At 33.0% G+C, this 72,089-nt stretch overlaps 1 protein-coding gene across 1 annotated transcript; it reads right to left on the reverse strand.

Moving 5' to 3' along the window:
- Positions 1-6,022: 6,022 nt before the first annotated feature.
- Positions 6,023-32,827, reverse strand: LOC126879608 (uncharacterized). Its single transcript, XM_050642775.1, has 5 exons — positions 32,683-32,827; positions 28,408-28,564; positions 17,140-17,222; positions 11,161-11,302; positions 6,023-6,704 (listed from the first exon to the last, which is right to left on the reverse strand). The coding sequence occupies exons 1-5, from the start codon at positions 32,782-32,784 to the stop codon at positions 6,469-6,471; spliced, it is 720 nt and encodes a 239-aa protein (XP_050498732.1). The 5' UTR covers positions 32,785-32,827; the 3' UTR covers positions 6,023-6,468.
- Between the last annotated feature and the right edge of the window lie 39,262 nt (positions 32,828-72,089).

Genomic DNA, 72,089 nt, shown 5'->3' on the forward strand with positions numbered 1-72,089 from the left:
ATTACCCTGCTTGAGCTTATGAAACAATGAAACAGTTGTCATTACTGTCATGGAATGGCGGTGGCTTTTAAAAATAAGACATATTTTAAAGCAATTACATGAATGAAAACGTGTGATCTCAATAAAAATCTATTGTACAATCAACAGTAAGTAAAACATAATTTATTGATATAAATTTCATATACGTAAGCCCTTTTAAGGAACTAATACCGATTTTTTATGTTTGTTTACCTTTTAATAACGTCAATCTTAAAATGTCAAATGTTGAAATTTAAACGTAAAAAATATACTAACCCATTGTAACAGTTAAAAATCCTTTAAACATTTTTCGAAGTTAATTGTTGATATAAATTACAATGATTATTTTATTAAATAAACAAGTTTAAGTAATTTTATTTGCTAATAATAAGTATATTAAAAGTGCCATGCACCACTTGAATCTAACTTCAACCCGTGAGTAATGACCCGTGAGTAACTTCAGCCCGTGAGTAATGAACCATTACTCAAGGATCAAGTAATGGGTGTTATTACCTATTTAAAAATAGCGAATAATGAGCACATTATTAAACAGTCGTAGAAAAATAAAAATAATTGTCAAAATTAATTTGATCACATATGCTTTTTCTCATGGTCATCTTTCAGTGCGTCACAGTTTTTCGATTTCTTTTTAACGCATTAAGTTGTAAGTGACAGAAAAAATGTCCGTCCGTGATTACAGACATTTATAACATTTATTCTAGTTGTCGATAGATGGCGCTATAATCAAAAAAACTATTTAAGAATTATATAATATATCTACGAATATAATCTGTAAAATTTATAAGACTATATAAATCAAAGAAAATACCATTTTATAAATGCAATAAACACAATTGATTTGTTTTTATGCCAAATTGCAAAAATCTGACAACTGTCAGATTTAACTAAAATGTCATGTTAGAATAAATGTTATAAATGTGTATTATCACGGATTTACCTTTTTTTCTATCATTTGTGACGCACTGAAAAATGCCTATGAGAAGGACAATACCATATGTCTCGCTTTAACGGTATATACTATAGTAAAAATAAATATATATTTTTAATTACAGTAGACTTCCGTAAGTTCGGCCTCGGTTAGTTCTGTCTCCGCTTAGTCCGGCCGGCTCTATGAGCATTAATCACACACTTTGCACATCAAAAATCATTAGAAAAGAAAATTCAGAAAAAATTACTGACTTTTTTTAAGTGTTTAAGAAGCCAAACCACCAATGTGCAATAAAATTTTCAAATTTTATTAGGCCTAGAGTTCTGTAAGTATTGTTTTATAGTATTTTTGTAACGGTCTATCTTTTCATATATTATGTTAAATATATGTCAGAGTATTCCTCTGTGTTGTCTTCTACTTAATGTACAAGTGTTTTGTTTTTGCTAGATCCATACAAACAATAAATGGGCATTTTTTAGATAAGCATCGGTTAGTTCGGCCACTTTTAAGTTCGGCCTAGGGTCCGGTCCCGAGGTGGCCGAACTTACGGGAGTCTACTGTACATACTTATTTAATTACCAGAACAACGAGCAGCCGCACTTTATCTTAAAACCTGCGTTCTGCTATATTTCTTATACTAGGGCAAGAATGTATGATAAATTTGCAGTTACTCGACCTATTCGGTTGGGATTATTAGGTCCTAAAACCAAAAAAAATAGGCAAAGTTTTCCATGTTAGTGGGGATTTCCATGTTTTAATTTAATTTTCCATTTCCAACAATCGTTTTTTCTGATTATAGCGCCATCTATCCATAATTAGAAAAAGTGTCTCGAATAAAAGTTGATTATTTTTACGTAAAGAATCCAAATGTGCAATAAAAATTTGGGGCTCTTATTTAAGATTTTAAAGTAACCCCCACCCCACCTCCGTGGTGGGTGGGGGGGGGGGCGTATTTGGTACCATTCGATAGATTTTTCAAAAATATTGAACAAGTGTATTTTGCAGTTGGCACCACGCTCCGTGGGGGCTCGTGTTAAGTTTTTAGATCTGACGTTCATTTCGCGAAATATTCGCTTTTTTTGTGAAACTTTTGACTCGCCCATTTCCTTACCCGCTCAAATCGTCAGATTTTTGAAATACTTAACTTGTACTTGACGTGTACTTGAAATGTATTGAACATACCTTATCTTAATCTGACAATTTCGAGTTTTTCTAAGGATAGATTTTTTTCGGACCCCCCTTTACGAACTCCCCTGTGTTAAGAGTCAATATACAGAGTGAGTTTCATGTATGGAAACCCTCAATTAACTCGGAAACGGCTTGCACGCTTTTTATAGATTTTGGTGGATAGGGGTTTTCTAATGCGGTCGATATTATAGTGATAATTACATTGTTGTCATATCTCCCGTTTTTTCTGAAAATTTAATTAACTTTCTTATTTCAAATGGAACACCCTATATATTTTTTGCGTTTTAGAGTCTCTAATGAATATTGATTATTTTTCATGTTATATTCACTATACTTAAAGGCCATAATTTAAAAGATATTGCTAGATTTATTAAAAAAAAATTTTTTGTAAACAAATTATAAAAACCAATTTTTTAGGCCCGTTTAGACTTTATTTTACGTTCTTTGGACCATTGGGAACAAAAAAGATCTTTTTTAATTTTTTAAGATTGTAATTTTAAGTTAATCTTTTTCGAGTTACAGGCAATTTAAAACTGAAAAAATCGAATGATGACGATTTCAAGGTTCAAAAACACAAATCAAAAATATAATTTTTGAAACTACGAAAGTACACATATTCAAAGTCGAGCCTTATTTTATCAGCTACCAATAAGTAATTTGAGCTTTTTCATTGAGCTTGTTTCATTGTTTTTTAGTTTTTAATACAGCCCGATCGCTCTCATATGCGCTTCATTAACATTTATTAAAGAACAATATTTTACAATAAAACGTGCCAAAAAATTTTATAGCGAGGTCCTAGAAGAAGGGTTCAGCTTGAATTTGGATACTCCGGAGTTTCAAAAATAATATTTTTGAAGTTATACTTCTTTACCGGCGATATGAGGGTGAATTTTTATATGTTAAAACTTATGATCCCGGCGCATGCGCATTATAACTTTGTTCTGATTGGATGTTCAAATGACATGTCAAAAATTATTCAATATGGCGGCTGTGGCACAGCTGCAGTTAGATTATTTATGGTTGTTGCGTTTTAAAATTTGTGTGAAAAGAAACAACAAACAAAAGTTAGTTAACTGCCTTTTCAAATAGTTTTCATATAGGTACCTATATTTTTGGTCTTTTGGACTATTTTGGACAAGGAAAACTCATTCTAATTTGGTAAGTAGTTTTTATTATAATCATATTGTAATTATACATTTGGATTAGGTTGAAATACAGTAGAGCGTCGATTATCCGAACTAATTGGGGGACATAGGTGTTCGGCAAACCGATTTGGTCGGATAATCGAACTACAATATATTGATACATATTTATAGTCATACATATTTATCCACAAGTGAATAAAAGCCATATTTATATACCTACATATTTATTTATAGGTATCTTGATAATGACAACTAGCAACTAAACAAAAAAATGCAGTCTTTGCAAGAACATAATTATTTTTGGATACAATATTGAAGAAAATTGAAGATATTTTAAGCGTCAATTAATATCGCTTGCTCGGTATTCGAGTGCGGGACGCGGGAGTCGATAGTTCGAATAAGCGGTCGTTCGGTTGATCGACGTTCGGATAATCGACGCTCTACTGTACATTTATTTTCTCAAGAATGGGGATTTTAGAGAGAAATCCCAAATTAGGTCCGATTTTTATTTTTAAATTATGATTTTTTGGCGTAGATTTATTTATCTAGTAGGTATGTAATGCTTTGATTTACATACTTAATTTGATTACCAACAAAAGTTCTACCAATCTTCATCTAATATATTGTTTTCTTACTGTTTTGTTATATTTTAATATTTTCTTCCACAAAATTTAAACTACATAATTTAATTATATTCAAAACAACTGTCAAACAGTAAAACGTTCAGTTACCCTATTTTTCCACATGACAAATAATGTGGAATTGGACGAGTGAGTCTAGGCTTCGATTACGAATCAAAGCGACCCGAAATTCACGGGTTCGATTCCCGATGCAAGTTTTTATTTTTTTTATTTTTTTATGCATTTTATGATTGTAAGTATATTTGTTATATAATTTTTTTTTTCAGAAAATGCGTATTTAAAATTTTTGCCAACAATTATTATCGTTCAGAAATCATTTTTTCTTTGTGGCATTTTTCAATGTGTTTGTGTGCGTTTTATTCTATTTTTTTAATTTTTGGTAAGTATTGTCTTAAAAATCACATAATATGTAGTAGAAGTATAACTTCTTACGTGCGTACAAAGTACACACACATTATTTTTTTATTTGTGTTTTTGAACTTTAAAAATCGTCATTATTCAATTTTTTTCAGTTTTAAATTGTTTATAACTCGAAAACGATTAACTTTAGAGAAAAATTACAAAACACCTTTTTTGTTCCCAATGATCAAAAGAATGTAAAATAATGCCTACACGGACCTAAGAAATTGATTTTAAAATTTGTTTAATTTTTTTTTAATAAATGTAGCAATAGCTCCGAAACTATGGCATTTAGGTATAAAGAATATAACATGAAAAATAATGAGTATTTTTTAAGGACTTCAAAACTTCAAAAATTCATTAGATTCACAGAAAAACGGAAGATCTGATAACAATGTAATTATCACTATAATATCGGCTGAATTAGAAAACCCCCACCCACCAAAATCTATAAAAATTGTGCAAGCCGTTTTCGAGACAATTAAGGGTTTCTATACATAATACTTGGGTCATATAACACGTGGTGACAGATATGAACTCCTAAAATTAATTATGCAGGGAAAGATTCAAGGAGGGCATAGCATAGGTAGGAGAAAAATGTCCTGGCTGAGAAATCTCAGAGAATGGTTTGGATGCAGCTCAACTGAACTCTTTCGGGCTGTAGCGCCAAAAGTGAGGATAGCAATGATGAGATGGCACGTAAAGAAGAAGAATACATAAAACACTCTATATGGTAGAGGTACATCTGCAGGGTACAAGATTTCTCCCCATATGATAACTGCCGCGCTCGAGTAACTGCAAAGATCCCGCTTGGGCTACCCTACCATTACTTATACAATACTAATGCTGTCATAATTGAATCGTGTTTATTTCAGAAAGGGGTCAAGTCACAAAAACCTGCTTTTGAGAAAAACAAAAAAACGTGTTTACATTCAACAAAAATTTTATTTATATAAAATAAAAATTCTCACTAATAACCTGTAGTGTTTGTCAAAAAGTATTGTATTTTTCAAAAATTTATCTTGTTAATTTGTTTAAGAAAAAAGTAAATAATTTTTTGCACTTGGCCCCTTTCTGAAATAAAGTTGGTGTTTACATTCAACAAAAATTTTATTTATATAAAATAAAAATTCTCACTAATAACCTGTAGTGTTTGTCAAAAAGTATTGTATTTTTCAAAAATTTATCTTGTTAATTTGTTTAAGAAAAAAATAAATAATTTTTTGCATTTGGCCCCTTTCTGAAATAAAGTTGGTGGTTACACAATTTTTAAGCAACGAGTCATGCGTTGTTTGGCCCCTTTCTGCACTAAACGCTAATTTCTCTGCGCTGCCAAGGCAACACTATGGCAGCAACTGATTCCTTTCTGCAACAAAAGCTGTATTTTTTACGTTTAAATTAAAAAATTCCACCAAAAACTCATTTTGTCAAAATTAGTCACTTGACCCCTTTCTGAAATAAACGATTCAATTGTACTTGTTCCATTCATGTTCACGAACGGAGTGAACACGTAAGACCATCTGCGGTGACATCAAATCTGCAGGCAGATGCACTAGAACTAGATTGTAAGCCAACCAAGAAGAATTAGAAAAATTCTTATATTTTATTTTAATTAATCTTATGTACACACTTTAGATGGATTAATTAATATTACCTACAACAATAATAGTCTAGTTACAATATATTAAAAACTATCTTAAACATTACAATGTAAGAACAAAAATATAAACTTTAAAAATATTTTTGTTATAATAATAAAATGAATATAATCACAGAATAATACTTTTAAAACATTATGGAACGACAAGTACAACTTTTTAAAACAAAAAGTACCTACCTATAGAAAATGTTATATTTGAACGAAAAATAAAATGAATAGCTTTAAGAATAATTTTTTAAAGTTAAAAAATATACCATATCAATTTAATTATAAATATATAAAATTAGTCAAAATAACAATTTTAAAAGCCTTAATAATTTTTATCTGTATCCACACCCAATTCTTAGTGACTTCCTGAAAAATTTAATTTTTTTAATCCGGAAAAAAATTTAAAAAATTTTGTAGCGGGGAAAAATGTAAAATACAGTTGCAAATTATTAAGTAATGATTTTTAAATCTTGACATTTCTCAAGAATTATTCTTTTTGGAGTCCTTAACTGGTGAAATTGTGGTATTACGAGTGGAGGTCTCTCCATAAATATGTATTCTTTCTGATGTAGAGAAATCTGCTGTAGTCTCAGTTGTATTACTTCTGACATTCGAAGAGTATAAAGAAAACATCTCAGTTTCTAAGTCAAAGTTTTGTTGATTTTTCCATGAAATTACTGCAAACAATACGACTATCCACCACCACACGGACAAAACTAGAGCAAAAATATATATTAGAAGTATATCCTTGGTCGATAGAAGAATTCATATCATGGGATATTTTTAAAAAGCATTTTATATAATTTTAATGAAAAAAAAAACAACAAATATGCCATTAGTTATAAAGCGCATGCTGTATATAAATGCCGCCAGGGAGGGGGGGGAGGTACAACGGCCTCCTTTATTCAGATGGACTTACTCAAGTTTTTTTATGTATTTTGACCCGTAGAACACGAATTTTTTGGTAACAGTTGATCCGGATGTCGATAAGATGTTTATAAACAAAGAACTTGAGGAATTACATAACAGCGATTTTTTGCCAAACAAAACCATTTTTTTTGTATTTCTAAGTCATTCTAAGCAAAAAAGGTTCTTACAAGTTTTTTCGTAGAATGCATAGTTTTCGAGATAAACGCGGTTGGACTTTCAAAAAATCCAAAAATTGCCATTTTTGAACCCGAATAACTTTTGATTAAAAAATAAAAAATAGCAATTCTGCTTACCGCATTTGAAAGCTCGTTATACCGGTTTTGATTATTTGCATTACTAAAAATTATATTTTTTATTGTCAAACAAAGCTATAAAAAAATAGTGTTTTTCGTGCCCAATGCATGCGTTTTAATGCATGCTACGTAGATATTGCCTGATTGTAGGCGCGCCTACTCGTTCGATTTTAATTGAAAATTGGCTTTGAAAATTGGCATTCCATGTCAAATCACTCAGGCAAAAAATTTTGGATCTCCGATTTGTCTGAAAATTGGTATATAGCTTCTGCGGGACGTAAAAATAAGATATTTAAGGTCAAAAAATCTTCTTCTTCTTTTTTTTCTCAAAATGTTATTTTATGCGATTTTACAGTGATTTGGTGTTTATTTAAACAAATTTGCATTTTCTGTCGTAAAGTATCAATGAAAAACATAATATTCTAATAGAAAGGACTCAAAAATGTCATTATATGGCATTATAACAAGTTATTTTGAATCAAAACAAGTTTTTGATCAAATTTTATAGTGTAAAAAACGATAAAATACCGTTTTTTACATTTTCCTCCATTCCCAAAATACATCATCATCGATTTGGCTGAAAATTTGCCCACAGATAGCCAAAAGATAGGACTTTAAGTGGTTAGAAGGATTTGAATTATACATATTACAATACCAAAAAAGTTACATGCAGTAATATCAGACTCAAAAGTATATATTAGTCCAGTCGGGATAGCATTTGACTTTGAATGCCGAGCTGCCCAAAATTTTATTTTTTTGATCTTTAGGGGAGTCAATAGTAGCCTAAATTTAAAATCACGAATGAATTCCTCCGTTACGTTAGCCGCCATCTTGATTTTAAAGGAGAACCTGTTTTGCTCAATATCTCCGCCATTTTTAACTTTTCGACAAAAATGGTAGGAACTGAAATTGTTCCAAATAAATCGTATTTACAATTATTACAATTTCTTTTTAACAATTTTTGTCGTGAGATCGATATTTTCGAGTTAATTGTACTTACAGTAGACGCCTATATTTTTGACTATAATATTGCATGTAACTTTTTTGGTATTGTCATATAATTCAAATCCTTCTCACCACTTAAAGTACTATGTATTGTCTATCTGTGGGCAAATTTTCAGCCAAATCGATTATGATGTATTTTGGGAATGGAGAAAAATATAAAAAACGGTATTTTAACGTTTTCTACACTATAAAATTTGATCAAAAGCTTGTTTTGAATCAAAGTAACTTGTTGTAATGCCATATAATGACATTTTTGAGTCCCTTCTATTAAAATATTATGTTTTCCGTTGATACTTTACGATAGAAAATGCAAATTTGTATAAACACCAAATCACTGTAAAATCGAAAAAAATAACATTTTGAGAAAAAAAGAAGAAGAAGATTTTTTGACCTTAAATATCTTATTTTTACGTCCCGCAGAAGCTATATACCAATTTTCAGACAAATCGGAGGTCCAAAATTTTTTTTGCTCCAAAATTGAGTGATTTGAAATGGAATGACCCGCACACATTCGCATTGAAAATAGCACTCAAGCACTATGTGTTTATAGCTTTGTTTAACAATAAACAAATTATTTTTAGCAATGCAAATAATCAAAACCGGTATAATTTGCCTTGAGCTTTCAAATGCGGTAAGCAGAATTGCTATTTTATTTTTTAATCAAAAGTTATTCGTGTTCAAAAATTGCAATTTTTCGATTTTTTGAAAGTTCAACCGCGTTTATCTCGAAAACTATATAATATGCATCCTACGAAAATACTTGTAAGAACATTTGTTGCTTAGAATGACCCAAAAAATACAAAAAAAGTTTTGTTTTGCGAATAATTGCTGATATGTAATTCCTCAAGTTCTTTGTTTATAACAATCTTATCCACATCCGGATCAACTGTTACCCAAAACATTCGTGTTCTACGGGTCAAAATACATAAAAAAAAACTTGTGTAAGTCCATCTAAATAAAGGAGACCGTTGTACCCCCCTGGCGACAGGACTAAAGTTGGTGATACTTAGAATGGTTGAGTCTAGCGAATACATTGTAATAATTTAATGTAGGTGACTGGTAATGAACATTTTTTTGTTTGTTTTAAATTTGACTTCGAAAAAATAAATTATAACATCACACCTGCATTGGATGCCAAACATGACATGGCGATCCTGCGTTTCTGATCTGAAGATAAAAAATAAGTGGAACATGGAAATGGAAAATGGGGTAAAGAATACTGGGTGCCTTCCCTACTGTCATTGTTAAATGGGCACTGCCTCTACGGTGGAAGGATCTTGGACTTCATATCAGCCAAGGAATCTAAAAAATCATGTGAACTACGTCCAACTTCAAGACGCACCATATGCTGGACCCAACGGATGGAATGTGCGCATTAAATGAACAAAGGCATAGGTGAAAATATAAATGTGTTTATTTTTTTTCTCTTTTAAATACATGTCTTATTTAACAGTAAAAAATTAAATAATTGAATTCGAAGTTTTATTTCCGAAAAAATAAAACCTCTAATGGGACCAAGTTTCCGGTTACGCATATTCGTGGTTTCTATTACTTGCAAACCAAATGAATGATGAATGAAAGAAGACACGCGGAAGTTTAAAAGTTGCACCTCACTACCTGTCTACTCATCATGGCTAGAGCTCGGGAAATATGCAAAATGCATATTAAGTACATATTTCGGAAAAATTTTATAAGTGCATATTATGCATTTATTAAAATTGCATATTTTCAGAATTTTTTTTATCTCAAACAACAGAAAAAATTTTAAAGAGAAATGGGTAGCCTCAGATCTAAACAATAAATCTGAAAATTCCCGTGGAGCCACTTTCTGGTAACATCCTTAATCTTTGCCTTTTACAATTTATAAGGAGACGACGAATAGAGAGACGAAGGGGACTCTATATTATGCAGTCACATTTTGTTAGTGAAAACATTTTGTTATTAAGTCATTCTGCGCCATATGACCAAAGGTGGACAACATTTAAAAATATTTTTTTTTCAAATTTATTACTTGTTTAGCACACGCTTTAAATATGTACCAATATTATGTGCTTTAAACAAGCATATATTTTGGAAATGTACCGATCGAATGGGTTGATATATATAAACATCTGGAACCCGGACTTCAGAAAATAATGATCAAACAACAGAAATAAGGGCCAGGATAGAAATAGCAAGAAATGAGTTCGTAAAAAAGAAACCAATTCTCTGCAACAAATACTTAAGATTAGAATTGAGAGTAAGAGCTTTGAGATGATACGTGTATTAACATTGGAAATTGAAACAATAACACATAAATAAATTACATTCATTTGAAAAGTGGTGTTACAGAAGGATGCTTAGGATAGCATTTGTATGGACACAGAAGAAAACAAACACGGAAGTATTGCAGGAAATGGAGAAAGAATACGAGGGGATAGAGAGAAATGCCAAGATTGATAACACAGGGAAAGATAAGAGGAGTAAGGAGCAAAGGAGGAAGGAGAGTGTCGTGGTTGAAAAATTTAAGGGACTGCTTTAAATGCAGTTTCATAGAACTCTTTATAGCAGCGATAGATAGAGTAAATATACTAATGATGATGATGATGATAATGATGATATCGAACCTCCGATTGGGAGAAGGCACTTAAAGAAGAAGGAGAAGAAGAATAGCATTGTAGGCCTAGCTTAACCCATTCCCGTACACAACTGCATATGCAGACAGTAATTTCCCTTTGTAAGTGTCTGCATATGCAGTCGTGACCGTGAATGGGTTAAGCTATTTTGTGACAAAATAAGGTAGCTAAACTCAGCCTTTCAACGTATCTTATGTACATTATGCGACGTTTTCGTGAAACTGGAAATTTTGCCAAGCAACATCCTGAACGTGTATGCTAACATAAATTTACCTAATTAATGAAAATGTATTATCAACAAAAAAAAAATGTAGTTTTTCTGTATTTACCTAAGTTTAATATAAATCCAATAAAATATGCAGATTCCACAACAATTAGATCTTCATTTAGGTGAAACACTAAACATCCAAATTTTGAAAAACAACAGACAGCGTCAAACACGAGCCATGGAAGTGCAAAGCACCAATCATACTGAAAATAAATAAAATTAGCTTTAGTAAACATTTTATAATCAAACTTACAAAGAAGTAGAAAACTTTGAATGTATGATGGTATAATTTATTTTAAAAAATTTACAATTTATCGAAGTGGATTACAATCGCTACCCCGCTACCATATGTGCAAAGTGTGCAATGCACACGGCCGCCATATTTTAGGGCGCCAAAACTTGGGGCCAAAATTGCAAAATAATTTGAAAAAAAAAACAAAAGTTAAGTAATTTTAAAATAAAAGTTGAGAAATTAATTAGGATTAGGTATAAATAGGAGAAAAAGAGGTGAAAAACAGAATACTTCGGCCACATAATTAGAGAACCTAAATATCATCTACTTCGCCTTTAATACAAGGAAAAGCGGAGGGAAAGAGATGGATTGGTCGAAAGAAATTTTCATGGTGGCTTAATATTAGACAATGGTGTGGAACCACAGTAGAAAAATTTCGCGCAGCAGACGATAGAGAGAGGTTTCGGGAACTTGTAAACATGATGACGGCCAACGTCTGAATACGGACACGGCATCTAAAGAAGAAGAAGAAGTTATAAATACACACGAAATTTTAGTAGTATATCATCCAGTTACTGCTGATTCCTATGTCAGAGAACATGTCAGAAATCAGGCATTTTAATTTATTTTGTTATGATTTTATTCTGTTTGTCTTATTTTGATAGTTTAGTATACAAAATAATAGTCCATTCACTCACAGTTGTTTTTGTTGTGAATTTTAAAGAAACGGTTGTATTGACGTGAAATTTGGCATACACACATAGCTAATATTCCAAAGAAAAAAAGTGATATTGAGCCCAGAGCTTTTGCCCTGGGGGTGAGTTTTACCCCTTCTCGGGAGTGAATAAACATACGTTCAAAATACCCGTTTTTTGCAAATAACTCAAGAAGTATGTATGTTATCGATACAAATGATCTCAGCAAAAATATAGCTTACAAAAAAGTGAAAAAAAAAGGTGTACTTATATTTATGAAGTCTGTAAACCTAGTAGAAGCAGATCTGCAGCTAACGAAAAGTAGGTTCTTATTCGTCAAATTCCCAATCGAATATTTATTCGTGAAATAACCAAAAAAATGACGCACTTTTCGGGTAAAACTCATTACAACTTTTTTAACGTGTTTAAAAAAGCTTTATTTTTGTTTTTTTAAGTTTCTGGCATAAAAACGTAAGTAAGTTGCGGTCAAAATAAAGGTGGTCGTCAAAAAATCGTAAAAATCACCCCCTTATTAGCGTCCCAAATGAAATTAATCGTTACTGCTTTTCATTTATTTTATATATTTATTGTTTATATAATCTCTAACTTTCATCGTTTCAAAGTGCTTATTTTTGAAAAGATTTGTTTTTAAAGTAAACATTTTTTAATCTTGAAAAAATTTTCTTGTTTACAAAATAACATCAAAATTATTATCTAGTAACACCCAAAACCTCAAGTAAAAAATGTAGGTTTTGCTTTTCTGAATAATTTGAATTTTTTGTTTTCCTCTAGTTATTTGAAAGTCAAAAAATTGTTAAGATATGACTTCATAATCAGTTAATTGGCATATGCACGCTCGTGATTCGTGACTCGTTTAAGCCCTTTTAGCTACAACTTTTTCAAAAATAAACACTTTGAACCGATGAAATTTCAGATCAATATAAACAATGCGTATATTGTAAAGTAACTTGTGGTGAAGAGTTAACGATTAATTTCATTTGAGATGCTAATTAGGGGCTAATTTTCATGATTTTTTTTTACCAAAAAAAGCGTTAACATTATTTTGAGCGTAACTTACTTAGGTACTTTCGATGTTAGAAACTTAGAAAATAAAACAAAAATAAAGGTCCTTTTAAACCCTTTAAAAGCGTTATAATGAGTTTTTCCCGATAAGTACTTGATTTTTTGGTTATTTCACGTTGAAATATTCGATTTCGAATTTGACGATAAGAACCTACTTTTCATTAGCTACAACTCTGCTTCTACTGGGTGTACAGATTTCAAATATACACCATTTTTTTCACTTTTTTATACGCTATATTTTTGCTAAGAATATTTTATTCGATAAAATACCTACTTACTTTTTGAGTTATTTGTGAAAAACCGTCTAAAAACCTGTTTTTTGTTTTAATTGAAAAATGAACATATTTACTCGCAAATAACTCGAAAAGTCTTGAACTGTATACAACGAAAGTTACTTAAAATTAGATATTTTATCCAATTCCGGATTTTTTTAAACGTATCTTTTTTCATTCTTGAGAAAGAGTGAAACTTTCAGGGTAAATCACATATATCAGCACAATACCATTCTTTTCTTTGACATGTTAGTTATGGTAAAACAAATTTTATGACAATCCAAGCGGTTCTTTAAAATTCGGAGGTTTTACAATATTTGACCGTGGGTGAATGGACTATGAATATGACTTCTAAAGTTCACTTTTTTGCTTTATTTCAAGCACCTACCTACCTACCTACCTACCTACCTACCGTCCAAAAAATACATAAAAAACTTGATCCAAAATGCCTTTAAGAGGCGCTAAAATATTTTTGGCACAAAGGCGCCAGTAACCCTTACGGTGGCCCTGATTACAATTCTTCATTCAGAAGAAAACCAATAATATTTAAGTTTAGATAAAGTGGATAATAGTTATTTATGTAACAGTTCGTGAAGCATGCTTTTTGCGAACGCACGCGATTTTTAGAGCACGAGTTCTATAGAGTGATATAAATCGCGTAAGTCGCAAAAAGTACTTCACGCACAGTTTCATACAATATTTTATCTACGATAAGCAACTAAAAAAGCTGTAACTCTTCGTCACTGGAATTTATTTCTATTCTACAATTTTTAGAACTTTGACATTTAAAAATTCTAACTACTTTCAAACCACAAAACTGTCAAAACTTTTTTTGTAATTCATTGCTCATATTGTCATCACCATTACAACGCGAAAGTTAAGGATTGTCACCATGACAACGCGAAAGTTAAAACAGTGCAAAAAAGTAAATCCCATTTAAAATACATTGTTACTTCACGCACACTTTTAATCCTTCACGCACTGCTATCTATAATGACAGTTTTCACAAACTAAAAACGTATGCATAATATGACATAGAGTAGATAAAACTATTTCTAGTTAATAGACCTGGAGCCCGCGTACCAAAAAAGTTGAATAATAGCAAGCTGAAAATTTGTTAATAGTTTATCGGTGTCTAGTCGGACAAAATTTGATGTATGGGAACACTGGAACAGGGGAAGTTTTAATTGTGGAACAGTTTAAAAATTTGGATCGTCAGATTACGAAAACGTTCCATGTATTTTGTGGCAGTGGCGCACCTAAAATTTTGCTCTGGGGGGGGGGTTTGCTTGGGCACAGAAATTTTTTTGTATTGTTTGTGAAAAACAAGTTACATTTTCTTACTATTCTTTATATATTTTATATGCTCTGGGAGGGGTTCTAACCCCCAAAACGCCCCTAGGTGCGCCACTGTTTTGTGGGACAGAACATCCAATTGATTTGTTACCCTTTCATTACACTCTCATGCAAAAATCAGACTGCTATTACTAACCAACATGATTCTTGTCATTTGATATGTTCTTCGTGTTCCACTCATTAAAATGCTCAGATGGTAATAAACACCAGTCTGGTTTTTGCACGAAAGTTTAATAAAATGGTAACAAATCAATTGGAAGTTCTGTCCGACAAAATACGTGGAACGTTTTCGTAGTCTGACGTTCCAATTTTTTAAACTGTTCCACAATTAAAAATTCCCCTGTTCCAGTGTTCCCGTACATTAAAGTTTGTCCGACTAGACACCGGTAAGCTATTAACAAATTTTCAGCTTGCTATTAATTAACTTTTTTTGGTACGCGGGATCCAGGTCTATATGAAATTATATTGATAAATAGCAAAGTTAATTTTATTAATGTCCGACTGGTATATTATTTGATAAATAATGACATGATTTCGAAGTCAGTTAAATATAATATAATGCCCTAGGGCGTTATTTTGAAAAATAACTCCCATGGGCGTTAAATTTAAATAACTAGTTAAATACTGTCAAGTTGACAAGTAAAAACCTAAGTAAAACTATGGTTACCACAATTACGTTACGACTATTGCTGCTAAATGTACTTATTTGAAAACTAATTAATTCAAAATTCATTCAAATTTTTGCATATAAAGAAGAATTTAGTCGGACATTAAACGTTGAAGGCACCACGGGTATTATAGATAATAACACTTTCGGTCAACGTATACGTACACCATTGACTTCAAGCGTTATTATCCTTATAATACCCTTGGTACCATAATAACTATAATTAAAAAATTTATTATTAAAGTTTTATTCATATTATGAAGTAAAAACTTAGTTTAACAGTCAAAATTTTACCCGTTTTTAGTAATTTTAATGTGAAAATACTTGCTACTAGGTTTCACTGATGAAGGTCTGACTGGGGTAAAAACGTTCTGAATGAAGAATTGCAATCCATTTGGAATAATTTATAAATTTTTTAAATAAATTATACCATCTACATTCGAAGTTATTTATTGAAGTTATACTTCTTTACGATCGAGGGTGAAATTTTATACTTGCCTGGCGCATGCGCAGATAGACAGTATGTAGTTCGTTGCTAATCTTTCAAGTTATATATGTATCAGCGCAAATAAGTCATTAAAAGAATATATTAGTATTTTTAGTAAATGTATTATTTATTATAATTTTTGTGTCTTTGGATTGTCTTCCTCGGGAATAAAATATTTTATAATAATATTAAGTATAATATTTACTTTCAATTTTAAAGTATTTTTATATTATCTCATTTTGTCAATTGAATTTGTCAGTATGTATGAGAAATCTTGTAAGCTGTCAAAGCAAAGGGGTTTAGCTCGGTGGTAGCGCGTTCGACCGGAGATCGAGAGGTCCCTGGTTAAATTTCGTGTGTTATCTAACTTTTTTTTTATTTTTAGTATTGTTTTAGTAAAAATTTTTGGAAAGTAGTAAGTAAAAATTAGTTTAATCTTTAACCCGGCATTGGTCGCTAGGTAGGTTGTTACGCGAGTGGTCGCGCGTGAGATTTTCTCTCACATATCCAACTTTTGCCTTTCTTTACAAAATTTTACAAAAAAAAATGATGTTTCATCAGCAATAAAGCCATTTGCTTTAAAAAGACACGACGTTTTTCTCTTTTATTATTATTATCTTTATATAAAATGTGACTATTGATGCCCCCAATATTTAACATTGAAAAATATATGGTAAGTGACCATCTACAACTAACCCGTGAAACAGAATATAGGATTTTCATATCATCGAGCACATTCACGACGCCTTTTATTACATCATAAAAGGATATTATTTTAGGTTTTAAGGGGAAAAATAAAATTAATTTTTATAACAGTTGGTGGCGCCGGTGGTCGCTTGATGAGAGAATCTCTCACATGAAGCGCACTGACTCAACAATATGGTGATACTAAGTAAACTGAGTCACTATCTGAGCGGACGAGTCTATTAGATTATCGAGGGAGGATAGTTAGGAGACTAGAAGGAACTACAGCGCGTATAATTTCCCAGAAAAAAAAGTTGTGCGCAATTTTCTGAAACCGTGAGAGAAAATCTCATATAGCGACCACTGGCGGGTTAAATAAAAGTAACCTGTTGAAAGTATATTTATTTCGTTGAAATCATATAATAGAAGTATAACTTCTTACGTGCGTACAAAGTACACACACATTCTTTTTTTACTTCTTGTAAGTTTGATGGTAGCTATAAAACCAACTATGTACTGAGATTTCCCTTTTAATTTTTTATTTTATAATGTAAATACACTTACCCGAAGACTTGCTATGAAAAGTAGCAAATTTACTCCAAGAAAAGAAAAAGAGTAGAATATCACCGTAATTGATATCATTTTTCCTAAAATAAAAAATTTTCCACTAGTTTTATACATAAATATAGACTGTCAAATAAATTTTGGAAAACTCTTTAAACAGCAAATAACCGACCGTTAAGAATATCGTTATCATTAAAAAAATGTATATAAAAATCTTTTGGTTATTTTCAAATCAAATAAAAGTAAAAAATTAAAGTAATTCGAGTTAGAACTGTATTGTCAAGAAAGTTCTATAGTTCATTCAGGAAAAAAACTATGCTGTTGGTGACACAACCCCCTCCAGGCTGAAACCAAATTTTTTGAGTAGTAGGGACATCTATATTAATAACCTATATGTTTCCTGCAACCGATTTTGATGATATACATAGTTATAAACAATTGAAGATCAAAAAACGGTAAATTTTCGCTTTTTTCTTCTATAACCAAAAAGTTAAGTAGTTTGAACAAATTTGAGAGTGAGAAACTTATAAATCGTATAAAAAACTTCAATATAGCGTTCGCTGAATATGTCTATCCCTATTGGTTGCTTAGAAAATTGCAAAATAATTCATAAATTTTGAGTTTTTATAAATATTCCTAACTTATGTAAAAATTAACTTATACTCTGGGCTAATTAGCAAAATTCATGGAAAAGTTATTTACCAGCAATTTTATTGCTGGAATCGAATTATAAGATCCTATATATTAATAATATAGGTATGCAAAGTCAGCAGATAGTGTGCTACTTTTTTTATAAACAAAATGGCGCCGACAAATCGTATTTTTTTCAATTATTGCTCTATAACTCCGAAGATTTTAACTTTTCAACAAAAACATCCAAATAAAAATTCACCGCAATTAAATTCTGCGTAGAGATATGTTTTTCACGATTTGCTCCGACGAAAATTTTCCTCGGAAAATGAGGGTTTTCCTAACAAAAACTATAATTTTCAAATAAAGTTTTAGGTAAGTAATTATTAATCAATAATTAAATATCTTGGTGACATCAAAGATTTTTTGGTATAGATTGTAATTCCAGAAGCCGGTGAAAATTAAACGAATATTTTAGCAACAATTCAATTGTTAATTAACAATTTACGATCGCAATAATAACCAAAATAATCATGATACATTGATCAAACTTATAAAGATTATAAAGATGAGATGCTTGTTTAATATTTTATCGACAAAATATAAATTTTTCTTTTTTTTGCATAATCTTTAAATTTTGAAAAAAAAAATAGTTATAATACGTTGGTCTAATTAGTAAAGTACAAAGAAAGGTTATTTACCAGCAATTTTATTGCTTTAATCGAATTACAAGATCCTATATATTATTAATATAGGTATGCAAAGTCCACAGATAGTGTGCTACTTTTTTTATAAACAAAATGGCGCCGACAAATCGTATTTTTTTCAATTATTCCTCTATAACTCCGAAGATTTTAACTTTATACCAAAAATACTCAAATAAAAATTCACCCCAATTTAATTCTACATAGAGGCATGTTTTTCCTGATTTGCTCAGACGAAAATTTTACTCGGAAAATGTGGGTTTTCCCAACCAAATCTCGAATTTTGAAATAAATTTTTTGGGCCAGTAATTATTCATCAATAATTATATAGCTTGGTGAAATAAAAGCTTTCTTGGTATATATTATAAATTCAGAAGCCGGTTAAAATGAAACGAATATTTTAGCAACAATTTAATTGTTAATTAACAATTTACAGTCGCAATAACAACCAAAATAATCATGAGACATTTATCAAATTTAGAAAGATTATAAAGGTGTGATGCCTATTTAATATTTTGTCGACAAAATATAAAGTTTTCATTTTTTTGCATAATCTTTAAATGTTTAAAAAAATTGTTATAAACAAATTAACATTTCTTAGAAATTGTTTATTATATTCTAATTTTAAAAAATACTTAAAATGCGTATTTTATAGGTCTTGAAAATGAATGCTTTAAAAAAATTTTCCAACCATTTGCAAAAAAGTTAGGAAACAGCAAAATAAATATACGATATCTCCATTGTTTATAATTTGTTTTAATTGTTTCAAAGCTTAAAAGTGAGTCTATGGTACAATCTAATTACTCACAAAGAATGTCAAAAATTAGTGCAATGGTTATATTTTAATCAAAGAATAAAAATACTTTTTTTTGTAATTTTTAGCGCAAAAGTAGGCTTGATACAGAGCCGGAGATAAAATGTTCACTCGAAGCGACTGACACGCTTAAACTCGCGCGAGTTGTGTATGTGGGCGGGTAGCTACGGTACTGTATTATTCTACTTTCGCGCGTGTAAATTACAAAAAAATATTTTTATAATCTTTCATTAAAATATAACCATTAAGCTGATAATCGATATTGTTTTATAAATAATTAGCTTGTACTTTAAACTCACTTCTACGTTTTGAAAGAATTAAAAAAAATTATTAACACCGTAGTAATCGTATGTTTACTTTGCTGTTTCATAACTTTTTTGCAAATGGTTGCAGAAAAGTTTTAAAGCATTTATTTTCAAGATATTTGAAATGCGCATGTTAGCTATTTTTTAAAATTATAATATAATAAAAACTTTCTGAGAAACGTTAATTTGTTTATAACTATTTTTTTAAACATTTAAAGATTATGCAAAAAAATAAAAAATTTATATTTTGTCAACAAAATGTTAAATAGGCATCTCATCTTTATAAGATTTCAAAGTTTAATTAGTGTATAATAATTATTTTGGTTATTATTGCGACCGTAAATTATTAATTAACAATTGAATTGTTGCTAAAATATTCGTTTAATTTTCACCAGCTTCTGGAACTATAATCTAAACCAAGAAGGCTTTTAAGTCACCAAATTATTAGATTATTGGTAGATAATTACTTATCTAAAACTTTATTTCAAAATTAAAGATTTTGTTGGGAAAACCCGCATTTTCCGAGGAAAATTTTCGTCGGAGCAGATCGGAAAAAACACTTCTCTATGCAGAATTTAATCACGGTGAATTTTTATTTGAGTGTTTTTGTTGTAAAGTTAAAATCTTCGGAGTTCTAGAGCAATAATTGAAAAAAAACACGATTGTCGAGCGCCATTTTGTTTATAAAAAAAGTAGCACACTATCTGAGGACTTTGCATACCTATATTATTAATATATAGGATTTTATAATTCGATTCCAGCAATAAAATTGCTGGTAAATAACTTTTCCCAAAAATGGCCTATTCTCCAATAATCAGCCCAGACTACTTAGAACGTTCTTATTACACGGAATGCTGAGACTTCTGGTGCTTCAATCATACCCTAAGTTTCAAAGCAATTGGACAAATAGTTTAAAAGTTATTTAATTTGTTTTTCATAAATTAAGTTTTTTTGCAACGCTATAAGTCAGAAAATGATAAAGTTACACTAATACTTTGGATAGTTTATGAAATAAGAATATTTATACTATTAATTTAATTAAAAAAAAATGACTAAAAAATAATTCTAAATACTGCAAAATTATTTTGCAAAAACATGTGAATTAAAAAATGGGGGGCTAACTTCGTTCCTAATTGTCCTAGGACATTTGTTTTTCTTTCCAAATATGTATAAAAATTCAGTCTTTCCAAATATGAAAAAATAATTTTTTTACCGGTAACGGTTAAAAAGTTATTCTAATTGTTTATAAGTAAGCAGAAAATCGACGTGTTTTTGCAAAATAATTTTAAACTGTTTAAAAGTACTTTTTGTCATTTTTTTTTAATTAAGTCAATAGTATAAATGTTCTTCTTCCATAAACTGTCAGAAGTCTTACTGTAACCTCATAATTTTCTGACTTATAGTGTTGCAAAAGAATTTATTTGGGAAAACAAATTAAATAACTTTTAAACTATTTGACCAATTGCTTTGAAACTTGAAATATAATTTAAGCACCGGAAGTATCAGCAATTCATATAATAAGAAGGTTCTAAGTTAATTTTTACATAAGTTATGAATATTTATAAAAACTCAAAATTTATGATTTATTTTGCAATTTTCTAAGCAACCAATAGGGATAGACATATTCAGCGAACGCCATATTGAAATTTTTTAGACGATTTATGGTAGGGGAGCCCAAGCGGGGATTTTTGCAGTTACTCGAGCGCGTCAGATTATCATATGGGGAGAAACCTGGTACCCTGTAGATGTAGCTCTACCATATATTGGCTCTTAACACAGGGGAGTTCGTTAAGGGGGGCCCGAAAAAAAATCGATCCTTAAAAAAACTCGAAATTGTCAGATTAAGATAAGGCAAGTTAAGTACATGCAAAAGAGTGTATATTTCAAAAATCTGACGATTTGAGCCGGGCGTAAGGAAATGGGTGAGTCCCAAACTTTCACAAGAAAAAAGCAAATATTTCGCGAAATGAATGACAGATCGAAAAACTAAAAAATATATGCTCAATATTTTTTAAAAATCTATCGAATGATACCAAACACGACTTCCCACGGAGAGGGGTGGGGGTAAATTTAATATTTTGCGATATTACACGATATTTCGCGAAATGAACATCAGATCTAAAAACTGTAAAATACACTTATTCAATATTTTTTAAAATCAATCCAATGGTACCAAACACGACACCCCACGGAGGTGGGGTGGGGGGTTACTTTAAATGCTTACATAGGAGCCCTCATTTTTTATTGCAGATTTGGTTTCCTTACATAAAAATAAGTAAATTTTATTAGAAACATTTTTTCGAATTATGGATAGATGGCGTTATAATCGGAAAAAACCATTGTTAAAAATGGAAAATTAAATTAAAAAATGGCAAGCGCCCACTAAAATGGAAAACTTTCCTTAACTTTTTTTGGTTTTAGGACCTACTCGTCACAACCCAATAGGTCCCCAAAGCGCTCGAGTGACTGCACGTTTAGCATACTTTGCTCCCCTACCATTATAAGTTTCTTACTCTCAAATTTGCTTAAAATGCTTAACTTTTTGGTTATAGACGAAAAAAGCGAAAATTTACCGTTTTTTGATCTTTATTTGTTTATAACTATGTATATCATCAAAATCGGCTGCAGGAAACATAAAGGTTAATAATATACAGCGTGTCTACTTAAGTTGGAAACATATGGGAAACTTTTTTATTATTAATTTCACGAAAAAAAGTTATTCTTTATAAAAAGTTCTGCATGCCCCAAAACCTAAGATTCAATCATCAGATAATAAATTATCTCAATATTATACGAGTTATGTCAAAAAATATGAATTTCGGTCAAGGGTAAAGTACCTTTATTTCTCTCAATATCAAAAATTCTTATGATAAAAAGTTGTTTGGAATTAAAAACTAAGATCAAATATGCAATTACATGCTTCTAATTGAAAAAAAAAGTTTTCTCAAATTTATGGATACCCAACATCGTTTTTAATTATTACAAATATGATAACTCGTTTATTATTCATTTTACGAAAAAAAGTTATTCTTCATAAAAAGCTTTGCATGGTGTAAAATCTAAGACACAACCATGATATATCAACTTTTATTAATTTTATACGAGGTGTGTCAAAAAATATGAAATTCGCTCAAGATTATAGTACCTTTATATTTCACAATATTTCAATTAGAAGGATGTAATTTCATATTGAAACATAGTTTTTAATTCTAAACAACTTTTTTAATAACCGTTTTCAATATTGTGAAAAATAAAGATACTTCACTCTTGAGTGAAATTCATATTTTTTGACCTACCTCGTATAAAATTAATAAAATGTGATATCTGATGGTTGCATCTTCGGTCTTAGGACATACAGAGCTTTTTATACAGAATACCTTTTTTTCGCAAAAGTAATAATAAAAGAGTTATCGTATGTGTAATAAATAAAAACGAAGTTAGTATCAATAAATTTGAGAAAAATTTGGAAAATATTTTTTCCAATAAGAAGCAGGTAATTGAATATTTTATCTTAGTTTTTTTTTCTAAACAACTTTTCATAATAAGAATTTTCGATATTGAGAGAAATACAGGTACTTTACCCTTGACTGAAATTCATATTTTTTGACATACCTCGTATAATATTGAGAAAATTTATTATCTGATAATTTAATCTTAGGTTTTGGGGCATGCAGAACTTTTTATAAAGAATAACTTTTTTCGTAAAATGAATAACAAAAAAGTTTCCCATATGTTTCCAATGTAGATGTCCATACTACTCAAAAAATTTGGTTTCAGCCTGGAGGGGGATGTGTCACGAGAAAAATCTTATTTCTCTGGACTATGTCTCGAGCCCTGCGGGCTCTTGTGTCTATTGCCCAATGACAACAAATTTAAGTAAAAAAGTGGTTGCCATTAAACAGAAACAATCTACTTAAAAAAAATTCTATCAATAATTTTCTACAGTAGATAATTCTCAGTATAATTTTAATCTGATTGGACAGAAATAAACACGTGATCAAATATCTTACTATACGATTGGAAGTTAAAATTATCAAAAAATAATCAGTTTAATTTTTATTTCTGTAGCTTTCTATTGGTCAGAATCTGCTATGAATGAAATAATCGCGCTAATTTCATTAAAACATCAACACAATAAGATAAATTTGAAATAAATTAGTAAATGATATCTAAATATTAGTTTATTGCATGTATTATAATATTTATAATGCCATATTACAAGGTATTTTACTTTCCCGCAGCCGTGCGGCAAAATTTTCTTTCACGCACGCCGTGCGGGAAAGTGCAACTTTCGGAAATGAAATGCGTGCGTGAAAGTAGATCTTTTAGCACGGCCGTAGAAAAAATTAATTCCTAACCAACAACAAGCTGCGCCGACACGAAAAACCCACGAATTAGGCGTCTGAAACTTTCGTCTTAGTTCATCTTGAAAGCAAATCAAGTTCCTCAAGCCTTGCTCTTCCGATCTTTGCTATTCATAGCCTACTTAAGTTATAACCAACAGGACTTAAAAACAAAAAGCGCATGATTTGTAGATGATTGAAACGTTTACGAAAGCCTTTGCTACAATATGGTGGCATTCTAAATGACCTCAATAAATATTAACAGCAAAACAGAACTTTGGAATATACGATTCAATAGACCAGAATAGAAGATACAACTACTTTTTTCACAGGTTGAAGTATTTATGAAATCGAGACAAGAGAAATGACTAAAGAAGTCATAACTCACTAATACATTTCATAGATAAATCATTTGAACATATTTCTGATCAACCTAGCCTCATCTAAATATTTAAAAAGAGAATTAAATCGTACACAGGAATTCTTATACTTTTACAAGTGAATATCAGGCACAATCAACGCTACGCCAACGTAAACACTAAGCCATATAGCCCCCTCACACCCCCGCCAAAAAACATGCCCTTGCCAGGGAGTATAGAAAAATTTACGCCGATCCTGTACTCCGCTTCCATATTGGTATCACCAACAGGGACATAAGTAGGCTTCGTTCAAGAAAAAATCACCTAGATTCTGAAAAAATTCTAATTGAAAGGAGTTTCAAGATAATCAACCGTTGGGGAGAAGATTAGAAGAAGAATTTACCGCCTTACATCCGAAATATGGCATGTATTACAAGCAAGACAGAGAGTTTCAACCAACCAAGAAGAATCTGGGCCATACTGAACAGAATAAGAACAAACTATGGTATGGGCTCCGACTCACTTTTCAGATGGTTAAAAATATCTTCCCCAAATTGAGATTGCGATGCTACATGGCAAACGGTCAAACATCTGTGAATGAATGCCTAATCAGATCTTACAATAGCAATTTGTTAGATTTCTTAGTGGCGAATAAAGAGTAAATTGAATATAATTTGTCAACTAATTTTTGTTTGTGTAAAAATTGGTTATTGCTATGTTACTGTTTGTAATGTATTGTACTGTTTACTCTTTATACATAAAACACACTTCTCTGTTTGAACTTATAATACAATGGGGTAATAAAGTTCACCTACTTACTGTTTACAATGAGTACACCGAGAGAACAATTTCTTTTCTCCTAAAACACTGATTTCTTTGAGCCATCTTTCTTAAAAGTTAACATATCATATTAACTTAAACATACCGGCTCACATATATAAAGAAATGAGTTTTTTAAACACAACTCAATAATTTCTTACAGATAATTTCTTCAATACTAAGAAATGCATTATTGGTTACATTTAATTTTCTTATCCTAAAGTTTTTGTTTCTTAAATTGAAAACTACAAATATTTTGCAGTATAAGAAATATAATGTTAAGTTAATCCATATTTATATTTGTGAACAAGAAATTTTCTTGCAGTCAAATAAATATTTTAAACCACAAGAAATAATTCTTCAGAAATACCCTCTGTAGTAACTGGTTATAAAATAAAAACTTTATCATTAATGCCGAATTGATACTTGCAAAGAGATTTTCTTCCACAAAAGAATTGCGCAGATTAACTATTTATGATTTAATCGTCAGTATTTGTCAAGTTGGCGTGATATTAGTTAATGTTCATATAGATGGATTTTGGATTTGTTGGTGTTCTTTAAAAATTAACGGATATTTTAAAGGTACATACGTACATATATAGGTATTAAATAAAAGTAAATTGAGTAATTTAAGATGTAATAATATTATTGTTGTGTATCCGAATGGTTATAAAAGAAACATAATAGTATCTTTATATGCTTTTTAGGTATAATGATGGACAATTCTGAAAGAAAGGAGCTTATTATTCTAACTGGGAAATAAGCCACAATTTAAAGCTGCGGGACAGAATGATATAATAATATAGCTTCATAACAATATTAAGAAAGGAGCTGTTAACCAACTACGGGGCCTTCCAGAAATGGTAGAACTTTATACATGTAAGTACATTCTTAAAAATGTGTATACTTATGTATCAACTATAATAGGTTTCTTGAATGCATCGTCTTCTATAAAAATATACAATACAACGCTATATCAAACATGGCGGGTGCAACGCTGAGGATGTTTTCTGTTCCTTTATTTGTGATAAAAAAATCAGTTAGCCTAAAAGAAATATTTTAATGGTTAAGAAATTTTATTGCTGAAAACTGTGAATTAGTTAATATGTATTAAATGACTTAAGATTCAAACTAATAATACTTTGCCGTAATACAATTTCTTAAAAATTAGGTATGCTGTCTCTTTTAGATTAAAAAAATAAAGAAAATTACATTTTATGTCTGCTTCAATGTTTTACATTGGTTGTATTTTTCCTCTTGTTTTCTCTAAACATTGTTTATTGTGTGACGTAATATTATACAGATATATAATTAATATTTCATTAACAAAAAGAAAAAAATAAACAAAGATGTGTAGGTTAAATAATGCCATGTTTGAACTAAATATGATTGATTATTATTAGTATTAAAAGTCCTTATGTGGGGCCGTGTATTTGTTTTTTTTGTATTTCCTAAATTTGTCAAAATAAGTATCTATATCTTTATAAAAAAAAATTTAATAAAATAAGTTTACTACTTCTACATAACGATTTTGTTTTAGTGAATTGCTGATATACAAAGTGCTATTAACAAAAGAAGGAAAACTTGAGGAAGTTGGATTTGCCTCTCCATCCTTTTATTGTTGTGTAGAAGCCAGTGGTTTAAGAGTGGAGAAAATATTTGTATGTAATAATAACGTTTTATATCTTATTTTTATTAATAAATATAATGATTTTATCTTAACACAATGATTTATTTCGCCCTATGTTATATCACTTTAATTTCAAGAAATATTAACTTAATTCTAAATATACGATTATATCTGCGAAATATATTTCTTAACATTAAATACATTAATTATTAATAGTAAGATAATAATATTCCTTACTAAGAAATATTATTGCTCAGAAAGAATAGTTTTGTAATGTCAAGGAAATATATTCTTATGACTAATAAAATCAATTAACATCAAGTGTAATTTCTTTCTGATAAATGGGTTTGAAGTTTGCCAGAAAGTGATAGTTCAATCATGTTTAAGATATATTTCTTTGGCTATAGTAAAATTTATTTGAAATATTTTATAAAATTATATATTACATACAAAGATATAATTTCTTAGGCAATATGCCAAGTCGATCCTTCTTAAATATAAATAAAGTTTCTTTATGTCAAGAATTTTTTTCTCTCGGTGTAGGAACTAACAAATAAGTAGAAAATAGAAAATAGGAAGGTCTCAGATATAGAATACATTATTAAAAATAATCTACACTAATTAAAATCTAAAACCTTCCTTATCGGTTGCCTTCTACCATTGACAAGGCATAGAGACTACGAAAACTATAGAAAGCGAAAAGGATTCCACAATATGCAATCACATTACGTTTTCCTCCATCTAGGAAAAGGTACAAGAAATGGTTCCCAGTACTCACAATCTGAGTAAAGATAGAAGTGAATTACTAAAGGCAATTTATGTTTTATTTCGATTCAGATTCAAGGCATAATCTGCAGACAGCCGCTGTTTCTGGTATAACCTTCACCAGTACAGACGCTCCCCGCATACTCCTTTAAAAATAAGTGTGGCGACAGTGACGACTTAAAGTGAATCAGATTTGATTAAAAAATAAAGTCAAATACCTATAACGATAGAAGGTTTAATAGGTTTATTCAGAGTGGCAGTAGATGGAGCAATGTGATCCAAAGTGATAGCCATCATCCATAGAGGAAAGCCATTTTAAGAAGAACAGAATTTATAGAACGTATTAAAAGTTTAATTATATTATACATATTTCTCTCCAGTAATTAAAGTATTTCTTAAATAACATTAATGATGCAGTTTGTCCAGTCAGTAGCAGTGTCATTTTCAAAGGGTTTAATAAAAGCACGTGTACGTATTAATTTTAAATTTATTCATACAACTTTGTTTGTCAAAACTGACTTTATATAAATATAAAAATAATTAATAAACGGGAAAATACAACAAAGCTCAATATAAAAACAAAATTTCTGCTATTAGCTCAAATATCTAATAGATACCTACATTTTAAGCATATTTATCTTTAAAATTTTATAGTTTTGATATTTAATATAACATATTATTATAACAGTATACAATATTCTCTTTATTCTATTTAATGATATGTAATAAATTTTAAAACAAACTTTCTTTCATACCATCATGTGATGCTTATTATGAGTACCCACTGTTCGGAATATATTATACTATTAATAATTTCATAACGCGAATATAGATTAGTAAAAAATAAAAAAATGTATTAATTATAATTATATGTTTTCGATAATATTATTGCTTCCTACCTTCTGGATCGTGCTCATGTTTTATACTGGCGTCTTGATGAAAGTGCTGCCAATCCAAACCAAGGGCCGTAGCGGTTTTTCGACTCACATCATAATTAGACTCTGAATTTAGAAATCTGTCATTTGCAAAAGCTATGACCAGCCATAGCGACACCATCTATAAAAGAAAACATTATTTCAATTACTTTATCCCGGATTTTTAAGGTATTGTTCTTTTATCTATTGTTTGTATCACTGACAAGTATAGTTACTGATTGAAGGATTGATATTTGTAACTTTCAGTGTTTTAAATTTTAAAGTAAATTGATCTTTTAAAGGCGCCCAACAAAGTTATTACATGTAGATAATGCTGATGCTGAATGAGTACTGAATGCCTAATACGAATGTAAGATAGGTAAAATAGCAGAAGATAGAATTAGAAAAAATAGAAAAAGAAAGCAACGTAGAAACAAATAGGTCTGGATCCCGCATAAGAAAAAAAAGTTGATTAATAACAAGTTGAAAATTTGTTAATAGCTTAACGGTGTCTAGTCGGACAAACTTTGATATATAGGAACACTGGAACAGGCGAAGTTTTAATGGTGGAACAGGTTAAAAATTTGGAACGTTAGACTACGAAAACGTCAGATTTATTTTGTCGGACAGAACTTCCAATTGATTTGTTACCCCTTCATTAAACTCTCATGCAAAAATCAGACGGGTGTTTCTCACCAACTGGGCATTTTAATGAATGGAACACGAAGAACATGTTAAATGACAGGAATCATGTTGGTTAGTAATAGCAGTCTGATTTTTGCATGAGAGTTTAATGAAAGGGTAACAAATCAATTGGAAGTTCTGTCCGACAAAATAATCTGACGTTTTCGTAGTCTGACGTTTTAAATTTTTAACCTGTTCCATAATTAAGACTTCACCTGTTCCAGTGTTCCCATATATCAAAGTTTGTACGACTAGACACCGTTAAGCTTTTAACAAATTTTCAGCTTGCTATTTGCTTGCTTGCTTTCAACCAAAAATAACAAATGGTCAATAAAATCACCTCAAGAGCGTAGGCGCAAATTTTCGGACCAATGCTTTTTAAATAATGCATTCATTTTCAGAATCCTGAAAACACTCATAAATATTTTTGAAAAATTTAAACGCAAAATGAAAGATTACATTATTACGGAGGGCGTAAGTCCCTTAGAATAAACACAAAGTTTCTTTTGAATGAAATGTTTAAAATTAAAAATCACACTAAATTTTCTCATCTGTTTCACCCCTGTAACTTATTAAAATAATCAATATATAATTAAAATAAAATCAATGGAAAAATCCCAATAGTTGGCTGTATACCATAGTTTAAAAACCTATACAGAAGTAAAAACTTCAAATTGTATTTTGGTATAAAATAGTGTATTTAAAACTTCTAAAAGTCATCCACATGGATTGCAAAACGTTTTCGTTCTGAACAGAACATCTTCAGTGCATTCCGCAAAGTAGTTGTAACTAGCACACCAATGAAGGTGGTAACTTCAAAATATATGGCTTACATTATACCTTATGATAAAATATTATGACTACAAGTCGATGTTACTAGATTAAAATATGTATGTGCCTAAAGAGCAACATGCTTCCCTGCTCGAAAAAACTAGGTACTTGCCATTTGAATTAGCACAGACCAACTGAAAAAAAAAAGTTGGTCTGTGCTAATTCAAATGGCAAGTACCTAGTTTTTTCGAGCAGGGAAGCATGTTGCTCTTTAGGCACATACATATTTTAATCTAGTAACATCGACTTGTAGTCATAATATTTTATCATAAGGTATAATGTAAGCCATATATTTTGAAGTTACCACCTTCATTGGTGTGCTAGTTACAACTACTTTGCGAAATGCACTGAAGATGTTCTGTTCAGAACGAAAACGTTTTGCAATCCATGTGGATGACTTTTAGAAGTTTTAAATAAACTATTTTATACCAAAATACAATTTGAAGTTTTTACTTCTGTATAGGTTTTCAATATATAATTATTAAAATAAACTAGGATAAAAAAAGAAGAACTTATTAAAATACACATTATAGAAATTTTAAGGGACTTTCGACTCTCGGTCATAATGTAATATTTTAGCTTGCGTTTAAATTTTTCAAAAATACTTATTAGTTTTCTCAGGATTCGATAACAATTAATGCATTTAAAAAATATTACTCTTAATTACATTAGAGATTGAACAAAAACGTAACAAAAAAGGAAGTTTTCCTAAAATATAAATCAGAAAAACCAAATGAATCATACCGAGAATATAAGGGAATAAGAATTGAAACTCATTGATTTGCAACGAAAACAAAAAAAAAACAAAATAAAAATCTTGTTAGTTTTTTATCGGTAAGTTTTGTTCTTAGTATTGGTAATTTATAGTCTTATAAAATTTTTATATTTTTAATTACAGCAGCCTTACCAACCTAAATAAACGTCCTCTCGGCAGAAGAATTATTGTAGAAAGCCTTTTATGAGGGTGATTCTGGTGGTAAAGAAGAATGTTCTGAAGGTAAAAATGAAGGTGAAGGTAATGTACTACCGTACGACCATTTTTAGGTTATGTTTGATTTGGCATGGACCAAGATTTAGAAGGAGACAAGAGACAACTACCCCAAAGTACATATTAGGTAAAAATATGTTTATATCCAAGTAGGGAAACTACTTTTAAGTTCTATGCACACTAAGAAAATTTATTTAAATACTAATAAAATAAAAATATAATTCTAATTTCGAAATTCCTGAAGTCCTTTTCTGATGCCTTAATGCAAGATTATATGCAATAAAGAATGAACAATACGCCCTAAAAAATTAAGGGAATATATTTGGGATTATTTAGAATATCCAGTCGAAAAACCTACTTTATACCTACCCAGAGACGAATTCGTCAATGTTATTCCTGTTTAAGAAGTAACAATATAAAAGATTGTCGTATTCGTGTTTACTGTGTAAAAAATATGTGTGCAGAATATCAATTTAGTAGTTGTGAAGATTGTAAATAATATAAAAATAAACTATGCAACTCCTAACTTGGTTTTTAATTTACTTTTACATCCAAAAAAGTGTACGTGTGCTTTTATATTTATTTTGACTCACTCTGTATATTAGTTTTGCTTTTTTTCATGTAACAATACTTTTTATGATTAGAAATCGAATCATTTATTATAGGTCTGGATCCCGCGTATGAAAAAAAAGTTGATTAATAGCAAGCTGAAAATTTGTTAATAGCTTAAGGGTATCTAGTCGGACAAACTTTGATATATGGGAACACTGGAACAGGGGAAGTTTTAATTGTGGAACAGGTTAAAAATTTCGAACGATCAGACCACGAAAACGGCACATGTATTTTGTCCGACAGAACATACTTAAACTCTCCGAACAGAGATTAAACTCTCATGCAAAAAATCAGACTGCTATTTATCACCAAATGGGCGTTTTAATGAGTGGAACATGTAGAATATGTCAAACGACAGGAATTATGACAGGTGATAAATAGCAGTCTGATTTTTGCATGAGAGTTTAATCTCTGTTCGGAGAGTGTAAGTCTGTTCTGTCGGACAAAATAAATGTGTCGTTTTCGTGGTCTGACCGTTCCAAATTTTTAACCTGTTGCACAATTAAAACTGCCCCTGTTCCAGTGGTCCCATATATCAAAGTTTATCCGACTAGACACCCTTAAGCTATTAACAAATTTTCAGCTTGCTATTAATCAACTTTTTTTTCATACGCGGGATCCAGACCTATTAGTACATTTTTTGATAAATAAATTTTTCTACAACCGTGTTAAAAATGCAATTTTTAGCACTCCATACGAGCGTTAAAAATGGCCTAGTTGGCCTAGTGCTTTAAAATTTTTAAGTCACTGCAGTTCGTATTGACCGTATAGGCAATTTTGATGTAATGTCAAAAAAATATAAAAATGGAATTTCAGTCAAGTTCAAGTAAAAGTTTTTGTAGATATTGTCCTGTAATTACGTTTGTAGAAAAAATATTTTATGATATGCGTGTTAAAAAGTACATTTTTAAGGCACTCATGTGAATTGCAGAACTCGCTATCGTTCATTCTGCAAATTTTCACATGCGTGCCTTAAACGTTTACTTTTAACACTTATATCATAAATAACTATTAAAATACATTGAAATGTGGTTTATTTTAAAAAATATTTTCGGGTCGCCCCCACCCGAGGGTGACCCCACCTTGTGAAAATCGTCCCACTAATTTAAACTCATTCTAGGGTTAATAATAAATTCTTTACTTACAAGTCCTATTATAGCAATAATCCTGCATCCAATAGTTAGATTAATTAAAGAACAGCACACGCATTTTGAAATTCCTTTATAGATTTGTGTTTTTGGCCTCATTTTATCATTTATTACCGACACCAGATCGTAATACACAAATGGTTTCAAATACATTAAAGAAGAGCTTTAACAACTTTTTTACGTTTCTTTGTTTATTGTAAAAAGTCATTTAGTGACCAGTGTCGTATCACTTTATGAAGATTAGATACTAAATAATATTATTAATAATATAATATTAGATAAACAGTTGTTTTCTTGGAAATATAACTACAGTATACTCTCTCTATAAAGAACACGGGTATTACGAGGTTTCGCTTATAACGAGGTACATTAGCTGTCCATGAAATTCCTATTGAGGTATAACCCTTTATAGCGAGGTATATTTGGTTATAACGAGGGAAAATGAGATCGAATAACATGTTTCCTTACCTGTTTTTTCGTGGTGATGGCTATAATAAATACCCCAGGTGCCTGTATACAGAAATGCCTAAAATCTGTGTGCTTGTCGAGGCCAGTGATGTAGTAAACTCCACCACCTGTCAACTTCTTCCTGTTCATCCACCGACTCTTTTTCAAAAGCTCCATTTAAACAACATTTATCATCTTATATTATATTGCTTGGAATGGCTTCACTGTAGGAAGGTAATGTCTGAGAAAACTACATATTCGTACGTATGCGCAATATTATTATTGTCTGATATAACGAGATCGGCTTATACATAGGTAATTAGTCTGCCATTTCAGATCTCGTTATAGGGAGTCTACTGTAGTTTCATTCTAGCGCTACTTCTTTACAACATTATTACAGGATTATCAAATATTATCAAAGTATCAATAACTAACTTGACGATTGCTAAACCATAAAATTAATAATAACTAACTTGACGATTGCTAAACCATAAAATTAATAATTATTTTCTATACCTCGTTTTTAAACTAGGAGGAGTAATTCAAATTGACCGCGCCATAATGCTTGTTGGTATTTGGTCCAACCACAGGCAAATTTACTCCACTAAACATGAAATTTTGAAACTATTGACCTTTATGAAATTCTGATACTATTGAGATTTAAAATTCATATACAGGGTGATTGATTAGTAGGGTAAAGCTCAATAGCTCCGCTATAGTAATAGATAGCAATAAAAGTTGGAAACAAAAATTTTAGCCACCTTTGAGCTTCACATTACAAAATTAGTTAGAATGTTACAGGGTGTTCGATAACACAGTGGCAGACCAAACTTATGTTTTTTTAAATGGAACACCCTATATTTTATTTTAAATTCGAAATCCTGTTAACTTCTCCATCACAAAAATATAAAGGTTTGTTATACTATACAGGGTATTTACAAAGTTATAACCAATTTTATATGAAAATCGTAACAAGTTCAACTCCCTGTATAAATAAAAATAAGCAAAACAACAATGGTTTATTAATGCCATATTTTTTAGCGTATTGTCAAAATTTTCAAGAATGGTCGATATTGCTAATTTTCTTTATATCAAATACAGGGTGAGTCAAAACGCAAGTACATTATTTTCTCAGTAATTTTAAATGGAACACCCTGTATTTTATATCACTATTGAAAAGTACCATTACCGTACTTAAATTTTTAGATAACATTCCCTATGTCGAAATTTGTTAGTTTTCGAGATATTTTCATTTTTCAATGGACCAGTAGCGTGGCCACCCAAATCACCAGAATTTAATAAACTGGACTGATTTTTTTGGGGTTACGTTAATAATGAAGGTTATAAAATACCTCCAACAACAAGGGATGAGATGAAAAATAGAATACAAAGTATATTTCGATGTGTTAATTTACAAATGCTCCGTAGAGTAAGTAGCTCATTCAATCGTTTTTAGGCGTACATAAATGTGTTAGGAGATAATTTTGAACACCTTATGTAATTAAATATTAAAAATATTTTATTAAAAGTAGCTTCTAATTTTTTCAAGCATGTTTTTTTGCAAAATGTATTACTGATAAATTATGTTTCGTTCTTTATTTGTTACATTGTTACATTTACATACAAAAGTAGTGTTTAATTGTCTTCACAAAATATTGTATTTTGTGTTTGTGTGTTATTTTGTAAAATTAATTACTAATTTTCTTTGTTTATTTGTTGCATTTACATAAAAATATAGTTTTTAATTGTTTGAAAAATGTTGCATATAGGGGTTGTGTTTTTGTTTGTAAAATGTATTGCTAATAAATTATTTTCATTTCTTTATTTGCTACAGTGTTACATTGATTACCGGATTGATAATCGGTAATCTTCAATTGTCAATTCAGTCATGGCTTACTTAAAATTTAGATAAATTTAAACACCTAAAATAATTTGCTCTGAAAAATGAAAATATCTCGAAAACTAATAAATTTGGGTATAGGGAATGTTATATAAAAATTAAAGTACGTTAATGTTACTTTTCAATAATGATATAAAATACAGGGTGTTCTATTTAACATTACTGAGAAAATAATGTACTTGCGTTTTGACTCACCCTGTATTTGATATAAAGAAAATTAGCAATATCAATAATTCTTAAAAATTTTGACAATAAATAAAAAAATATGGCATTAATAAACCATTGCTGTTGTACTTATTTTTATTTATGCAGTGAGTTGAACTTGTTACGATTTTCATACAAAATTGGTTATAACTTTGTAAATACCCTGTATAACAGTACAAACCGTTATATTTTTGTGATAGAGAAGTTAACGGGATTTCGAATATAAAATAAAATATAGGATGTTCCATTAAAAAAAAAACATAAGTTAGGTCTGCCACTGTGTTATCGTGTATATAACACCCTGTAACATTCTAACTAATTTTGTAATGTGAAGCTCAAAGGTGGCTAAGTTTTTTGTTATTAACCTTTATTGCTATCTATTACTATAGCGGAGCTATTGAGCTTTACCCTACTAATCAATTACCCTGTATAGTTTAATGAGGTTTATCGGCGACGTTTTGTATTTTCTGCGTTATTCTTTTAATTTTTAGATTTTGGTCTGCATTTATTTAAAAATCCGTTACTTTTAGAACTCTTTACCTTTTAGCGACGTATTAGTATCATATAATATTTATGGATTACCGTCGAAGGCCGAAATAATCTACCAAAAAAGAAGATGAATCTGGTGATTTTTCTAGTTATTGGGTGTGTATCCGTCTGTTGAGTTTATTCCTCCTAGTTTAAAAACAGGGTATACGTGGTAAAATGGTATGCGTTTAATATAGACCAAGCGTCGTCTCTTTCACTGGTCTCTACAAGAATATTGTTTTTATTGATCTTTCAGCATGTTTCATAAGATTTTCACTTCGTCTCAAATAAACTCTTCTTCTCCTCCTCCTCCTCCTCCTCCTCCTTCTTCTTCTTCTTCTTCTTCTTCTTCTTCTTCTTCTTCTTATTTTATAAGACAATATATTGTCTGATAAATCCATCTCTCGGATAAGCAGATAATGCACCTGTAAAGTAAAACACAGCTATATAATAGCATCTTTAAACGCGTGGTACTGTATGGATGGAAAACCTGGCAACTGAATAAAGCCGAATTTATGTTACAACTGGGACGTGGACGGGACGGGGCACGTTGAAGGATCGTCCGATATGAAAAGCATTGGCTGATTTATGTTACGACGGAGCGGGGCGAGACCGGGAAGTGCCGAGGACGTGCGATTTCTATTGTTCTGCGCGCCGTGCCGTCCACGTCCCGGTGTAACATAAATCAGCCTTAAGCGAACATAACATAAGTTGCTCGCACAGGAAATGGACTTTTGGCGAAGAACGGTCTGCATCTCACACATAACGGAGTCTCAAGCATAGCCTCACACATGACGAATGAACACGTACGAGATATTATAAATAGAAAAACAAACATAATGTAAGAAATCCAGAAAAAACAACTTTGTTGTTATGACCATGTTCAAATAATGAAGGAACATCGACTCCCAAAGCTGATAATGGAATGGCAACCCCAGGAAAAAAGGAAAAGGGACAGACCGAAAACTACCTGGATAAGTGGAAGCCAAAAAGCAATATCTGAGAAAGATCTATGACCAGGAGATTGGACAGATTGAAGCGGCTGGAAAATAGGAACTGGCCTTCCGGAGCAGGACGCTATAAACCGGTGTTATGTATACATTTATTCCTTTCATTTTTTTCTTTCTTAAAGTAACTTTTTTTTTATATGTCATATAATCATGACATATTATTGTGTGATTGCTTTTTCCATTCCATTAATATTTAGATCATTAACAAATCGAGGGCTGAGAACAATAAGGTTCCAAGCGCCATTTCATAAATTTTTCAGGAGACAAATTTCTAATTTTAAACTATCATAACTTCGTTATTTGAAGGACTGTAAATCTTTAAAATTATTTTATATTATCTACAGTGTGGTAAATTGTGATAACGCCTCACGTTAGATAATATCATAAGTAAGATTCTAATGTGAAGCTTTGTAACATATTTACTGACGTCTGCAGTGTACTTGAAACCTCATTGCACTATAAGCCTTGTACTTGGAACCTTATGGAAATATAAGATAAACATTTGACAAATTTTTTTAAATTTTTCAAAAATTGTTAGCGCAATTGGTGAAATTAACGTATAAATTTCAAAATATGTAAAATGAATATTTATTTTTAAATAGAACATCATAACACAAAACATATTTTTCCTAAATTTAGCTTAAACAACAGAACTTAAAATGAAAAAAAAATACTTATACATTATTTAAAAACCTAATTAAATTTATCTTTTTTTGTATTTAGAAATGAATGCCCTCATATATAATATTCCTGATCCTGGTTTGGCATCCACTTACAGAGAAATTCAATTTGTTAATTTTTTTTCAGTAACTGTTCTATTTTTTATTTTGTCGGTTGGAGCTATGATAAGTTTATCCAAATTACTTTGAACTGGTAATATTTTGCTGCGTGTAGCTGCTTTAATATTAATATTAACAGAAACAAATGGACTATTGTAAATTTTTTTGTATTGTTTGTGAAAGACAAGTTACATTTTCCTACTACTCTTTAAATATTTTTTATAAGCAATGAGGGGGGACAAACTCCCCTGGGTACGCCACTGAACGTATGTTTGTTTCCTTAAAATCATATAATAGAAGTATAACTTCTTACGTGGGTACAAAGTACACACACTCTTAATTTTTCTAAAGTACTTGTCGCTTGGAACCTTATTGCCCGAACCTGAAAGTATTTCACGTACTTGAAACCTTATTTCATCATTGATTACACCACCATCTAGAAACAATTCAACGTTTTTCAACTATATCATTCGATGCAGAATTCTTTATTAAATAGAATTCTGTAAAAAAACCGATTTTGTACATAATGTCGCTTGCAACCCTATTGTTATCAACCTTTTAAATATCGATGGTGCTTAATTTACTTATGAAACAATCTTGTTGTTTCCATATGAAACAAGTTGGGGAGCTCAGCCAACTGTGCCAAAGATCTTATCCTTCGCTGTGTGTTTCTCTACAGTGGAGAGAAACACAAATATGTGAAAAAAGCTTTATTCTGTTTTCTTTTCATCTTTCGGTTGTCAAAGCACCATTCATGAATCGATTTACACACTGAGTAAGTATTTTAAACCACTGGATTCCACTAATTTCACTGGAAGACCTTCTTAACTTGGTTTACGCCCATTAGCTCTTTGGCTCTTGGCTCTCATGCTTTGTCACTCTAAAATTTAAATCTACTGTAAGATATTCACCTCCAATAAACGGCTAGAGAAAAAGTCGCATAGGAGTATTTTCTACTACTTAGAGAAAGGCTATATAAATTTCCATAGTGTTCCTTTCAATTTATCATTCAAGCTTCATAGTTGTTGATTTTTGATAATCAATTGTTTAAGCTTTAAGAGAATTATTATCTCGAAAATGTGTCTAATATGCTTTATACTTGTTTAAACATATAATTTCATTTTATAAAATTTATTTTTTAAAACTAACCTGATCATTACATTATTTTAATTATGCAATTTACAAGCTGAATATTACTCCGTTATTATTTTAAAATAGAATTTAAAAGCAATTAACAGCCTTTCCACGTAATTTCCACTATAATATTTTGGCGCTAATTTTCCTGTTGATAGTAATTAAAAAGTTACAAAATCGTCATCAGTCATTCCATCCCATTCACATAGAACCGCTAACGAATTGTGTTGGTGAAAATTGCATATATAACTTTTTTTAATTCATCATTTTAAAGGTAGATGTGCGTCAATGAAAGCGGTAGGTTGGTCGTTAAAAGAGCTGGGACGTAATGAGTTTACAAAATAACAGTTTAAATGTACGTCACTTCAGTTATTGGATATAATCTGACTACAATGATATGTGTTCTTCATATGTCATTAACTATTTAAAAATTTTACTTCTGTCGTTAGCTAAACCCCTAAACAGGACAATTTAATTTGTTGTGATTTTCTTCAGCAATTTATGATATGTATAACTACTACTACTAATACATTTCAGTTTATAACGTTCTCCGCCGTTTTCAGACTTATAATCGCCCTCCGGTTATTCCGGAGTGCTGCCTCCCAACAGGGCCGCCGCCCATGTGTGCAAAGTGTGCATCGCACACGAACGGCCGATTATAGGGGCGGCCAAAAGCAGGCCATTGATGATAATATTTTTTTGAAAACGAAAATAAATTAAAAAAAATTAAATATAGTATGGTATAGTTAGACCCAAACCCAGACATCCAAAGTGAAAGTTATCCTCCAACACCAAATTGTTCTATATGGTCCACATAATGTTCAGAAAAAAGTCACACCATTTTGAGCGTCGGGTTTGGGGGGGGGGGGGAGGGAGAGGGAGGAGAAATCTGCAAATTCGTAGTTTTTTACGTTTTTCGTCAATATTTCTAAAACTAAGCGGTTTAGCATGAACAACCTTCTAAACAAAATTGTTCTACATTAAATTTGAAATAAAAAAGGCCCTATGCATAACCCTTCTAAAATGAACGGTTCCAAAGTTACGTAGGTAGTATAGTATAATTGGTCCAAAAAAAGGCCTAACCCAGACATCCAAAGTAAAAGATTTCCATCAACACCAAATTGTTCTATACGGTCCACATATTGTTCAGTAAAAAGTTTCACCATTTTGAGCGTCCGGTTTGGGGGGGGGGGAGATGGGGAGAAGTCGGTAAATTAGTAGTTTTTTAAAGTTTTTCATCAATATTTCTAAAACTATGCTTTAGCGTAAGGAATGTTCTATAGAAAAATATTCTACATAAAATTTAAAACAAAAAAGGTTTTATACATAATTGTTATAAAATCAACGGTTCCAGAGTTACGGAGGGTGAAAAGTGGAGGTTTTCGATACTTTTTATATTTACCGATTTCTCCCCCCCTCTCCCCCCCAAACCCGACGCTCAAAATGGTGTGACTTTTTTCTGAACATTATGTGGACCATATAGAACAATTTGGTGTTGGAGGATTACTTTCACTTTGGATGTCTGGGTTTTTGGTATAGTTATATCATAAATATTGCCCAAAAAATATAAAAAGTATCGAAAACCTCGACTTTTCACCCTCCGTAACTCTGGAACCGTTGATTTTATAACAATTATGTATAGAACATTTTTTGTTTTAAATTTCATGTAAAATAATTTTGTAGGTATATAACATTGTTTACGCTAAAGCATAGTTTCAGAAATATTGACGAATAACGTAAAAAAACTACTAATTTACCGGCTTCTCTCCCATCTCCCTCCCAAACCGGACGTTCAAATTGGTGTAACTTTTTACTGAACAATATGTGGACCATATAGAACATTTTGGTGTTGGAGGAAAACTTTTACTTTGGATGTTTGGGTTAGGCCTTTTTTTGGACCAGTTATACTATACTACCTCCGTAACTTTTGAACCATTCATTTTAGAAAGATTATGCATAAGGCCTTTTTTATTTCAAATTTAATGTAGAACAATTTTGTATAGATGGTTGTTCATGTTAAATCGCATAGTTTTAGAAATATTTGCGAAAATCTTAAAAAATTACGAATTTACCGATTTCTCCCCCCTCTCCCCCCCAAACCCGACGATTAAAATGGTGTGACTTTTTTCTGGACATTGTGTGGACCATATAGAACAATTTGGTGTTGAAGGATAACTTTCACTTTGGATGTCTGGGTTATGCCATCTTTTGGATCAACTATAATACTATACTAATAGTAATGATTCAGATATTTCTATAAATACTAATATTCCAAACAATCTAAGCAAAAATGCCAGAAAATGTTATTTATCATATGAACTGCCCTTTTGCAGCTGTAGTCATAAAGTTCGAAATTCGAACTACCTGGTATAATTATATAAATGAACTGTATAATGATGATAGACCCGAAGAACTGGAGATTTTAGATGAAGGTGAAGGACCAGAAATACTGAAATCAGAAATACTACATGCTATAAAATTGGCAAAAAACAAGGAAGCCGTTGGTCCCGACAACATACCTACAGAAATGTTAAAGCTCATAAATGAGGAAAACATTGGAATACTAGTAGTCATATAGTGGAATACTAGTCATATATAGTCATATATAGTGGAATACTATAGTCAAACTTTTCAATGATGTTTATTCGACTGGTGATATCCCTGAAGATTGGTTAAAGTCCGAATTCATAACCCTACCAAAAAACAACGTCCAAAAAACTGTAGCGATTATAGAATGATAAGCCTTATGAGCCACACTTTGAAAATCTTTCTACGTATCATTCACAGTAGAATCAGAGATAAAAGTGAAGAAGACCAGGATGAAACACAATTTGGCTTCAGAAATGGACTGGGAACCCGGGACGCACTCTTTGCACTAAATGTGTTATTGCAGAAATGCCGAGATCAAAGGAAATACGTCTTTGCTGTATTTATTGACTATGAGAAGGCCTTTGATTGAGTACAGCATCACAAATTAATTAAAATATTAAAGGATAAAGGAGTTGATAGTCAAGATGTACGAATCATAGAAAAATTATACTGGCGTCAAACAGCGACAGCTTGCATAAATGGAAAATCAACAGAAATATGGAAAATACAAAGAGGTGTCAGACAGGGTTGTATACTGTCCCCACTGTTATTCAATTTATATTCAGATATAATATTTAAGGAAGCGCTGCATAATTTGGAATGGGGTGTGAAAGTTAATGGCATTCTGATAAACACAATCAGATATGCAGACGATACAGTTATTTTAAGTGATGATATAAATGGATTACAACACCTTTTAAATACCATTGATACAGTGGGAAGAGAGTTTGGCCTAAATATCAACTGTTCAAAAACAAAATAACATAGTATTTAGCCGTTTGGCCCATCAAGATTCACGGTTATATGTTGATGGTCATATAATTCAAAGAGTACCCAGTTTTAAATATCTTGGTTGCCATATTACTGAACAACTAGATCCAGATAAAGAGATAAAATGTAGAATCGAGATAGCCCGCACGACATTTTTAAAAATGAGGTCATTCTTCTGTAATGATACCTTGCAAGTTCAACTTCGAAAGCGCATGATTAAATGCTACATTTGGTCAGTCCTCTTGTATGGTGTCGAAGCATGGACATTAAAAATATCCACCATTAACCGTTTGGAGGCCTTTGAAATGTGGCTGCACAGACGTATACTGAAAATACCATGGACGGCTATGCTGACAAATGTGACAGTCCTTAAGAGAGCAAATGCTACCCGCGAGCTGCTTGATAACATCAAATATAGAAAGATGGCCTATTTTCTACACGTAGTAAAGGGAGACCGGTATAATATTCTTTAACTTATTATGATGGGTAAACTCGAAGGACGTAGAGGAATTGGTAGAAAGCAGGCCTCTTGGTTGAAGAATATCCGGGAGTGGACAGGAATAAAGAAAGCAGAACACCTATTTAGAATAGCTCGAGACAGAGACAGTTTCGCCATGTTAATCGCCAACGTCAAGGGGACTTGATAGGGCACGTTAAGAAGAAGAAGTCATAAAGTAGTTCCGGGAATGATTTTTAATTCAAAGTGGCTGGCGGCTTTCTGACTTTACAATATTTTTTTCTGCGTGGTCCATATGCGATTTTTTCAAATTCTGAACATTTATGATTTGTTAAGAGAGTACGATACGACAAAAGGATACTTTCCGAGAATTTAGATAAGTGCTTGTTAAGTTGCTCTCATTGAGTAATAAAAAAGTCTTTTTTATTACTCGATGGTTGCTCTGGTATAATATTGTTCCTTTATGCTTATGTATGGTGTATGGTGTATGGTTATAGATGGATTATTATAATCTAGTCTAAACTAAAACTATTATAGTTCAGTCTAAGTTGAGAATTTGATGATTTTAGACGCGCTTTTGATAAACGATTTTGTTTGTAATATATAGTAGTGTGCTTGTTTCTTTTGCACACTACTGTATTTCAAATAGGCCTGGATCCTGCGTACCAATAAAAAGTTGATTAATACCAAGCTGAAAATTTGTTAATAGCTTAACGGTGTCTAGTCGGGCAAACTTTGATGTACGGGAACACTGGAACAAGGGAAGTTTTAATTGTGGAGCAGTTTAAAAATTTGGAACGCCAGATTCAAAAACGTCACATGTATTTTATCGGACAGAACATCCAATTGATTTGTTACCCTTTCATTAAACTTTCATGCAAAAATCAGACTGCTATTACTAACCAACATGATTCCTGTCACTTGACATGTTCTGCGTGTTCCACTCATTAAAATGTCCAGTTGGTGATAAACACCAGTCTGAATTTGCATGAGAGTTTAATGAAAGGGTAACAAATTAATTGGAAGTTATGTCCGACAAAATACATGGAACGTTTTCGTAGTCTGACGTTTCAAATTTTTAACCGGTTCTACAATTAAAACTTCCCCTGTTCCAGTATTCCCCTTCATCAAAGTTTGTCCGACTAGACACCGTTAAGCTATTAACAAATTTTTAGTTTGCTATTAATCAAATTTTTTTTGATACGCGGAATCCAGGCCTATATATTTCAATATATTAGTAAACAATTAAGCATGCCGAATGTCGTAGGTAGTCTTATAAGCAAAACTTACACATGTAGGTATTAGTGCAAGATTGCATTTCTGTATATTATTATTGACATAATAATAATAACTTTTTTTTGATACGCGGGATCCAGGTCTAAAAGTAACGTCGAGATCAAAGCCAGTATTATTCATATACGCGTTACGGTCTCCTGCACATTTCTTTAAATACTAGTACCTATGTTGAAATGACTAAAGTGTTGGAAGGGGGCCCCAAATATTAAGTTGCACACAGGCGGCCAATACTTTAGCGGCGGCCCTGCCTCCCAATCTTCTAATCCGGTTGTTCCATATGTTTCCTCTGTTATATTCCCTCTTTTATGTTCTCATCTCTCTTTTATGTTTTTCTCTCTCAGCTCTTTGTCTATTCCTTGGTTCCAACTTTTTTTTAGTCTACTTCGTTTTCTCTTTTCTTTCAGGCTGCCATTTTAGTATTTCCTTTGGTATTCGCTGTTCGTCGATTCTTTGTATATGTTCGAACCAAATAAGTTGTTTTTTTGATAAGTCATCTGTGATTGTTCGTTTGATTCCCATTATTTATCTAATGCGTTCGTTGGTAATAGATTTTCTCTTCTAGATCTTCCTGCTGCTGTGCTTCAAAAATCCATTTCCGTTGCTCTCAGTGTTGCCAGTGTTCTTTCTTTACCTGGCCATACATCACAGGTGTATATAGTGTTGCGTTTCACTATACATATCCTCTTTTTGCTCGTACATATCCTCTTTTTATTTTCTTTGTTGAGGGATTAGTCCCATAAAATAATGTTTAAAATTGTGGTGTACAACTACAAGTGTAGGTTGTAATTAATACGCTTAGGGCACTAGTAGCCCTATTTTATTTTAAAAAGATATGCCAATTTTTTTTAAAATAAAATCAATTCTCCTCTATTGATTTGTAAAATGGCATACGGGAAAAAAGCTTCGCAGTACAAGCGATTCTACACAAAAAAATTCAATTTTCACACAGATTTCTCTAGCATACCCCACTTTTATCAGTAATCCAATACTTAAGACTTAAGCCTCCCCAGTTCAATCCAGTGTTTTCTACACTCACCGGCAGAGAAAACGGGCACCCCAAAAAATGGGACATTTTTAATGTCTTGTATTTCCTAAACCTGATGTCCGATTTAAGTAATTTTTTTAATATGTTATAGCCTTATTCTTTATCAATATCGCTGTAATAATATTGTTGCTAGACAGTTACATTGTCATTGTATACAGGGTGTACGAATCAAAGTGTGTTTTTTTCTCAAACTTTGGAACACCCTGTGGAATGTTCTAGCTTTTATAAAATAATAAAATTAAAACCCAACTATAGCCACAGATTTTCTTAACATTTTGTTTTTTATTCATTCGCTTATGTTGGATAATAAAAAAGTTAGGCACTTTAACAACTACCCCTGTTTTTCGTCAATACAGGGTATTTTTCAATAAGTACGGCAAGCTTTAAGGGGTAATTCTGCATGATAAAATAATGACAGTTTGCTTTATAAACTTATGCCCGCAAATAGTTCGTTTCTGAGATAGGGAGTGTTGAAATTGTTCTTACAAACTGACGATTTATTTCTTGCTCTAAAACGGTTTGTGATATGCAAATGAAATTTGGTAGATTTTAAGAGCTAGTTATTGCGCATTTTTTGGCATACAATTGAGAATTTTATATTCACCATTGGCGTGCATACGGGATATATCTAAAATATTTATACCCGTATGCACGCCAATGGTGAATATAAAATTCTTAATTGTATGCCAAAAAATGCACAATAACTACCTCTTAAAATCTACCAAATTTAATTTGCATATCACAAACCGTTTTAGAGAAATAAATAAATAGTCAGTTTGTAAGAACAATTTCAACACCCCCTATCTCGGAAACGAAGCATTTGCGGGCATATGTTTATAAAGCAAACTGTCATTATTTTATCATGCAGAATTACCCCTTAAAGTTTGCCGTACTTATTTAAAAACACCCTGTATTAACGAAAAACAGGGGTAGTTGTTAAAGTGCTTAACTTTTTTATTATCCAACATAAGCGAATGAATCAAAAAACAGAATGTTAAGAAAACCTAAGGCTATAGTTTGGTTATAATTTCAGTATTTTAAAAAAGCCAGAACATTCCACAGGGTGTTCCAAAGTTTGAGAAAAAAACACAGTTTGATTCGTACACCCTGTATACAATGACAATGTACCTGTCTAGCAACAATATTATTACAGCGATATTTATAAAGAATAAGGCTATAACATATTAAAAAAAAATACTTAAATCGGACATCAGGTTTAGGAAATACAAGACATTAAAAATGACCCATTTTTTGGGGTGCCCGTTTTCTCTGCCGGTGAGTGTATTTTCCTCTGCTTCTCCTTCCTAACCATGGTCTCCATTGTTGTATTTCGTGGTTCCATATTTTACCCTTCAGTTGGGCATTGTGTTCTGCGAAGCTCCATTTTAATTTGGCATCATGTTTCCTGCGTCTTTTATTATGGTTTTGCATCTAATCCATTTGTTTTATTTTTTGTCTATAAGTCTCACCCCGAGGATTGATATTTCTATCGCTCTTCCAAAAAATGTGAAAACCCCACGGTTTTGCCCCCCCCCCCCAGTTGCAAGATCGAATGTCGTCATTTTCTTTAATTCCCATTAAGAATCCCTTTTTAAATGGATAAATGACAAAACCCTCTTTATACGATACTGTTGTTAACATTTTTGACAATAAAGTAAACAAAAACTTATATTTTGGAGGTTCAAAATAATTTTTTTTAAATAAGATATTTTTTACATCTGGTTTTGGCAACACTTTAGAAAAAGTCACGCGTCGTGACTGATAGTCATAGTCAACTCAAATTTAAATTTTAAACGCTATCTACTGCGAATCTACAAACATGGCGAATTTTCAATATTTTGCTTCGCGTTAGAGATATCGGAAAAAGTTATTTGGAAAGTTGTTCCAAATATTATTCTAACCCCACGTACCAAATTTTATGACAAAATTCGGACTTTATTAGTATTTAGTTTTTTTAGTATTGTAGCGTGACTATTGTAATTACTTCTAATTACAATAAAACTAGCGGTTCCTAATTTATATACGACTTTATTTATATAAGTTACAGACGAATTTATCTTATACACTAAACTTATTCACAAAATATGCCCGTATTTATACCCAGTTGTTATTCTGGAACAATCGACTCCCATCTCGAGCTATCGGCTTGTTCCGCCTACGTGACGTACCTTCCAGAATTCTCCGGCGAGGCCTAGCACATCCGATTACGTCATTCTCGAGGTGTTTACTGTTATACGGGGATCGGCCAAGATTTCTCTTCCGCTACACTGCTCCCCTCTTAAGATCTGAGCGTCTCGATCAGCAACTCTAAATGAAGGCCCAGGATGGCGGAATCTACACGACTCTCCAGTTCTGCATACACCCTTCAAGAAGAAATAACAGTCTACTGTCTTTGAAGGGTACGACATCTTCGGGTTCATGCAACACACAGTGATTTGTACACCAGTTCCTCTGAAGACCACTTCAAGCATGCTTCTCACAATCTTCCAATCCAGATTTTCTACTGCATGGCCTATTTTTGGTAAAGCCAAATTTTTGATGTCATAATTACACACGATTTTCTTCAAATTAGTTAGAGCACGCCATATGTTCTCGTAGCTTGGCGTGTCCGTATAAGACTTTCTGGTCACCATATACAGCAAAGATCGAGGACCATCTTCCAATCGCAGTACTCTTCCAATTTTAGGCTGCTGATTTCTTAACTCGTCCAGGCGGCCGAACTTTCTATTGAATACGGACGATATTCCTTTAGTCATCTCGAGGTCTTGGGCAACACAGTGGGCCAGAGAGACGTTTTCTGGAACACCAAACAGATCTTGCTGAACTTCTGTGGTCACGCCGAATCTAGCACTCTTTCTCGCTGCGTAATTTGACATAAATTGATTAAAACTTGGCTGTGCGACATCTTTCATCTCCTGTTGGAGGACTCGTGCTTCTTCTGTTTCATTTGAGCCAGCATATGGTGCAAGACGATTTATGTGAATAACTTTTGGTTTACCGTTTGGCAACTTCTTAATTCTATATATTACGTCATTTATTTTCTTCTTAACTTCATACGGACCTTCCCATTGTCTTTGAAGTTTAGGACACAAGCCTCGACGACGTTGCGGATTATAAAGCCAGACAAGATCACCTACTTCGAAGCTTTCATTCTTGCATCGAGAATCATATTGATCTTTCATTCTGTCACTGGCTATCTGGATGTGTTGTCGGGCAAGTTCATGAATGTTGTTCATTCGTAACTTCAGGCGGTCTACGTATTCTTCGCCTGCAACATATTCCTCGGAAGGTCTGCAGCCAAACTCTAGGTCGCAGGGCAAACGAACTTCACGACCCAACATCAGGCAGGTTGGTGTTTGACCTGTAGTTTCATTCACGGCCGAGCGGTAGGCCATCAGGAATAAATGAATGTGTTGGTCCCAATCTCGCTGATGTTCAGATACAACTTTGGACAAGTGTTTACCCATCGTTCGGTTCATCCTCTCGACCATTCCATCTGATTGAGGATGCAGGGGTGTTGTTCTGGTCTTATTGGCACCAATCAATTTACAAACGTTTTGGAAAAGAGCTGACTCAAAGTTTCGCCCTTGGTCGGAGTGGATCTCCAAGGGAACACCAAATCGGCTGAAGAATTCTTTAATAAGTACCTCTGCAACGGTAGCAGCTTCTTGATTCGGTAATGCATAGGCCTCGGTCCATTTCGTAAAATAGTCCATGGCTACCAGAATGTATTTATTTCCAGCATCGGTTTCTGGAAATGGACCTGCAATGTCGATTGCTACTCTTTCCATAGGACTTCCAACATTGTACTGTCTCATGGGTGCTCTCTTTTTACCAACTGGACCATTACCGGATGCACACAGTTCACATTTCCGGCACCATCTTCTTACATCATCTTTACAGTTCACCCAATAGAACCGTTCTCGAACCTTTTGCAGAGTCTTCGTAATACCAAAGTGTCCACCTGATGTACCGTCATGCAACTGACGCAATACTTCTGACACTTTACTTTTAGGTACAATCAACTGAAGCTTAGATTCTGTACCATCATCGTTCTCAAAGGTTCTGTACAGAAGATCATCTTTTAGTATCAGGCAATTCCATTGGCTCCAGTAGGCCTTGACTTTCGGACTACATGCACTAATGTTTTGCCAACTAGGTCTCTCACCTCGACGCATCCAATCCAATACTCTTTTTATACACGGATCGTCTTCTTGGGCTTCTTGTAACTGTTGTGGCTGCCATTGCTCATTAACGACGGTAGTTCGTCTCACAGGGCAAAGCTGTTCATCTACTTTAAGCCGGTGATTACAACTTTCACTGCATGGCCGTATCGAGGAAGCATCTGTATTTGAACCAACTCTTCCAGCCCTCTTCATGCGTCTCTTCGGCATCGTGTCACGAATCACCCTCCGTACCATTTCCACCAAACGTTCATCTTTTCTCTTATCGCCTTTTTCCACGGTTATTACTCGATTGTTTCGTGAAGCTTGGCTAGCTGCTTCGTGTTCCAAGGCAATAGCAAGTGCTTCATCTAAAACTTTCGGTCTTGCTAGTCGTAAAGCTTTCTGTAGTTCACTATCTTTCAGCCCATTGACAAAGGTATCTACCGCAATTTCTTCTAAAACGCTGTCTGGCACCTCCGGATAAGCCAACCGCACCACACGAGCCACATCTGCTTCAAATTCTTGCAGATTCTCACTTGCTCGTTGACTTCTATTTCTCAGTTGTGCTTTGTATACTTGTTGTAGATGGGCATCTCCATAGCGTTTTTCTAGACGAGTGAACAAGGTCTGGTAACATTTTTCTTGACCCTTAGGAATTGATCTTAATATATCTGCAGCATCACCTCGCAAAGCAGCAGTCAAGGAAACAGCCTTTTCTTGTTCGGTCCAATGGTTGGCGGTCGCAATAGCTTCAAACTGTCTAAGATATATGGACCAAGAGGACTTTCCATCAAATGGTGGTAATTTGAATCTCATATTATGCGACGTTTCGTCTCTCGGTAGTTCATCTTTCACTAAAGGATCTAACGCTGCTGCATTAACTGATGGTTGTACTTTTGTATCGGTTATCCTGCTCTCTAGCTGTTTGATCTTTTCTTCTACGGTCTCTACACTTTTCTGCATCTTATCGAATGTTCTAGAAACTTCTTCAAATTTCTCATTGTTCTGTTTACAAACTTCTTCTAGTTTTTCGTTGTTTTGCCTACAGACCTCTTTAATTATTTGAGAAGTCTCATCGAATCTTTTAGCAATATTTTTGGATTTCTCGTCGCTTTTTCTACTAACTTCTTCAAGTTTCTCGTCGCTTCTTCTAGAAGTTTCATCGATCGTTTCAGAAACAGTTTTTAATTTCGATAAGATTACTTGTTCTGCTGACTGGAAGTGGAACGTCTTTGGGTCTTCTCCGTTCTTCGTGAGGACATCCTCGAGTCGTGCTTGTAGGACTATCTTGAGCCCACTGCTGTCCAGATCCCGTTCCTCGAGCTGTTCACGGAGCTGTTTTACTGTAAGTTCTTGTAGCAACATCTTTGGTCGGCACACACGTACTTTCCAAAATGTCTTTTAACAGTCTTTCCGAATACCGAACAATCAACGCACTTTAACTATTCCCGACGAATAAAGTCCAAAAGTATTTTAAAGTCTTTCCGAATACCGAACAATTAACGCACTCCGGTGATTCCCGACGAATAAAGTTCAAAAGTCTTTTAAAGTCTCTCTGTAATTCACTTATTTATATCGCACTAAGTTAACCGAACACCGACACCAACTGTAGCGTGATTAGTGTAATTACTTCTAATTACAATAAAACTAGCGGTTCGTAATTTATATACGACTTTATTTATATAAGTTACAGACGAATTTATCTTATACACTAAACTTATTCACAAAATATGCCCGTATTTATACCCAGTTGTTATTCTGGAACAATCGACTCCCATCTCGAGCTATCGGCTTGTTCCGCCTACGTGACGTACCTTCCAGAATTCTCCGGCGAGGCCTAGCACATCCGATTACGTCATTCTCGAGGTGTTTACTGTTATACGGGGATCGGCCAAGATTTCTCTTCCGCTACAGTATTTGTAGTCAGGATCCTAAAACATACAATTGGCTATCCCGAGATGCAGCACGGGACAACCATTGTCGAGGGTGCAAAAAAATGTAGCCTAACCTAGCCCCAAATAGTTCCCGGAAATTCTCGTCCACTACGGCCAGACCAGCCACAGTCCCACAGTTATGCTTTTTCTCATGAGCATCTTTCAGTTCGTCACAGTTTTTCGATTTCATTCTACCGCATTAAATTGTATGTGACAGAAAAAAACGCACGTCGGTGATTACATTTCATCGGTGACATTTATAACATTTATTCTAGTTCTAGTATTCTAGTTCTAGTATTCTAGTCAATAGGTGGCGCTATAATAGAAAATAAATTATTTACGAATTATATAATATATCTACGAATATAATCTGTATAATTTATAAGACTATACAAATCAAAGAAAATACCATTTTATAAATGCAATAAACACAATTGATTTGTTTTTATGCCAAATTGCAAATAAAATATGACAACTGTCAGATTTAACTGAAATGTCATGTCACTAAAATGTATATTATCACGGACTTACCTTTTTTTCTATCATTTGTGACGCACTGAAAAATGCTCATGAAAAGAAGCACACAGCGCTGTGCTTGGCGTAAAGAATGAGAGACGCATATTTATCATTCTGTTCTGTTCTTTAAGCAGGAAACCCATTATGAACGCCGGCACGGAACAGCCCGGCACGGCACAGCACAGGCCGGCACGTCCAAAAACCAATTTGTAACGGCCGGCACGGCACGGCACCGGAAAAATGATCACTTGTCATGGAGACCTCGTCAGAAGAAGAGGTTATAATAGTAAGTGAAATTTGTGCTGAGATTGAAACAGACGAAAATGCAAAATTACGACGGAAACATCGGTTTTGGGTTCACGAAATATTAAAAAAAGAAGAGAATATGGCCATTTTCATCATCTTTTCCAGCATAAAGATGATCCAAAATTTCTCAAATATTTTCGAATGTCTCAAACCAAATTTTATATTTCCATATTTCAAAACAAACAACGCGCTTGCAATTAAAAAATCAACAATATATCTGGTTATTACCAACAATTATACCGCACTGGCGCCGACTGGCCGTTCAGGCCGTTCGACTTCAACGGATTTTATCCTCGGAGAATTTTGGCCGTTCCGTTTGTGTGCTGGCCTGTGCCGTGCCGATCCGGCCGCTCATAATGGGTTACGTTGCATTTAAAACTATACAAATGAATTTGGACTGTCCTGTGCCGTGCCGGGCGTTCGTAGTGGGTTTTCTGCTTTAGGCGGATTTGAAAAGTGTCTGGATATAAGGTAGTGCCATAATAGCAGTGAGTAGCACTACTACAAGGAGCGTGCAATAATTACAACTTCGAAGAGAAAGTAAAAAGTAGCTTTTCTATTTTAGATACTTACGTATTGTGTCAAAATTTATAAATTACAATTTTGAAATAAGTAATTTATATTAATAAATAATTTATTAAAAAAATTGAAGAAAGACTTCTGTGTAAAAGGTATATTTATTAAAACCCCAATAAAGGGCTACATTAAAAGACAGAACGTTTTCGCTCTAAAGAGAGCATCATCAGTGTTCTAAGCCTAAAATAAGTACAACCATAATTAGTGAAGACAAGAGTAAAAAAATGTAAAGGTAAAGGTTTCACTCTTGTCTTCACTAATTATGGTTGTACTTATTTTAGGCTTAGAACACTGATGATGCTCTCTTTAGAGCGAAAACGTTCTGTCTTTTAATGTAGCCCTTTATTGGGGTTTTAATAAATATACCTTTTACACAGAAGTCTTTCTTCAATTTTTGTAATTAATGGTATACAGCCAGTTACGGGAAATTTTTCCTTATGGATTTTAAATAATTTATTATTGTATTGTACATTTGAAAAGGTTAGGCGGCGCCTACCTTGCCTACCCCGACGGGCCGCCCCTGATATAGAAGTGTGTACGAGTCATATAGACTTTTTTTATTAATTAAAAATTATTCTAAACTAAATTAATTTTAGAATGAAATAAAATGTATACCATTTTTATTCAGTTGCAATGCGAAGGCAAAACTGTCTCATTTTTCACTTAGAACAGAGAGCGCAAGCCAACACTCTAAATCGACGATTTTCGATTCTATTTGGAGTCATCATCATTGAGGCGTAAGCCTGCTGCTCTCTGTCGCAAGTGATCAATCTCCGAGAGCTTATCCCCGCATTGCAACTGTCCATGGAGTAGGTGTCTAACGACATCTGGTAACTGAAAGTCAAAGTCTTAAAGTTTTCAACCTAATAAATATTTAAAAATATTAAAAAATATTAATAAGTTTTCAATTAAATATCTTTTGGAATATTTCTAATATTTTTTAATATTTTTAAATATTTCTATTAGGTTTAAAACTTTAAAACTTTGACTTTAAATTAATTTTAAATTAGCAAATAAATTCGCAAAATACACAAGAACATGACAAGAACCATAACGATTCACCATAAATAATATTGACGTGAAATTAATGTCAGAAAATGACACAAATGTTCTTCGTTTTTGGTGTTTTTTTTATTAAAAACGAATTAACAAGTTTAGAATTTTTACATTTTGGCAAAGTTGGTATCTTTGATCATTTAAGTTTTTTCCGGGCTAAGTCAAGTAAAAGCTTGTATGGTGGAATGATCATACACATAGAATACATACACTGCCCGCTACAATATAAAACTGTGCGACCTGTGCGACAAAGGAAAATGTTTGTATTTAGGGTAGGCATCTCTTTCTAATCGTTATCGTTAGTTATCCAATGGCTTTGGGTTTGTCGACCACGTGACTTTCCCACTGCCGCCGATTTGATAAACCCCGCGCCCACCGATTGGACAGAAATGCCTACCCTAAATACAAACAATTTTCTCTGTCGCACTGATTGCACAGTTTTAGATTGCAGTGTGCAGTCTAGGTATTAGGGAGTTTTTGTAACTACGTTACGTAACGTATCTCCCTATACGTAAAGCACTAACGTACCGTAAGAATGATGAACGTTAATAGGTAGTTTTTGTAACTGCCTAACGTAACGTGAAGTCATTTTTAAATTCCGTTGACATTAAAAAAATAAAACAATGTTTACACAATATAGATATAATTAATATAAATATAAAAAAAGGTAAAGGTGAATGATGAAATTGTATGGTTTTAATTGCTTCTATTTAAATATAAAAATATTATTTTTCCTTAGTTTTAAATTTTTTATTTTTGTTTATACCTACTTTTTAGTTGTAAATTATTGTACCTACATCAGAATTCCAGTATAATGTAAATAGTTTGTTCATATTTATTTGAAATTTTTACTGAAATTAGGCCATTTGTTTATCTAGTTATTGTGGTGATCACTGTATTTCTTAAATACAAGATTTGTTTGTTTTGCTTTATTAATAGACAACTTAAAAAACAATCAAATTTTAAATTATGAAGTTCCAATTTCCAATAACAAATATAGAATAATTTTACTCAAATAGACTAAATGAATATAACCTTAAATGTTTATACACGGGCAATCCTCTGATACTCTGATGAAATGTTGATTTGGTTAATTTGGTAGGTAATCGCCGTAATCGGGTAAGATCCGTTTGTGCATTCGGTGTAACTTCGGTGTCTCGATAGGGATGCGTCTGAACGTACGTATAAGAGCGTTACTTTAGGTAATACGTATCGAGATACGGGAGTTCAACCATTACTGCGCAAGCGTATATGTCAAAAAGATGCGTTACGTTTACGTATTTGTGTGCACAAAAACTCCCTATTATATTAGTCTAGGCGCCAAATAGAGGTCACCGTGTCCTTTTCAATTTTGATGGACAAACTCAACGGTTTTTTATGGATTTTTGACTGCTGATTACGAATTTTGAGGGTGGATTTCGATCCGACTGGTCAAAAAATTGTTATAAATAATTTAATTGTTTATAAGGCTTTGGCTTATAAACTAACAGAGATAAAAAAAATGTTTTAAATAAAATTTGTCCCTTAATAAAAACGAAGAAAAAAACGTTTACCAAACTTAAATCCAACAATTATAACTCAAGATATTGTAAAATTAGTGCACAATGCAAATTGAAAATTGCAAAATAAAATTTTTTTTCTTAAAAAAGTTGTACATTAATGTGTTTATAAAGATTTCAAGCAAATTTGGGCTATAAACAATTACACTTTAATTAACAATAATGATAGAAGAACTCAAAAGGAACATTTTGAGCTTAAGAAAATGTTCGTAAGTTTATTTTGGCCAAGATATCGATATTTTGGCTACGAATTTCGTCACTTACTTGACTGTGAGCCGATCTTGCGCCTCATAGCGCGCCATTAAAAAATCGATATCTTGGCCAAAAATAAACTTACAAACTTTTTCATAAGCTCAAATTATTCCTTTTGAGTTCTTCTACCATTACTGTTAATTAAAGTGTAATTGTTTATAACTTAAATTTGCTTGAAACCCTTATAAACAAATTAATGTACAATTTTTTTAAGAAAATTTTAACGTCAAACAGGTATAACTTTAAAACGAATGAAGATAAAATAATTTAACAAACTTTGTTTGGAAGCCTCTTAATTAAACTTTAACATGAGATTTTCTATGACTCATTTGCGTGCGTAGAAGCCGAGTTACGATCGATAAAGCTTCGAAAATTACTTATTTTGCACTAATTTTGCAATATCGTCAGTTCTAGTTATTGGATTTTTAGGATTTTTAGGTTTATTGGAAGTTTAGTAAAAGCTTTTTTCTTCGTTTTTTATTAAGGCACAAATTTTATTTGAAACTTTTTTTTTCTCTTTTAGTTTATGAGCCAGAGCCTTATAAACAATTAAATGGTTTATAACAATTTGTTGATCACTCGGATTGAAATCCGCCCTCGAAATTCGTAATCAGCAGCCAAAAATCCATAAGAAACCGTTGAGTTTGTACATCAGAATTGAAAAGGACACGGTGACCCCTCTGGTGCCTAGACTATATGACTACAGACATGATAAGTATGTGGGATTTATAAACGTAAGGCATATTCGCCACAAAATTTTGCAGTTGAAATAATAGGCCAGACTCATGTAACATAAGTATGACCTTGTGGAGTAAGTATGGCGCGTCTCAGAGGCTTTTTTCAGTGCGTCACAGTTTTTAGATTCCTTTCTAATGTCCACTTTACATCAACAATAAATTGAACAAGAAATTGACAAAGTTATTCAAGGCCAAATTTAACGTGTACAAAATGTATGGTTTGTAAAAGAAAATGAAGGAATTTGATGAAATAGAACAATTGGATATGTTTTATTTTGTCAAATTTCTTGATTTCCTTTTTATTCACGGCAAAATTGGGTGTTTTGTACAAGTCAAATTTGACCTTGAATAACTTTGTCAATTTCTTGTTCAATTTATTGTTGATGTAAAATGCACTTAACGCATTAAGTTGGAAGTGATAGAAAAAAACGTATATCGGTGATTATACTCATGTATAACATTTATTCTAGTTGTTGATAGATGGCGCTATAATAAAAAAATGATTTACGTATTATCTATACGACTGTAACCTGTACTTTATACGACTATACAAATTAAAGAACTATAAATTCAATAAACCCAATCGATTTGATTTTTTTACCAAATTGCAATAATATTATAATAAATTTTTTTCCGATTATAGCGCCATCTATCAACAAATAGAATAAATGTTATAAATGTGTATAATCAAAGATGTACCTTTTTCTGTCACTTGTGACGCACTGAAAAAATATTCTGAGAAACACCATATATATACCCGATTCCACGAACATACGTCTGTTGTGGATTAATTATCTCGACAACGAATATTTTACTGTGCAAATTATGAAGAACGAAAGTAAATTGCAAAATATATTGTTGTTTATTGGAACAATTATTAGAGCCATTTACTTTCGCACTTCTTATGTTGCACACTAAAATATGCGTTGTCGCGATAATCCAAGACAGTCGTATATTCGTGGAATAGTCCATAATATACTTTCTACTCACAAATTTTCAGTTTGGACTTAAATTACAAAAACACATTCACATTGATTGCACTTCAAACTTTTAAAATTTTGATTGTCTTCTCCATTAGTTATGCTGAATTTTTGACTTTTATTTTTCTTTAAATTGCATCTCGTTTATTTAAAGAGTGTGAATCACTAATGCGAAAAGTTTTTCAGAGGTACTAAAAGCGGTTGTAATAAGTCATTAAAAGTCCCATTGAAAGTGACGATGGATGTTAATCACATGAGTGACGTTATAGACAGAGACGTTTTAATACGAAGTTCGTGACCGCTCAATAAACTGCATTAAATGCGGAAAGCTTGCAATCATGTTTCAAAATTGCACCGGTGTTGGTGCGCGGATCGGTGGTGGATCGGATAACATTTGGGTGATTATGTGACAATATATTTCTTTCTTTGTTTCTCCCCTTCCTTATACCCTTTCAGGTGTCGGATTTGGGTTTAGTTTAGCTACATATTCACCCATCTCTTCCATTCTTTTCTGTCTTGTGCTATTAGTTTCATTTCTTCTAGCGTTTTCTGTTTAATTTATCCTGCTTCTACTATTTGCTGTATCCACTTTTTCCTCGGTCTGCCTTTTTTATTTTTTGTAATATTCCTTGTTTCGTGAATTTTCCTTGTTAGTCTACTAGGTTTCATTCTCATCAGATGTCCATACCAGTTTAATTGTCTCTTTATTATTTTATTCATTATCGGTTCCTGTTTAGTTATCCCTCTTATAGCCTCATTTCTTATTCTATCCCATTTGGTCTTTCCGGCTATAGCTCGTAGATGTCTCATCTCAATTGTATTTATCCTACTATTATGATTTTTCTGTAAACTCCAATTATTTTCGCTCGTATACAGTATCGTCGGTATCACAATCGTATTTATATTTTAATTTTTGTTTCGTGGGACAATTCTTTTTTCCTCAGAACTGGCGCTAGTGCGTAGTACAGTTTGTTTGATATCTTAGTTCTGTTTATTTCGAGGTCTATTTTCCCATCATTGGTAATTTTACTTCCATGATAATGTAACAAAAGAGAAATCTTGGCCGACCGCCGTATAACAGTAAACACCTCGAGAATGACGTCATCGAATGATCTAGGCCTCGGCGGAAAGGAGGAGGAACTTCTCGAACGTACGACCCGTAGGCGGAACACGCTGATAGCTAGAGATGGGCGTCGATTGTTCCAGAATAACAACTGGGTATAAATACGGGCATATTTGTAAATAAAGTTTAGTCTTAAGCTAAAGTTTGTAAAGTAAACTTGTATAAATAAATAATAAAGTCGTATATAAATACCCGAACGCTCGTTTATTACAGTTGGTGTCGGTGTTCGGTAAACTTAGTGCGATATAAATAAGTGAATTACAGAGAGACTTTAAAAGACTTTTGAACTTTATTCGTCGGGAATAACCGGAGTGCGTTAATTGTTCGATATTCGGAAAGACTTTTGGACTTTATTCGTCGGGAATAGTTAAAGTGCGTTGATTGTTCGGTATTCGGAAAGACTGTTAAAAGACATTTTGGAAAGTACGTGTGTGCCGACCAAAGATGTTGCTACAAGAACTTACAGTAAAACAGCTCCGTGAACAGCTAGAGGAACGGGATCTGGACAGCAGTGGGCTCAAGATAGTCCTACAAGCACGACTCGAGGATGTCCTCACGAAGAACGGAGAAGACCCAAAGACGTTTCACTTCCAGTCAGCAGAACAAGCAATCTTATCGAAATTAAAAACTGTTTCTGAAACGATCGATGAAACTTCTAGAAAAAGCGACGAGAAATTCGAAAACGTTGCTAAAAGATTCGACGAGACTTCTCAAAAGATTGATGAAACTTTTAAAGAGGTCTGTAGACAAAACAACGAAAAACTTGAAGAAATTTGTAAACAGAACAATGAGAAATTTGAAGAAGTTTCTAGAACATTCGATAAGATACAGAAAAGTGTAGACGACAATAAAGAAACGTTAGAAGAGAAGATCAAACAACTAGAGACTATGGTAACCAATACGAAAGTTCTACCTTCAGTTAATGCAGTAGTTTTGGCCGTAGAAGAGAAGATCAAAGAATTAGAAAGCATGATAACCGATACAAAAGTGCAACCGTCAGTTAATGCAGTAGCTTTAGATCCTGTAGTGAAAGATGAACTACCGAGAGACGAAATGTCGCATAATATGAGATTCAAATTACCACCATTTGATGGAAAGTCCTCTTGGTCCATATACCTTAGACAATTCGAAGCTATTGCGACCGCCAATCATTGGACCGAACAGGAAAAGGCTGTTTCCTTGACTGCTGCTCTGCGAGGTGATGCTGCAGATATATTAAGATCAATTCCTAAGGGTCAAGAAAATTGTTACCAGACCTTGTTCACTCGTCTAGAAAAACGCTATGGAGATGCCCATCTACAACAAGTATACAAAGCACAACTGCGAAGTAGAAGTCAACGAGCAAGTGAGAACCTGCAAGAATTTGAAGCAGATGTGGCTCGTGTGGTGCGGTTGGCTTATCCAGAGGTGCCAGACAGCGTTTTAGAAGAAATTGCAGTAGATACCTTCGTCAATGGGCTGAAAGATAGTGAACTACAGAAAGCTTTACGACTAGCAAGACCGAAAGTTTTAGATGAAGCACTTGCTATTGCCTTGGAACACGAAGCAGCTAGCCAAGCTTCACGAAACAATAGAGTAATAGCCGTGGAAAAAGGCGATAAGAGAAAAGATGAACGTTTGGTGGAAATGGTACGGAGGGTGATTCGTGACACGATGCCGAAGAGACGCGTGAAGAGGGCTGGAAGAGTTCGTTCAAATACAGATGCTTCCTCGATACGGCCATGCGGTGAAAGTTGTAATCACCGGCTTAAAGTAGAGGAACAGCGTTGCCCTGTGAGACGAACTACCGTAGTTAATGAACATGGCAGCCCCAACAGCTACAACACGCCCAAGAAGATAATCCATGTATAAAAAGAGTATTGGATTGGATGCAGCCAGGTGAGAGACCTAGTTGGCAGAACATTAGTGCATGTAGTCCAGAAGTCAAGGCCTACTGGAGCCAATGGAATTGCCTGGTACTAAAAGATGATCTTCTGTACAGAACCTTTGAGAACGATGATGGTACAGAATCTAAGCTGCAGTTGATTGTACCTAAAAGTAAAGTGTCAGAAGTATTGCGTCAGTTGCATGACGGTACATCAGGTGGACACTTTGGTATTACGAAGACTCTGCAAAAGGTTCGAGAACGGTTCTATTGGGTGAACTGTAAAGATGATGTAAGAAGATGGTGCCGGAAATGTGAACTGTGTGCATCCGGTAATGGTCCAGTTGGTAAAAAGAGAGCACCCATGAGACAGTAAAATGTTGGAAGTCCTATGGAAAGAGTAGCAATCGACATTGCAGGTCCATTTCCAGAAACCGATGCTGGAAATAAATACATTCTGGTAGCCATGGACTATTTTACGAAATGGACCGAGGCCTATGCATTACCGAATCAAGAAGCTGCTACCGTTGCAGAGGTACTTGTTAAAGAATTCTTCAGCCGATTTGGTGTTCCCTTGGAGATCCACTCAGACCAAGGGCGAAACTTTGAGTCAGTTCTTTTCCAAAACGTTTGTAAATTTATTGGTGCCAATAAGACCAGAACAACACCCCTGCATCCTCAATCAGATGGAATGGTCGAGAGGATGAACCGAACGATGGGTAAACACTTGTCCAAAGTTGTATCTGAACATCAGCGAGATTGGGACCAACACATTCATTTATTCCTGATGGCCTACCGCTCGGCCGTGAATGAAACTACAGATCAAACACCAACCTGCCTGATGTTGGGTCGTGAAGTTCGTTTGCCCTGCGACCTAGAGTTTGGCTGCAGACCTTCCGAGGAATATGTTGCAGGCGAAGAATACGTAGACCGCCTGAAGTTACGAATGAACAACATTCATGAACTTGCCCGACAACACATCCAGATAGCCAGTGACAGAATGAAAGATCAATATGATTCTCGCTGCAAGAATGAAAGCTTCGAAGTAGGTGATCTTGTCTGGCTTTATAATCCACAACGTCGTCGAGGCCTGTGTCCTAAACTGCAAAGACAATGGGAAGGTCCGTATGAAGTTAAGAAGAAAATAAATGACGTAATATACAGAATTAAGAAGTTACCAAACGGTAAACCAAAAGTTATTCACATAAATCGTCTTGCACCATATGCTGGCTCAAATGAAGCAGAGGAAGCCCGAGTCCTCCAACAGGAGATGAAAGATGCACCACAGCCAAGTTTTAAGGAATTTATGTCAAATTACGCAGAAAGAAAGAGTGCTAGATTCGGCGTGACCACAGAAGTTCAGCAAGATCTGTGTGGTGTTCCAGAAAACGTCTCTCTAGCCCACTGTGTTGCCCAAGACCTCGAGATGACTAAAGGAATCTCGTCCGTATTCAATAGAAAGTTCGGCCGCCTGGACGAGTTAAGGAATCAACAACCTAAAATTGGAAGAGTATTGTCTTCCAATAGAAGAGATATAAGTCTTATACGGACACGCCAAGCTACGAGAACATATGGCGTGCTCTAACTAATTTGAAGAAAATCGTGTGTAATTATGACATCAAAGATTTGGCTATACCAAAAATAGGCCATGCAGTAGAAAATCTGGATTGGAAGATTGTGAGAAGCATGCTTGAAGTGATCTTCAGAGAAACTGGCGTACGAATTACTGTGTGTTGCATGAACCCGAAGATGTCATACCCTTCAAAGACAGTAGACTGCTATTTCTTCTTGAAGGGTGTATGCAGAGCTGGAGAGTCGTGTAGATTCCGCCATCCTGGGCCTTCATCTAGAGTTGCTGATCGGGACGCTCAGATCTTAAGAGGGGAGCAGTGTAACAAAAGAGAAATCTTGGCCGACCGCCGTATAACAGTAAACACCTCGAGAATGACGTCATCGAATGATCTAGGCCTCGGCGGAAAGGAGGAGGAACTTCTCGAACGTACGACCCGTAGGCGGAACACGCTGATAGCTAGAGATGGGCGTCGATTGTTCCAGAATAACAACTGGGTATAAATACGGGCATATTTGTAAATAAAGTTTAGTCTTAAGCTAAAGTTTGTAAAGTAAACTTGTATAAATAAATAATAAAGTCGTATATAAATACCCGAACGCTCGTTTATTACAATAATCATATGCGGTAACTATTTCCAGTTGAGTATTTTTGCATTTTATATTTACTTCATTTTCTTCCTTTTCGTCGATGACCATTATTTTACTTTTCTCGATGTTTATTTCCATTTTTAATTTCTCTATTTCTTCTGTCCATATGTTTATAAGTTTTTGCATTTTGGTCACGGACTCTGCTATAAGGACTATGTCATCCGCATACAATAAGGCTTCTATTTTTATTGGCCGTAATCTTTGGTATCCTATTGTTGTCTGTATTTGGTTCGTTCTTTCTCCATGATTTTTAGTCAATTCAATTATGACTATTATGAATAGTAGCGGACTAAGACTGTCTCCATGTTTGATACCTCTTTTACAAATGAATTCTTCAGATCTTTCTCCTGCTATCTGTACACGTCCTTTTACTACTCTGTATATACCGTCAATTATTTTTATCAGTGTAATTGGTACTTTTATAAGTTTTTGCATTTTTGTCACGGAATCTGCTATAAGGACTATGTCATCCGCATACAATAAGGCTTCTATTTTTATTGGCCGTAATCTTTGGTATCCTATTGTTGACTGTATTTGGTTCGTTCTTTCTCCAGTATTTTTAGTCAATTTATTCATGACTATTATGAATAGTAGCGGACTAAGACTGTCTCCATGTTTGATACCTCTTTTACAAATGAATTCTTCAGGTCTTTCTCCTGCTATCTGTACACGTCCTTTTACTACTCTGTATATACCGTCAATTATTTTTATCAGTGTAATTGGTACTTTCATGTTCTACAAGCATTTCCATATAACTTTTCTTTCTATAGAGTCCAATGCTGCCCTTAGATCTATGAATGCTAGAATGAGCTTTCCCCCGAATCAATACTTCATTCTATTATTTGTCTAATGATGTAAATGTTATCGTTTGTCTGTCTTTCTGGTCTAAAAGCTGCTTATCTTCTCCCAGTTCTTTTTCTACCTCTTGTCTTCTCTACTATTTTCGTGTATATTTTAAAACTTACCGATGATAAACATATTGCTCTATAATTTTCGCAGTTGACGTGTTCTCCCTTTTTGTATATTGGCACTATAAGGTTACTTTGCCAGTCTTTTGGGATTTGCTACTTCTCCCATGCCTCTTTGTATATTTTCAACAACCAGTTTATCCCTTCTTCTCCCATGTACTTGACCATTTCCGGGTCTGTGTCATCATCCCCTCCAGCTTTACCTATTTCTACGTTTGATACTTCCTGTATTACTTCTTCTCTACTTATTTGCTCAAACTCTTTGTTCTCGTTATCTTGATATGTTTCATTTCTATCATCTATTGTTTCATTTCTAAATTTGTTTTCATAGTATTCTTTCCATACTTTATTCCTTTTCCTTTTTTCTTATGTCTGATTGTTGTCCAGAAGCTTCTATTGTTTGTTACATAGTTTTCCTGTAATTCTTCTCCAAACTCATCCCACGTCTTTGTTTACGCTTGTCTTATGGTGTTTTTCGTTAATCGTCTCAGCCTTTTGTATTCTTCTTTATCTTATTCCAGCTTGGTTTCAATGTATTTTTTCCATGCTATTTTCTTTTTCTTCACTGCTGTTTTAACTTCATTGTTCCACCATCTCGTTCTTTTATAGTGTTTGTTATGTTTTCTGATTCCACATATTTCTGTTGCTGTAGACTCTATGACTAATTTGAAGGCGTTCCATCTTTCCTTCAGTGTCCATGCCTCTTTTTGGTTTTCTAGTTGTCTTAATCTTCTATTTGTTTCTTCTTTGTAATGTTCCCGCACCTGTTCTAATTTGAGCTTATTTACTTTTACTCTTTGGTAATCTTTTCTTTCCACCTCCGTTATTTTTTCATCCTCGAGTTTTGCAGTAACCATCCAGTGCTCTGTAGCTAGTTCCGGTTCCTTTTCAGTTAAGACTTTATGTATTTTATCTTCTAGGTTTCTCGTATAAACTATGTAATCTATCAAACTTTTCGCTCTTCTCTCTTCCGCCACGAACGTATATTTGTCTTCCATGTTTTGGTTTGTAAATGTGTTTCCTATTAGTAGGTCATTTGGTTGGCAGAAGTCTAGCATTTTGACACCATTCCTGTTCAAACATTTCTCTCCGTATTTTCCAATGCATCCTAATCCTTTGTTGACATCCTTGCCCACTCTTGAATTCCAATCTCCTAAAATTATGATTTTCTCTCTCGATTCTCTTAATTTTTCTAGTGCTCTTTGGAGTTCATTGTAGAATTCTGTCATCGTTTCTTCATCTCTGCCTTCAGTTGGTCCATATAATTGTATGAATCCTATTTTGTCTTTAGGTCAACTTGGATTGTTATAATTCTAGATGATGATGTTTCATAATGTGTTATTCTTGGTTCTAGTCTCTTATTTACCGATTTAAACCAGTTTCAAAATTGCACCGGTGTCGATGCGCGGATCGATGGTGGATTGGATAACATTTGGGTGATTATGTGACAAATCTAAAAATGTTAATTAGTATGGCAAAGTTTTTTTTGTTTCAAACACCATCCGTTTATTTCAAACTATAAATACTAATCATTTTTGTTGAACAGAATTTTAACATTTAGAGTGATCGTCCAGTGGCTATAACTCTATTGGTTGATTATTTTTCTAACTGGGTATACATTGGTATCTACGACATAATATCTATGACATGGGTCACTAATTAGTTTCCCTGAGGGTCCGTTTCGAAAACCTATGACACTTCCGGGGTCCGGATTTACGCTGGCTGTGCCTGACTGTTCTGATTCGGTTTCTTTGTGGATTGTTGTTAAAAAATATTAGGTCTGGATCCCGCGTATAAAAAAAAAGTTGATTAATAGCAAGCTGAAAATTTGTGAGTAGCTTAAGGGTGTCTAGTCGGATAAACTTTGATATATGGGAACACTGGAACAGGGGCAGTTTTAATTGTGAAACAGGTTAAAAATTTGGAACGGTCATACCACGAAAACGGCACATTTATTTTGTCCGACAGAACAGACTTAAACTCCCCGAACAGAGATTAAACTCTCATGCAAAAATCAAACTGCTATTTATCACCAAATGGGCGTTTTAATGAGTGGAACATGTAGAATATGTCAAATGACAGGAATTATGACAGGTGATAAATAGCAGTCTGATTTTTGCATGAGAGTTTAATCTCTGTTCGAAGAGTTTATGTCTGTTCTGTCGGACAAAAGGACAAAATAAATGTGCCGTTTTCGTGGTGTGACCGTTCCAAATTTTAAACCTGTTCCACAATTAAAACTGCCCCTGTTCCAGTGTTCCCATATATCAAAGTTTATCCGACTAGACACCCTTAAGCTATTAACAAATTTTCAGCTTGCTATTAATCAACCTTTTTTTTCATACGCGGGATCCAGACCTACATCCCCTATAAACAAATCAGAAGGGTGCCGGGCGAAATTTTTGGGCAGAAATTGTTTAATATTTTTTTTAACAAATTCTAAACATCACCTTCTTTGCCCGCGAAAATATGTTTTTAGCATTTTTGGGTCATCTTAAATAAAAAAGATCTGTCATATTATTAAAACTTAAGAGTTTTCAAGCATTGCAAATGCATATTTTCGCATTTTTCAGATTTTAAATCGCTTATAACTCGAAAACTATTAACTTTTCAGAAATATGACAAGAGACCTTTATTGTTTATAACTACCCAAAAAACCTAAAAAATACATTTTTTGAGGAAAAAAGTAATTTTGAATTTGCTTAAAAAATTGTTTCACCCGGCACCCTTGTGATTTATTTAAAGGGGACATTTTTGAACAGGAATCCGCAAAGAAATCGAGTCAGAAACATTTTTCATACGAAAGTGGCCTCACACATGGACTAATACGGAAACGAAAACTAATAATATCTGATTGTTTCTTGGTTACTGTATACTTTTCTGTAAGTTTTCCTGGTACAATAAATAAAATATAAATTCATTGTGTATTGTTTTGATGATATTACAGTGGAACCTCGATTATCCGTCTCTCCATTAACCGTCACCTCTGTTAACCGTCAGGGTACATACAGAAGTTGTATTGACTACAAAAGCAAAAATTTTAATGTAAAAAAAAGTTAATTTGATTTGTGATGAGGATACAAACGGCTATATATTGCTGACACATAAAGAAATCGTTGAAATGGCAACAAAGGCGGACCAAACAGATTCAGAAGCTGACACAGTCTTGGAATTTGACTATAGCTATGTTGATGAACCTATTGTAACTGACAAAGATGTGCCTAAATAATCTAGAGAAGCTGCATCGCATATGCAATAATTCATCGAGTGGTATTCTCAACAAGAAAAAGCCAATAAAGCAGATTGCATAATCTGTTGCCGATTAAGAAATGCAGCTGTCGCAAAATGTGAAGCAACAGTAAAACAAACAAAGATTTCAGAATATTTTAAATTGATTCGATTGTACGAACACAAATCCTTCTTATATTGTCAAACAAACCATACAAATGAAATTTGAGAGTTGTACTATGAATTTTTATTTTTTTTTTAATGTTCTGTTAACCGTCTTTTCGATTATCCGTCATACCCTTGGTCCGGTGTCCTGACGGATTAGCGAGGTTCCACTGTATCAGTAGTTATATTGTAAATTGTTACTGAGAATATTTAAAAAATTAGGAATTTATATTTTGAATGCTAATGAAGTTTTTAGACATCTTCAATTTTGTAGAAAGGAAACTGAGGAATTTAAAATAAATAATCATAGTACAAAATGCCAATTAACATGTTATCTTTTCTACATTAGTTTCAATGCAAGGTGTTTGTGGCAAACTTATTAAATCTGAAAATTATTTTAATTAAATGCACATCTGAAAAGTGCACATCTCCTACTTAATATAATATAGTAGAGAGGAAATGAATATAAAAAAATGCACATGATAATTTTATATTACAGCTTACTTAATTTCAAAATTAATGATTAGTAAGTATAACAATAAGGGGGAAAATTCTTTACAAAATTAAATTATCATAGAGAAAAATGACATTCTTTTTGTACAACATGTCTGAAGTTTGGAGTGAGTTTAGTGCAACTGAGTCTCAGGGAGTTTAGATATTCATCTGCAAGTGAGATCTCTACCGATTTTTAATAAAGTTCATTTGAGCCAAACATAGTACACAATTTCATGGCCAAACATTTTGAAAATTGCCAAACACTAGGTATATTCTGAATTTATTGACGGTACGCACAAAACTAGCTCACGGTCCGGATGCGGACCGCGGTCCGCTAATTGGTGACCCCTGATCTATGATATCTATTTACTATTTACTAAACTACTTAAACTTAATCTAAACTTTTACTTTAGCAAAAGCACACATTGGCACAATTTCCCTTTTTTTCTTTATGTTAGCTATGTGTGTGCCAAATTTCATGTCAATCCAAGAGCTTCTTTAAAATTTAGAGGTTTTGCAATATTTTACCATGGGTGAATGGACTAATATTCATTTCAACGATTTTGTATAATATACGCGGCGCGGCGCTTAGCGGTTTAGTCTGCAACGGGTGATATGTTTTACTAGAATATATAGATTATTTTTGGTTTCAGATGGATTAGCGATTACTATTCCTATAAATAATTATTTTGGTTTGGACGAGTTATTGACTCAATAGTCGACAGTGACGTACCATAATTCAGCATAATTCTCTTCTCTTTATATAAAAAATAGACAAGCTCCTGCGATGATTTTAGATTATTTGATCTTTGTGAGTATGTCGTGCCTGTGAATTCCTTAAGTTTCTTATGAAGATGGAAGTCATCATATTTTTTATATAAGTCTTCGATCTCTTCACATTGTTCTGTTATCCATTTTTCTTTTGCAGTTTTTATTTTTTGTTTAATGGTTCTATTTATTGCTTTGTACATTGCTTTGTGCTGATTGCAGTTTCTTCTTTCATCCATTAAATGTAATATTTCCTCTGACATCGATCTTTGCTTCCGTGGTCGTTGTTCTGTGATTGTTTCCGTTGTCGTTTCTGATTTCCTCCCAGTTCTCTTGTGTTCTGTCTTCTTTGTTGGTAATTTCTTTAAGTTTGTTGTTTAGTTGCTCTTCTGTTTTCTTTTTGATTTGTTCATCTTTGACTTGTTCTGATATGCGTCTAATAGTTTTCTTTTGTGGTGGTTTACACATTTTTAATCGCACTTCTATCTGCGCCACTACTGGATTATGATCGGAACCAATGTCAGTACTAGGGAAACTTTTAACGTTTTTGAAATGGTTTCTGTACCTTTTGTTAACAAGAAATAGAACAAGATATTCAAGGAAAGCAAGCTGAAAAACAAGCTGGTTTTCGTGCGGGACGTTTAACGGTAGACAATCTGTTCACATTAAAAATAGCACTACAAAAAGAATGCAGAGAAATCAGGAAACCCACTTCGCTCTTATCGACCTAGAAAAAGACTGTGATAGTGTCACCATAATAGAACTATGGAAGTCAATGAAAGACATCGGTATCGATGGAAAACTAATACAAGCAACTAAAATGTTATATGAGACCACTAACACCAGAATCAAAAACGGCAAAAATTTCACTGAGGCATTTAATACTTCAAAAGGCCTCCGACAAGGATGTTGTCTATCTCCCACTCTCTTTAAAATATACCTTGACCAATCCTTACAGAGGTGGACAAAAGCAGAAAAACCGATGGGACTGAAAGTGGGAGACGACTCCCTATTTACATTATACTTTGCGGACGACCAAGTTGTTATAGCCCAAGACCAAGATGACTTAAGCTATATGATACGGAAACTAAATGAATATTACCAACAGGCAGGATAAGTAATAAATATGGATAAGTCAGAATACTTCATAGTGGGAAACGAAGACATTGAAAACCTACCATTGGAACAAGGACATATTGTTGGTGTGAAATAATGCAAATATTTCAGAGCTATATTTAACAAACGAGGAAATAGTGAAGATGAAATACAACACAGGATCACTAAAGGTAGAAGCATCACTAGATCCCTCAATTCAATTTTATGGGACAAAGATATCAGGAAGGAAACAAAGAGAAGAATATATGAAAGTATAATGAAGAGCGCTACAATCTACGGTGCAGAAGTTTGGGACATAAGTGCAAGAAATAAAAAGAAGCTACTTAGTACAGAAATGGACTTTTTGACGAAAAGTTGTCAGGTTTCGAGATTAGAACATGTAAGAAATGAAACAATTTAGACAACGTATGAAGGTGGAAAAAACTATAATAGACGATATTGAAAAGAGACACCTTACATGGTTCGGTCACGTTAAAAGAATGAATGAGACTCGCTGGCCGAGAAAAATATGAGAGTGGATCCCACCGGAAAGAAGAAAAAGAGGACGACCACGGAGAAGCTGGAGGGACAATATTCAGGAGGCAATGGATTCGAGGCAATTAGATGAAGATATGTGTTACGATAGAAAAAATTGGAAGCTGGGTATGGAGAGGCGGCGACAGCCGTAGAAATCCATTATAAATAACTTTTGTTAACAAGAATAAAGTCAATTTGGTTGTGAACAATGTTATGTTCTATCCTGTGGGGACTTCCAGGTATATAATCTTTTTGGTGGTAGTTTAAACCAGGTGTTAGTAATTACACATTCGTGTTGCTGACAGAATTCTACCAATCTCTCACATTTGTCATTTCTCTTACCTAGTCCCCATTTGCCAGCCACTTCTGGTACTAGTTCACCCCCAACTTTAGCGTTAAAATCTCCCATAATAATGGTTATTTCCGATTTCTGAAATAAAGCAGTATTTATACCTTTATTGGCAAAAGATGGACCCGAAAATATTTTATTAATCATAAACAATTGAAAAATGTTTCTAGTTTAATTTTCCTACCTTTTTTATGAAAAATGTTTAATTTAGAAAATCTCATTTATTAAAAGAATGCGCACGTAGTCTTTTCACAATATTGAAATGAATAAAAAAAGTCTCTGTTTTGCTTAAATCCGGCGCTTTTCTTCGTTAAACCTTAAATGCAGTAAAAGTTTCGATACCCGCGAAATGGTAGGTAGGTACGCCTTTTCTATGGGGTTCCCCAGATTTTCCAGTTAATAGCGGCCAGTAATATAAATGTAATATAAATAGCTTCCAAAAATAACGGCAGTAATTTTTCGATTTTTCATGTGCTTTTGCGGCTTAGTTTCCTGAAGTATTAATAAAATTTTACATCATATTCATTGTATGGATATTATTTTACATAAGTTATAATCCAGTAGAATCTAGTTACTAATCCAGTAGAAGGACGTCAACGTATTTTAGAATTTATGGAGATATCCAACAAACGTATTTTTGCTTATTGAATACACATACTATTTATTTTCTGTTCTCTGATTTAAAGACACGATGTGCCGTAAAATATAAACCAATAAATATCGGACTGGCCCGATTTTCGTCATTTATTGATCGTACCGACCAAAAGATCAAACATAATTTAAGTATTTACAGCCATAACATTTGCCTTTTTAATAAGACCATCAAACTTATTGGATTTTTCTGTTACTAACACAAAAACATATTCTGCAATTTATAATATTATTGCAATTATAAGTGCAAGAAAGATTTTTTGGTAGTAAAGGTAGGTGGATGAAGTAGGAAAAGCATGAAAGACAGGAATCGTGGAGACAAGCAGTTAAATGAAGTCTAAAACATGTTAGGCAAACGGATTATATCGATAATGCTTATTTTAGAAGAATAATGAATATTACCTTCATATATTCAAGTTTTGTATTAAGGCTGTTATGTTAAATATTATTATTATATAATTCATTTTCTTTTTAACGATGTAAGATTTTTCTAGTCCAGAATATCAGGAGGAAAGAGAAATTCAAGAGAGATCCTGAAGATGTAATACCAGCAATAATAAACTACGGAGGAAATCTACGGATTAAAATACAAAAAAAATTAGAATAACGCAATTATAATATTACTTCACAACAAACAAAATAAAATGTATAGGTAGTTTACTATGTTAGAGAATACAAACCAATAACAAAAACTATTACAAATAGTCTTTGGAACAGGTTTTATAGAACAATTTATTACAATAAATCACATAGTAGACGAAGCAACGAAGCACTAAAAAGCCCAAAACCTAGGAATTTTGTGCAGTAAGATGAATCGTCATGGAACTTTTTGCATTCGATTAGAGAGAGTGTCAGGCAACTTTGTGAACTAAATTCATCTAGGGCAAAAATTTTTGTGCATAAGAAAATGCATTTTAAAAGTGCATCTCGAAGAGGTGAAAATGAAAAATTTAGAACTTGGGAAATATTGACGGAAATGAGTTGAATTTTTATACTCGTGGGTTTTGGGGAGCGCTAAGCACGAATTTCATATCGGCGATGGTCTCCAAGGTACCTGGTGCCCACGGTGGAACTCGTCGCCTAGAGTTTTATGTTATAATAATTAAAAATCAGTCAATATCCATTAGTCGGGGGGTTTTTGGGGTCGCCGGCCATGAATTTAATGTTGGCGATGGCATCCAAGATACCTGGTGCCCAGGGTGGAACTCGTCGCCTAGAGTATTCAGTTATAATTATCCAAAATCAGCCAAAAACTATTACCCTGAAGGTTTTGGGGGTCGCTGAGTACGAATTTCATGTCGGCGGTGGTCTCCAAGGTACCTGGTGCCCAGTGTAGAACTCGTCGCCTGGAGTTTTATGTTATAATAATTAAAAATCAGTCAATATCCATTAAACGGCGGTTTTTGGGGTCGCTGACCACGAATTTGTTGTCGGCGATGGTCTCCAAGATACCTGGCGCCTAAAGTGGAACTCGTCGCCAGGAGTTTTTAGTTATAATTATTCAAAATTAGTCAAAAACTATTACCCTGGTAGTTTAGAGGGTCCCTGAGTACGAATTTCATGTCGGTGATGGTGCCCAAGGTACCTGGTGCCAAGGGTTGTAACTCGTTGCCTAGCGTTTTATGTTATAACCATTCAAAATCAGTCAATAACCATTACTCGGGGGGTTTTTGGAGTCGCTAAACACAATTTAATGTTG

Source organism: Diabrotica virgifera, chromosome 2 (assembly GCF_917563875.1).
Source record: "Diabrotica virgifera virgifera chromosome 2, PGI_DIABVI_V3a".
In the NCBI taxonomy this organism is placed as follows: Eukaryota; Metazoa; Arthropoda; class Insecta; order Coleoptera; family Chrysomelidae; genus Diabrotica; species Diabrotica virgifera.

What these genes read in the sequence shown, in the direction of transcription:
- LOC126879608 (XM_050642775.1), bottom strand. Translation starts at nt 32,784, where the DNA reads ATGAGGCCAAAAACACAAATCTATAAAGGAATTTCAAAATGCGTGTGC. An exon ending in TTATTGCTATAATAGGACTT is followed by an intron (nt 28,565 to 32,682) that starts GTAAGTAAAGAA and finishes TTTCTTTTATAG; the next exon opens with ATGGTGTCGCTATGGCTGGT. An exon ending in TGGATTTATATTAAACTTAG is followed by an intron (nt 6,705 to 11,160) that starts GTAAATACAGAA and finishes TTTTTGCTCTAG; the next exon opens with TTTTGTCCGTGTGGTGGTGG.